The sequence below is a fragment of the Passer montanus genome, unplaced genomic scaffold (assembly GCF_014805655.1).
Source record: "Passer montanus isolate IOZ18808 unplaced genomic scaffold, ASM1480565v1 scaffold25, whole genome shotgun sequence".
NCBI lineage: Eukaryota > Metazoa > Chordata > Aves > Passeriformes > Passeridae > Passer > Passer montanus.
Window position 1 is genome coordinate 7692921 of NW_024367149.1, and position 72089 is coordinate 7765009.

At 41.7% G+C, this 72089-nt stretch overlaps 2 protein-coding genes across 6 annotated transcripts in view; one reads left to right on the forward strand and one right to left on the reverse strand.

The window, feature by feature from the left end:
* Positions 1-27519: 27519 nt before the first annotated feature.
* Positions 27520-33946, forward strand: DMRTB1 (DMRT like family B with proline rich C-terminal 1). Its single transcript, XM_039711821.1, has 4 exons — positions 27520-28198; positions 29631-29863; positions 30423-30567; positions 32834-33946. The coding sequence occupies exons 1-4, from the start codon at positions 27520-27522 to the stop codon at positions 32902-32904; spliced, it is 1128 nt and encodes a 375-aa protein (XP_039567755.1). The 3' UTR covers positions 32905-33946.
* Positions 33947-63228: 29282 nt separating this feature from the next.
* The window catches only part of GLIS1 (GLIS family zinc finger 1), a 178163-nt gene continuing 169302 nt past the window's right edge, over positions 63229-72089 (reverse strand). For all 5 annotated transcript variants that reach the window (XM_039711847.1, XM_039711845.1, XM_039711846.1 and 2 more), the window contains 2 exons: positions 67019-67186; positions 63229-64021 (listed from right to left, as the gene is read on the reverse strand). In XM_039711847.1, the coding sequence (XP_039567781.1) occupies positions 63885-64021; positions 67019-67186 (305 nt within the window). In that variant the 3' untranslated portion in view covers positions 63229-63884. The remainder of the gene's footprint in view (positions 64022-67018; positions 67187-72089) is intronic.

Consider the following 72089-nt stretch of genomic DNA (forward strand, 5'->3'; position numbering starts at 1 on the left):
TATGTATGGTAGTCAGCAAGACCTGCATCTTATCAATAAATCATTAACTGTGACAGTTGCAGGTGGAAATGTCATTCTACTGAAGTGTTAGTTTTTTCCAAGTCTTCTCTTCTTAAAAATGATTACTAATGGTATATATATTATCACCATTAAAGAGCCCATATAAACACACATTGGATCCCCTCCTAGGGCTAGCACAAAGTGCCTGCAATGTCTCCTAATTTTCAGTAGGATTTGTACTTGTAAGTACTTGTCTCTTACAGGGATGATTTTCAGCCACTCCAAATAATTCACCTTTTGAAAGGCTCTTGATTTTACTTCTAATCACATACTCCAACTAGAAAGAGGAAATATATTGCCATGAAATATTGAGAATTAAATATCACAAAGACCAGATAATCAGCAAGAGAACTTAATGCCATTGACTTGTAGATTCTTGTATCGAAGACAGGTTTTTAATTGCTGCTTGTTAAATCCTTGTGTTTAAGACTGATATTGGAAGCTGTTTTTTTGGCCTGACATCATCTTCATTTTATGCCCACCATGGCAAGTGACAAACTGATCCTGACATCCTGCCCTGACTTCCAGTACAAATATGGCACAGTAGTCTCCTCCTTATTTCATCAGTGTAAGTGGAGAAACTCCACTGAAATTGATGAAATTATGTGATTGCAAAAGTTGTGCAATATTAGAGGTAGTCTGAGAGCACTGCAGAGCACAAAAAACAAGTTTTCCATAAGCTGATACACCTGCCTCACCTGGTGTTCTGGTGTATATTTATGTGTAGCTCTGCCTTTCAATCAAGATTGTTATGTACAGTGCCATTTCCAAATAAAAGTTTGGAAATTTCCTTTTCAAATGCTGTGTAAATGAACTTTTAAAGGTATTCATTCTGTTTCATGACAGAGACTTTTGCTATTGGCACGAACCAGACTTCAAATAAGACTTTACCTGAGACTCTGAGGATTTAACAAGCACCAGTATTAGCTCAGTCTCCAAAAAAGCACTGACACGAGGTGGTCTGTGAAATAGAGCCACTGTCTTTGTGGTGGAACTGTAAGTGAGGCTACTTCAAATCTTTATAGTGTTGCTTAACTTTAAGTGTGTTTATCATGAGCACTCTGACCTGCTGCTGTACCTTATGGGTTGTGTTCAAGCTGGGATCCTCTAAAAATGACCTTTGCTTTTCAGGGTTTCCTCATTCCATAATCACAGAAGGTGTTGAGTGAGCATCCACAGAAATTCAGGATGGGAACACAAACACCAACAAACCAACAGCTGTAGTTATCCTGACAGTCCCAGATACAACCCCTGGATCTGCTGAAGACAGTCCTCTCTGCTTTCAGCTGTATGCCATATTCCATCCTGGAACAAGGGGGAGTGAATGCATTGTCATGCTCCACTGGTTCCACTTTCTTCTTACACTGCACGTTATTGTTGTCACCTACTTGTCACCTCTGACTTCCTGCAAACTCTTTGGGGTCTGAGCATATTGTTTGGTGCTCACGTGTAGTGCCATATGTGCTGCCACGTGCCTGTACTGCACACTAAGCAATGTGTGTTTTGTATTCTGATACCTCCAGCAGTGCCCTTGTTTTAGCATTTAACTGTGAAATACAAAAGAAAGCTTCTTATTTTGGTTAGCTCAGAAATCTAGTTTATAGATTGAAATACAGCAAAAGAAAGCTTCTTATTTTGGTTAGCTCAGAAATCTAGTTTATAGATGTAATCATTAAAAACAAGCATTCAATGCCTTGCAACTGTCTCCCCACAATTTGGACATGACAATTTTTTCTGAACTGTGGAGAAGAGTGAAGGCAGTGCTCTCTTATGTATCTTTGACTGTCATCTTTGACTCCCAAATCCCCTTTTGTCGATACACAAAGATAGTGCTGGATTGCACAGATAGATTTTGTACCTTCCTTATTTGAGAGACTGAGATAATACTCTAGGAATAAAGGACTGCCTTCTGAATTTCTACTCCCAGTCACTTCTGAATTTTAGATATGCTTCCCATTATTTCTTTTACTATTCATTACATTCTCCTTTTCCACAGTTATTTGATATGTTAAGAATAGACTAGCTTAAGATGAACAGAAAGCTAATCAAATATTTGCATCATGGTGATTTGAACATATGCAGTACTAACACACTGTGTGTTTCTCACTGGTTGAATGAAAAACTTCTGTTACAGAGGTAGTTAATTAAAGAGTTTTGATAAATGAGGATTGATAAAGAAAAAAAAAAGTTACTGGTGTCTTCCCTATGTGGTGCTGTCTATTGCCTGTATGAAGAGCTGTTCCCAGGATTGCAGCTGACAATGCAAAGGGAAAGTGCATTTCAGCTCCTCTGCAAAGGGAATTGAGAAAAAATTGATGGTGGTTTTTCTATGTCCCTGATGATGGGAATTCTCTCTTCTTTAACACTGGGGGAAGATGAAAATGTCCAATGTTTAATGGTTTTCAGAGAGCTGCCATAGCAAGCAAGCTGTAAAGACAAAGCCCTCACAAGCAGTACCTGGAACAAGATACAGTGAATTCTCTCTGTTTAGGGCTTTTTTTTTTTTTTTTTTTTTTTTTTTTTTTTTTTGTTTAGGATAATCAATTTACTTAAGAATTTATTCCATGAGCAAAAAAGTATTGCACAGATAAGCATTTTTATAACCTATCTGCCATATCTCAACAAGATCTAAAGATTTAAAAGCTTCACATGCATGATAAAAGTCTTGCTTATGCCTAGGCAATTATTTTTCAAATTTAAATGTCTCTGTTAATAATGTGGTTTTTACATTCCTGAAGGGCTTTAGCTCGCTCATCTGAAGAACCAACATCAGATTTCCTTTTTCAAATGGAAGACAACTATAATTTTAAAATGCAGTATTTACTTAGCTCTCATTTAACTTAAATTTGATGCATTTAGAAGTCTCCTAATTTATATTCAGGATCACCATTTCAATACCAATGATCAGAATTTCATACATATTTGTGCTCAGCAGCTACTGCATGCATACTGATGAGTCCTTTCCAAGGCATTCCTGTGGCACTAACATTTGCAAATGCTGTGCTGACATGGTGGTCTTGCAGGTAAAAAACTGCACTAGGCAGGCTGTCCCCAGACCATTCCAGTGATATGGATGCCTCAGGTCTGAGGCATCAATACTGTCAGTCCAAATCCCAGATAAAGTAGTAAAAATGGGATGCAAAATGCAGGAGGGGCACAGAGTCCCTGCAAATGTCTGTGCTTGCAAGCCTGTATCAGTAAAAGCAGGCTCCTCTCTTTTTGCTGGAAACTGAAGTCATGGCAGTTTTTGCAGCATCTTGTTACACACATGATTGAGAAGTTTGTATTTTGTTAAACATGCTTCTCCTGAGAAGGAAAATTTCAAGGCTTCTCCCCAATGGGAAGTTCATGTTCCACTTGCCTCTGATCTTTATCAGCTACATTTAAGATAAGCACTGAGTATCACCCCTGCCTTGGGATGAAACAAGGTCAGCCCGTTCCCCCAGACGCCCTGCTGGGCTGTGGCTCTGGGTCTCACTGTCAGTGACACATGAAGCTCCTGCTGAGATCAGGCCTGCCATGGCAAGTGAAGCATGAGGGCCCCGTGACTGCTCCCACCTCTGAGATTTCAGCCTTTTCAGATGAGGCAGAGGAGTAACTGTGAGCACCTCCAGGAGGAATTACTACAGACAGTTAGAGAAGGGTTTCTCAGAGTCACCTGTCACAACTTTTTGAAGCTCACACCAGAAATCAGCAGAGAGGGGCACTGAATCAAAAGCTGGATGAACTGTGAGCCACTTGTGCCCTTGCCATGACTTATGAACTGTTAAGTCTCCCTTCCCCAGACCCCACACTATTGAAGGATATCTCTCTCTTTCACAGGATACTGCTTGTTGGAATTCACATCAGAATGTTTAATGCTTACCTAAAATAGAGAATAATTGCATATATTTTTTTACTGTTTCAGGCTCTGCTGTGCAGAACAAAGCCAAATCTACTCTTTAATAATGTAATTTCAGCTGCACTGTAGCATACACAGCTTTGCACTCTGTGGTTCTGCTCCTCGTGGACTGGTATATCAGCTTATCATTGTACCACAACTGGGATGCTTCTTTAATTCTACTCTCTCTTTCTCTATATTTTACACAAAGAACATAATAAAGGACATCAAGCTGCTTAGGTGGCAAAAAACATAGTCAAGATCCTTCCATTTTATTTACAGAAAGCATGATTTCTTCAGCCATACTAATTTCTAATACAGAGCTAGGCTGACTGCCTGTCATTTTGAGTTTATTTTAAAGAAAGGCTGGTGAGCAGAGGCTGGTACTAGGAACTGCAATCCAACAAGTTCACTCTTACAGTAAGAGTGCATATTTCCCAAGGGATGGCTGGCTAGGAAAACCACGCTGGGGGTTTCTGCAGCAACTGCCTCCCTGTCACTCAATGTCTCCTCTCATAGCCAGAGCCACGGATGGCCCAGGATGCTCTGCCCCAAGACTGCTGCTGTGCCACAGCAGAGAAACATGAAATGTGTGAGTGGAGCTCTGCTGTTTTGCAATCCCTGGCTGACTGTAACCACAGTGACAGGACCCTTTAGGAACTGCTATACATTGAAACAGTGTATTTCTTTGTTTTGTATTTTTTTTTGGTATTTATTGCTTTGTTTTGCAGAGGACTCCACAGTACAGTCCCCTACTTGTACATTTGCTGCTAAAACCTATTTATTACTTTCACAAGACACCTAAAAATTGACTAATAACATTGCCTGTGAACTGTCTGCCTCTTTAATAAAAGTATTTCTGCAAACATAACATTTGTCTTCAACAGCTCCTTCTACTGAAACTGTTTTGGGCAAGGGTAGGAAAGCATCTCCTGTTTTTGCTGAAGATCTTCAATTGCAAAGCCTCTCCACACAAGTTCATGAATCCTTTCTCAGCAAAGTTTCTGGATCTGTGGATTTTTCCCTGGTGACCTTTCACAGGAAGACAGAATGATCTCTACATGGATAAGGCAGAGGATATGGGGATCTCATAGTGCTCATCAAAAAATCCAATCCTCACTTTAGCCATTTATCAGTATTCTACCAGATTTTTTCAGTCCTGTGTGGCTGCCATATAACAAATTCTAACTGCATAGTTACTTCTTCAAGCAAATTTTGCCTGTCTGCCTCAATAATTTGCTCTGTCCTTCCATTCCCTGACATGCAGCTCTGCTGACACCACACAAAATCTCATTACAAATTGCCTTGAGTAGACTGATGGGCTCTCCACAATGGTGCAGCTCATTCCTCTTCTCTGGGAGGGCATCAACACTATTACATCTTCCATTTCTAGTTCTGTGTATCAGTAGGATTTATACACTGGAAAACTGGTAAAGAAAAAGTTCTATTGATGCTAAACCAAGATATGGGGTTTTAAAAGACCACTAAATAAAAGGGAAAACATCTGTACAAATTAATAAGCTCTGGATTGCAGCCTTAGCAAGAGTCATGCTTGCATTTCTTTGTATACCTCACTATTGTCCCATTCAGCTTTATTTTCACTAACTCTGCCTTTTCCTTTCCTTTCATTTCGTACAGTCCCTTCCCTTTTTTACATTGCACAGCTGTTCTGAATACTGCAGGAGCCTTAAATCGTGTCTCAGAGGAAATAAAAATATTCCTGTTAGATTCAGCAGAGGAACCCTGTAAAGGAGGTAAAGGAGGAAACCAGCTAAAGGAGGGCTTCTAAATACAAGGCAACACAGATTCAGTCTTTTCCCCTCACAGCTGCAATGGTAGAGATGAGCATGCACAGGCCCACCTGCTTCACCCTTTTGACAGGCTGGGGTGGAAACCCCCCAGAATACCTGATCGTTCAGTCCTGAGTTAGAGTGCCATTCTGAATTCAAATCCAATTACTCTGCATCTTTCTGTTAGCCAGGCAAAATATTTTATTGTCTTTGCTTCAGCTTTCTCCTCTCATCTGAAGTTCTGCCCTTGTCTTTCTGGGTTTTCTGCTTCCCTGGGAGATGCCAATTTAATAGAGAGATTTTGAAGGATATGAGTCCAGCTGTCAAACAGAAGGATCAAAGCCTGGACAACTGTTTTCATCTCCTGGTTCTATCAAATGGACACTCAATCTCTTCTCTTCCCATGGCACTTAGCCAATAGGATCATCAATGGGTCACTCAAATGTCAGCATCTGAGTGTGCAGAGCTCTGTATCAGCGCAGCTCAGCAGGTCCCTCCTTGGCAAAATGAGATTTTGGGGAAACACAGCTTTGAGAGGACCTCAGTGCCAAGCTATCAATGTGCAAATGCCTCAATGCAAACACTAATGTAGTTTGGAGAGCTGTAAAATAGCAATTACTGACATGTGCTGTGAATAAGATATTCCAGTTCCACCAGCTCAAATATGCATAGCTTTGGGTGTATGTTTTCCCTCTGATTTTCCTGGCTGCTTTTTCAGTGGTAGTGCCTTGGCTTTTTAGCACTGCATAGGGAAACTACTTAATAACTGCTGGATTGCTCACCTTTGGTTCCACTCATAGGTTAGTTTTGTATGCCACATTTTTGCTGTAAAATATTTGCATTTCCTCTGACTGGCACCTTGAGGAGCTGCAAAATCAAGGTCATCAGCATCCTCTTCCCTGAGCACCAGAGCTCCCGTTCTCCCTCTCGCTTTCTATCTAAGCATTCTACAATGTAACAAGCTGAAGAAGACACCACACAAAACAGGTTTTCCTTTGCAATTCAAAGCAGCCTCAATTTGTTTAAAAAAAAAAAAAAAAAAAACCCTCATCAGAAACAGGAACCTTCTCATGCCAAGGAATTCTTGGATTCTTCAGGAAAGAAGAACGGTTCTTCAGTTCGTTAATAAGGAGTTGCAGTGCTGCAGTGCTTTTCATGGTTGAAAAAGATCAAATTTGCTACACCTTATAGGGCATAATGAGAAGCAAAATCCCAGACATCTTCAGGTGAGGTCTCTCCTTGTGCCTTAAGCTTACATTTAGGAAAGTATGTGGCAGGCTCCACATGGATCTGGTAAGAGGGGAGTGAGACTAGGAGGGAGTGTTCCTGCTTTCTGTTTCCTGATGGCCACTTTCCTAATCAACTTCTATTACCTTAGATTTCCTGAGTCCAGCCTGGGAGCTGCAGTGTTTAGGACAAGGGTTTTGACAGCATGAGCTAAACAAAACAAGGATCAGATTTTTCAAAATCATTTCATAACACAGAAATACACATCCAGTGTCATGCTTCTGCAAACAGGAAAGTCACAGAGTCACAAAATCACAGAAACACAGAATGGGTCAGGTTGGAAGGGACCACAGTGGGGCATCTGTCCAACCTTCCTGCTCAAGGAGGGTCATCCCAGAGCACATGGCACAGGATTGTGTCCAGACCATTCTGGAGTATCTCCAGTGAAGGAAACTCCACAAACTATCTGGGCCATCTGTTCAGGAGTCCTGCCTGGCTTTTCTTGGCCCTAAATATCTCCTTTCCCTAAGCTTGAAAAAAAATTTAAATCTACCTAGTAGCATCTAAGAACCACTGCAAATCTTGTCCATTCTACAGCTCATTCAAAACACTGAAATATGGGCTGAGTATATGGAGACAGAAACGGATGCTTTCCTAGCTCACCCTGCTCAAGACTGGGTAGATGAGGGAAGGGGAATCTGTCAGGGTTTTCAGTCCAGCACCGTGCATTTTCTTTTGTCTTTTCTTTTGTTGGAAAGCACTGACTTACTTACCTTTACCTGGAGGCTTAGCCTGCATTTCTCACACAAGCTTGTCTCTGTTGCCAGCACATTTTCCACTCAAAAAGATAAAGCTTGTGGGGATGAGTGGGCTGTTACAGCAGAGCTGTGCTGCAGGGTCTCCTGTGTTCTTCCAAGTGTTCTGTGGTGGGTGTTTGTTTTTACTTCTTTCAGAATCCATAATGACTCCATCCTTTTTGCTTTTCCCCAGCGTTACCCGCTGCACATGAAAGCAAAGTCAACAAGATCAGTGGAACTAATATCATACTGAGTTCCTGAGGATAAGTAATCAGAATTCAAGCCATCAGGAAACAGCCTAAAAAATAAGATGGTCTAAAATATCTGGCAACAAAAGGCCTTCATGGATACAAACAAATAGCTTTTTTTCCCCTGTGTTTTGAACACATTTCATTTTAATCTTTGGTGGACCAATATGTAAACCCAATTATCTTTGGGGAGAAACATGGATGATAAATGGTCTGATGCCAATTAAATCCTAACATTAAGATGCTGCTAGGATGACTCTTCTCTGACTGGAGTGAATTGGCTTCCCTGATTATACCAGGAGAGTAGCATTGTGAAAGCTTTTTATGATCTTCCTAAAAAAAAGCTATATATTAAAATAGTAGTTCAGTGTCTGAAGTCTGGTGCAGAGGTTGGATTCTGTCCTGATTCTGAACTATATGGATATTTTTGTATTAGGATTTCCTCTGTATTTTCTCCTTGCCAGGATGGAGAGGATTTAAGTTAAACTCAGGCAGTGAAGATTTTAATGCAGAATTCTGACCTGGTAAAAAAGCAGTGGAGCAGACCCATGTGATGAGAGAAGAGGGTTACAAAGTCCTGCCTTCTGTTAATGGATGAATTTATACTTCCCAGATATTTCCAGGTTTTACTGATAGAGCTTCATCCTTTCCAGACCTGAGCTGAATGGGCCAAATCTATCTCTGGTGGAGGCCCACTAAGATTGTGGTATTAGTGTTCTGTGACTGACATGCTGCAGAATCAGATTAGGCACCAATTTCTGCAGTGCCCAATCCCATGAACTGTCATGCTGCCGCCCAGACTTAAAATCCCTACTCTCTTCAATGGAGGACTCCATTTTACAGGGGTCCTGCAAATCAGCAGTTTGGCTTTTTACTGAAATGAGCAGAACATAAGCTATTTTTCTCACCAAAATTGAGTTAATTTGTACAGTACATTCATTATCTATAGCATAGCTGCATACAAAATGTTTAATTGGTCTTTGGGATGTGGAAGCAAAACACTGCCCAGTTGGAATACAGCTTGAAAGACATTTTCCTGATGAGGAATATAACTGAATCATGGTTCATTAGCAGATTTCTATCTGGAGATGGAATCTGGAGAGGTAGTTTCTAAATTATGTAGTTTATATTAATGCTGTCTAGCCAGACAGTCTGGCTGTATCTCTGTAAGTGTTATCACGATCTCTGACAGAACAAAGCTTGAGTAGGTATCTCTTGGTAATTACTCTGCAGAGCGAGAGCTGAGCTCTTTTGCTTTTTTCTCCCTACAATTTTCTATTGAAAATGGTATCATTTTACTTAATCTTTTCTACTGCAAAGTTGGATGGAGTTTTTGATCAGCCTTTTGATGACACTTTTTTTTTCCAAAAATGAACAGCTATATTGCATTTTTTTATTGTTCCAAACTGTTTTGAATCCTTTGACAGACAAATTTACTTCTCTTTCATTATGTCTTTCCTGTAGATTAGTCCTTGTTACAGCTTCTGCCCTCTTCACCACAAGAACTGGACCTGTCCTTACCCCTCTCTAAGAAATGGAGTGCAGGGATACTCTACCCAATTATGTTTTCACAGGATTCAATCAGTTGAGCTATGCTGATTTCCACTAGCTGAGGTCTTGGATGACTATCTCTGAAATAAGCTGTCTCCTTGGTCAGAGAGATTTCAGGCATATTATTTTACATGGGTGGTTTCTCCAGTAAATGAGCCTTGCCTGTCTATCTTTGAAGCTCTAGTCTAAAGTGGATCATTTCCTGAACCATTCACTGTATTATCAATGCTATTTCCATTTTAAAAAACCCCTCCCGTGACTGTAAGTCTTATCAGTCCATTAACATTTGCCTTGAAATTCCAGCTAAAGCTTAGGCCAGCATGCAATTTATGAGAAGAGCTGGAATTCTGTTGCTAGATTTGTTTCCTTATTCCTTTGCTCTTCCTTAATTCCTTTGAAACCTTTCCAGGGAGAGATTTCAGTACTGCAGGATGATAAATGAAGACTCCAGGATTCCCAGGCAGAAAGACAAAGGAGCGGCTCTGTTATGCAGTTTTGTGCTTCTGCTCTTTGCCTCCCTCACCTTCTGGCCAGAGAGCATTCAGTGTCTGTGGGTCTTGCTGGAAGGATGTAGGAGATATTTGGGATATAGTGTCATTTTTTTCCTGCTCTCAGTAGCACAGGGGTCTCCTCCCCTCAGTTTTTCCCTCCTGTTGCTGCTAGATTTTGGCTCAGAATGGATTTTTTACTCACGTTAACAAACATGTGACAGAAAGTTCCCTGAAACTTCAATATCTATAGCCAGACTGTTCCTACTCAAGAAAAGCTAAATAAGTTATGGTTGGTTTTAACACTTTTGCCTGGGACTGCACGTTTTAAATTCTGGACAGGTTTGGCCTTGGGGCAGGTGGTGCAATGAAAAAAATGAACATTCAGCATCTTTCCAGGAGAATTTCTCCTACAGCACTGCTTATAATGAGAGCTTGCTACTCTGCTGGTTTATGCCAAGAGGAAAGGGAAATGTCAGACACTCCCGATTTATTCTATATTGCCTTTCCACCTGTGAAGTTTATGGTATCATTCTTATTCAGCTTACTTCTCCACTTTGTGCAACCAGGCTCAACTTGGAGCAATGAAATGTTCTAAATTGAAATAATTTCACTATCTACTTTTTTCCCTGAAGGAGCTCTTCAGCAGATACACAGAGACTGAACCATCTCTGATCAGGAAGTTTGCAGTTGAACTCACCTGTGCTGGCTAAGAACTCAGGTTCTGTTCCAGTTCCATAGCAATTTCTTAGCAAAATCATTTTACTTCTCTACTTAAACTTCATCATATTCATATCAGTCCTTTCCTTTCTTTAAAAAATTCCCAGAAGGTTTTAGAAGATGGAAATTTCACCATTAATGCATTTCAGATATCAGTTTAACTGACAAGTTATGCTTATTAGCTCTCATCTAACTTACAATATTACATTTGATAATTAAAATCAACAATCAACACTGACAGAATTTCCAAGGGTTGACAACCACCTGTGAGACTGGACCATTGAAGGCAAGCCCAAAGGCTATTGGATTCTGCAAGCTGCTCCCCAGCCAATGCTCTTTGACAAGGTTGCTATTGCTAGTCTAACCTCTTTTTTGAAAGAATAAATTCAATATACATTCTTTATGTTATTCCCAACAGAGCCATCTCTCCTCCAAGGCATAACGGAAGAATGGGTTTTAATAGCAAAGCTGGACTGCAGTAAAAAACATTGCTAAAAAATTCAGCCACAATTCTGATTAAAGTTGCTGCTCTGAGTACCAAGGGTTACAGTTATATGGAATTGAATTTTCAAACAGCAGAATGTGTTTTGCTTTTCCCACCCAATTAATTTTTTGAAGCCTTCCCCTTTGAGGTCTTTCTTTTGATACTCGAGGATTTGGTGAAAGTTAACTGCAAGTGGCATCAATGGAAACCCTGCAAGAAGATCTCTTGGGGATTTACAGATCCTCACAAGCTCAGCCAAACATTCCCATAAATATTGCAAGGAGGTCGCAGCAGGTGAACTCTGTAGAACCTCAGAGAAAATTTCCACTGCAAAACTCTAGCAAACATAGCTTCAACTCTAGCAAACATAGCTCGTGCCCAGCTCCTTTTGTGCAGCATGGCCCAAGGTCAGGAGAAGGGGGAGCTGGTCCCCTAAATCGCTGCCACTTTGCAGCAGACTTGGAGCAGGACAGACGCCTGCATCAGGGCCTGCAGTGTGGGGGGAGCAGGGAGCTCAGTGAGGGGTTCTGTCCTCTCCAGCTCGGCATTGTTCCCACGGGAAGAAACATTATCTCAACTTTCACTGTCAGCTGTGCACTCTAATGAATGACCTCTCTGAGAAATATTCATAATAAATCTGTGTCCCATCTTTTTCACTGTCAGTCTGGTCTTCTCACGCTGGGTTTCATTCCTTCAGGGAACAGGAAGGTAAACTGCAGTGTGAGGTGCAGCCTTGGCAAAATCACCAGAAGGAATTTAACTGAAGATGGAAACAGGTCCCCAGGGTGTGTGATCCATCATCTCAGCACTTCCTGCTACTGGGTTCACAATGTTGGATGCCAGCATCTTCCCATCACCTGCCTAAAGTTTACCATCCCTCTGTGTGAGTGGGAAGAAAGGCAAGAGATCTTCCCTATTGCAGCCAAAGTTCAAAGCCCAGCCTATTAGCTCACATCACCATTAATTTCATTTTACATTAATATATAATATGGCTAATGCTTCTCTGTGGATTTCTCACATGTCAGAAGCAGCAAACACATGTTTAGTTAGTTATCAAGCTAACAGGATGCAAACAGGGTCTCAATAAATTAATGTAGAGTAGCCCTGGCTTCACTGGTACTGCCTGAGGTTATCAGAGAGGCAAACACAAGACAACACTAGCAGCACTTCCATCCCACGTTGTGAACAACAGGACATTAATTCAGACTTAATCCAGGTTTCTCACAAGAGTCAATCCTTAATTTGTCGTTGATCTCCACTGTCTGTGTCATTCTCACAGCCTCCTAACTCTTCTTAATTTCACTTACCTGGAAAGAAGCTGCATGGCAATCTTCTTGCTATGTTCTAATTAGTTTTTATCTGTCTTACAATTATTTTACCAAAGCTCAAATTCTCATAAAACAAATTGTCATTCCTCTCACATGCTCAGTAATTTATTTAATAACTTTAAGACCATTTTTTTTGTGCCCCAACAGTTTATCTTTTACTGCTGTCACAAAAAAAATCTCTTATATGCTCATAATTTAATTAATAACTTTAAGACCATTTTTTTGTGCCCCAACAGTTTATCTTTTACTGCTGTCACAAAAAAAAATATTGTTGGACAGCTGCATCCTGTACAGACACCCCAGTTTAAGGTGGCAGTTCTTACTGTTGATGTTTCTTCTGTTATCAAAAACTCAACAGTCTCCTCTTCCCAAAGTTTTGAGGGATGCATTTAAAAACTGGGATCAATTAGCGTATATGTGAATGGTAGAGGTCAGAGACAATTTAATTACAATTAAAATTACCCTGAAGTAGAGGGTCAGATTTTTGAACAATTATTATAGCACTAAATATAGACTATAATTTGGGATACTAAGGGCCAACACAGTAAAGTGGGAAAACCACATAAGTCAGTACTACTTGTCCATATTATATGGGGAAAATGCAGTGAATTTAAGAGGGTTAAAAATAAAGCACATTACCATAAGCAGGTTTCTATAAACTGGATTTCTGTAGGCAGCTGAAGAAGAAGCACTGTAGCCAAGAGTACGTGTATGACTTTGGCTATCATTCAGTCTTCTGAACGCTTGGAAAGACACCAGAGAGATCTGGCAGAGAGGCACAGAATTAATTTTATTTTTCTCCCTAACAAACCTCCATGTATGTATGATAAGATTTAAGGAATAAAATGTATAAATCCCAAGCGATTATTTAAGGATATAATTTAGCCTTGTAATTACTGTGGTCTCTTAACAGCTGTTATGTTTAATTGATTGCAACGCTTCAGGGCTGGAACGATTTATCTTGGAGCTCCATCTACTGATGCAAAGGCAGCATGACTTTGTTAGGAACCATCCCACAGCTTCCAGACCTGAGCCCTGTTCAAAGCTGGCTAAATCCCACTGTGAGGAGGGACCAAGAAACCCCGCTGAGAGCTGCTGGGACACACAGTAGGGCTATAGGTGTATCCTAAATATCCTATACCCACATCGATCTCTGTCCCCCAACTGCATGTGCCCAATGGCACAGTGACCCCGGTGCAGGCACTTCCCAGGCTTTTCAGGGAGCACGGGCAGCTCATCCAGCCAGTGTCGGTGTGTTTTGGTCCCAGGGCTGGGGTGAAGCATAGCCCACCCGCCTGTTCCCACACTCCTCCTGCCCCCCAAGTCTGAGGAAAGCACTGCCTGAGCACATTAGAAGTGAATTAATGTCTGTCACACACTTTGAAGCTTCTTTAGAAAATGAAGACAAATAGATCTCTGTGGAAATCAAAGTATATTTGAGTCAGAGAGCTCCACCTTCAGTAGGGCTCAATGAGATGTATCTGAGTAAAGTCATTGTTCTTTGGTCCATTATCATTTTCTTAAAAGATATTCAGCACTCTGTTTTAGAAAACAGAAATCACTCAAGATTTCATCTTTGGTATTCAGCATGAAAATCAACCAAAACAGGTTTAATGTGAGCTCTCTTTAAAAAGAACTAAATTGTTTTATCAAGTAAGTTATACCAGAGTGTTACAGAGAGGCCAAGGAAAATTAAACCTGCATGAACCATAACAAGGCATTTGGAAATAGATTATATCTGAAATTCCAAACATTGGAAACAAGGCAGAAAGAACGAACACTTTCTTTGACATTAACTGTATCGAGACAGAGCAGTGGCTGCATACTGAGATTTGGAAATAAATTTATCTTATTGTCTCTTTATTCCAGAGAAATGATGGATGAGATGTGATTTGAACCTCCCTGATGTGGCACCTTGAACTCATTAGAGAAATTCTAATCAATTCATTTGATTGCAGCAAAACGCCCAAATAAAGCAAAGTGCCCAAATGAACTCAGTCTTCTGCCATCCTGAACACAGCTCCCAGTGTTAATGTGGCCCCCAAAAGGAATATTTATCACTGCAGTAACAGTGAAGGGATGGACAGCAGCAACACTTTGCTCCATAGCCTGGGGTGCCCTGAGCAGCTCTGAGTTTTATGAGGAATCCACTGCAGGAAAATCTCTGGAAATGTTCTGGCTGTGCTAGCACTGCACACAGCCTGCTGGCAACAGAGAGAAAAGGGGATGTGTGGGGTCAAAAATACTCCATTTTTTCAACAAAGAGAAAGAATGCTACAGGCAAGTGCAGTTACACCTGACAGCAAAATGACCCAGCCAGGCATCAAGTGCACTAACCTCTGTCCAAGCTGCATTCTACTCAGAGGAATAAGAATATTGAAAGAGAAAAACTAGGACAATAGAAGTCTTCCTTGGAGATCTATTCATATAATAAAGCACAACAGAAATAATTTTGTAGGATTCTATTTCTATCCTGAGGTCTTTACTGGCTATTAATTAAAAATGTATTGTCTGCTTAGATAGACAAAGATGTTCAGGAGCTCAAGTAAAAGATAAAGAAAATAGACTCCATATAATTAAAAATAATTCTGAAATATGTTTAATTATGTATTTTATCCTCTCTGAAAAGCAATTTAAGTACGTTTCCTTTGCTATCAATAATGACATTAATGAGACAGCTGTCTCAAGAACCCAGTAAGCCAAGGGCCCCTGGGGCACAAGTACTGTACTCTGAAATCCAGGGTTGTGTACACAGACCTTGCATGCACAGACAGCAGCTTCTTTTGGACATGGCTGCACTTCCTGAAGCAGTGCTTTCAACTCCATTCTCTCCAAACGTATTGTACGTGTACAATTTTTTTTATTATTATGCCTGATGCACTATCAACACTAAAAGCTCTGTTGATTTTGCAGGTCACTGAGAATACAAGCAACAATAGGACAAAGTTGTCACTGCAGCCTTTTCTTTCTCCTCACAAGTTTTGCTTTGGCTCTGTCCTTGCACAGGGAACACCCACCTAATCCATAATATTCTGCTAATTATTCCTTGCAAAGAACACTTTTATCCCTATGAAAATTCCACCTGCCACTGTGACAGAAACAAAGCATAAAAACCTGGCACAAAGGAATAAAATCTAGCAGGAGCTTATAACATTTTCTTGACAGAACTGTCTAGTTTAGTTTGAATTTCTAGAAACAGCACTCTGCTGAGAAAGCACAGGCACCCACCTCCCCTGCAACCCATTTCATGGATTCTTTATCTAGATCCACCCGCCACACAGAGACATTTTGTCTCAAAAGTTTTCAGGGACTGCAAGCAGCAGCACATCAGCTCCCACCAGGGAGAGCTCTGGCCGGCAAAAAAGACCTGGTAATGCCATGGATAAAACTGTTGGTGCCAGGCTCCTGAGCAGGGCCAGTGATGCCAGGGGCTGGTAGCCCTTGCTGTCCTCCTGCCTCTTCCTTTTCATCCTCAAAAGAGTTTATAAACACAGCACAGAACAACTCTGCCAGGGCTAAGGAGGCTGAAGAAATGTCTTCGCTCAAGGATGGGCTGAGGAGCTGAGGGCTTCGGGAGACTTATTTTTTGAGAGAATGTAACCACCAGGTTTAGTCTGGTTCCCTCTCCCCCTCTCATTTTTGCCCAAGTTGTGATCAAATGAGCCACCACAGCCACGTACTGTTGCCCAGGTACTACAAAAACAGCAGGCGCCATGATGGTGCCTGCAGCCAAGAACCCTCACAATGACGGAAGAGCCAGAAGAAAGAAACACCTCAGCTAAAAAACTAACCTTTTCCTTGGTGACTTCTTCCCCTGAGGGCTGGGATCTCTCAGCCTGGCCTGCTCCTCCTGGGCACTGCTGCCCTGCACCCTCTGCCAGGCTGGTGGCAGCGCTCCTCTTGCCCGTGTCACCATGTTGTGCTTCCCCTGGCACAGCACCTCCTTGAAGGATGGGTTCATGCTTCCTTTTGGAAGGAATGTAACCCGCACTTTAGCTGCTCCATAGTTTGTGTCTCTTTTTCTATTTCTTCCTCTCTTCCTGGGTGTTTTTCACTTCTGGGGGTGCCACACAGAGCTGCAGTAGCTCTGGGCTCCATTTTTCCCCTGAGGTGACCATGTCCTTTTTCCCACCTCAGCTCCTCTTGAGGTGCAGGGAGGGTTCTGCTGAGGCACCTGGGCTGGCAGGTGTGCAGGCACCCCAACGTGCATAGGAGCAAGAAAACTGCCATGAAAATGTCCTTGCCTTGCCCTGGGGTGCACACCAGCCCTAGAGCCAGAGAGGCTCAGCGGAAAGTCGTGAGGGGAGAGCGCTCTGCCCTCACACCCCTGCACATCAAATGGCAGCCGCGCTGCAGGGCGGGAAGGGCCCCGTGAGGGAGGCCAAGGCCGAGCTTGCTGCTGCTGCAGTGCCATGTTCTTTAACTGGAACTCCTGCATTTGTTGGATCCAGGCTCCCACTGTGCAGACACAAAGAACAGTCGGCAGTGAGGGCACCCAGGCCTCAAAGCTGCAACATGAGCTGCAGGAGCTCTGCTTGCCCCCGCTGAGTCTGAGGGGCTGAATTTGGGGGAGTCAACCACCCTTGTGGTTCCCTTCCCAGGATTTTGACTAAAAATTCTACATTCTCTGTGTCCTACTTCCATGTTTGCATAGAACCTTTTTTTCCTCTGGAAAATGCCACAGTTGAGGATGTTCCTTGTCTTTGCAGTCAAGTCACTCTGGTACATGAAAAGATTTTGTAAACCACTAAAGTTTAGAAAAAAAAATTGAGCAAGTACTGAAATTCTCCTTTTAATCTTCTCAGACATGATGCTTTTAGCAGTCGCTATTTATGCCTATCGACTGCCTGAACATGGACATCTGCGAGCCAGACTCTGCCCTGCTGGAAATGCACACTGGTATGATTCTTTCATTAGTTGCTTTGGTTTGGTTTTGGTTTTGGTGTTTTCGGGTTTTTTTTGCTCTTGACAGTACTGGTATGAATTTAGTGCAATTTCATTACATTTCGTAGAGCTATTTTTTAATTCTACTGAGAAGTAAGAGCTGACTCTTCTGTATTAAGTAAGTCTAAAATTATCATACATAAGGTCAGATTTTGTTTTTAATAATTATTGTTTTCAATAGTCTTTACTGAAAAGAGATGGATATTAACCAGTTTCTCCTTTCTTCTGGTTTAACACTGCCTAAACTGCATATCCACAGCACCAGAGCTGTTATACAATATTTCATTGCTGATTGCCAGCTAGACGAGGGAGCTCTTTCTAAGTAACAAGTCTATTGTTTCCTTTTTTCATTTTTAAAAATATATTTAATTAACAATATATTCCTATATTCTGGAAGTCTTCTTATGAGCATAAAGAAGTTAAAAATATAGATTCACTCTATTTGCAGGTTCCCAAATAAATTTTCTTTTCTATTAGTCATCTACTGATCGAAATCAGGCTGAAAACCCTGAACACGATATCTCTAATTTTCACTTAATTCTGTAAATTCTGTACATAGCCTCCTTTCATTTTTCTGCCATCTCTTTCACTTTTTTTCTCAGATGCACTTTTTCTTTCTAAATTATTTAAATTTACTCCATTTTCAGTCTGTCTTCCTTCACCACATACTCAGTTCTTCATTTTGTTCTTGTGCTTTTTCCCCTGTAAACCCCACTGCCATCATGGAAACCAGTGTAAAAGGGAAACACTTTGCTTTGCCATTTTTCATCTGCAATTGCCCAGAGTTCAAACCAAGAAAATTAATAACTTTGAAACCTGTGTGTAGTTTTCTGCCAGGTACACAGTCTTGCAATTTCTTCTTATTTCCCTGTTATTAAATATAAAGTAGGTAAACTTTGTACATCTGTGAAGTTTTGTAATTCCCAAAACCTTACTCTGTCTTGTGGAGCTTGGAGGGATGCAGTGCAGGCTCCTGAATTAAATACTCTGGCAACAGAATGAATTCCCTAATCCTGCTAGTCATTTAATTGCAGTGTTTCCTGTTCAGTTCTGCCATTTGCATTTCACAAATCAAGTTATTTTCAGATGTATTTTTATTCTAAATAGTGCATGGTCTGATAGTAGTGACATTGCCACAGAACTATTAATGCATAACATACATATATGTGTAACTGTTTCTTTCTTTTCACAGTAAAGTTTATATATCAAAGTAGTTATAAAAAACCCCACAAATCCTAAAACTATGGGGTTTTAATTTGTTTTGGCAAAGCCCTAATAATTCAAATAGAACTGTAATTTATCAAAGGACTTTTATTACGAAAATAAATCCTAGTAAGAATTTCTTTGTCAGGGACTTTGCAATTAAAGATAAAACTATCCACAAAAAAAAAAGAGTAACAAGTAAACATAACATGTAAATGTAAATGTGGATATCTAAATGGAAATTATTATATGTGAGGTAAAAAAAAAAAAGAGCTTAAAGCACTGAAATTGGAAGGACAGGATAATCTCTGTCCCTGGGTTCTGAAAGAAGTGGCACATTAAATTGCATGTCCAGCAGCAAGAATTTTTAATAAAGCTGCTGGCTGGTAGCACAGCATTGCTGAAAAGCAAACCTCCCACCAGGATTTCAGAAAGGGAAAAAATGTATAACCAGAAAACATTAGTGTGACCTCAACAATATTCAAGAATTTAGGAGGCTTTTCCTTTAAGAAAAACATCCACGTGAGTGGGAAAAAATGGAAAATGGGACAAAATGCAAGCTAAGTTTACCAAAGGTGAAGCAGGTTGAGTGAGTGTAACTGTGTTGATTAAAACTATTGCTTTAATCAGCAGAAAGTGATGCAGATAAGATCTATCAGGCTTCTGCAAAGAAAGTTGTGAATAAAATGCTAAAGCAGGAAAAGCCCTTGGTTGTGCTCGAAGAGGAATTGTTTTCTCAGGGGAGGATATTATTGTAATTCTTGAAAGATCAATACTGGAACCTGCCTTATTTAATATTTGCAGTAATGACTGCCATAAAAAAGCATGCTAATGAAATTCTGCAGAAAGCAAACACTGACAGATATTACTACCACAGAAGAGGATTAAAGGCTCAAACAGGAAAGAAATAGATATTGTGACAACTGGAATAACAGAAATGAAATTAAATTTAAAAGCATATAATGTATGTATGAAAAACCAACAGCAGGAGCTCAGCACTTGGAAACCAAACACAGAATAGATCCATTAGTTGAACAGAGGCTACCTGCAAGTCACTGCTGTGAAGACATCTGTGGCAAAGCTGAACAGAGCCCTAAAATATTTAAGGTTTTGCATTGGTAATATATATATAAAAATATTAATACTACTGCACAAGGCATTCCTGAAATCTCACGTCAAACATTTATTTTTATTCTCCGTGTCTGAGTGCTACGTGGAAGTGTGCTGTAAAAATGGGAAAGCTTCTGAGATAATGACGATAGGTCATCTTCTTTCCCCAGACTTATTATCAAGGCATTAAAAATCTATAATATTCTCCAGTTCACCATTTTGAATCACAAGACTGCTGGATAGATCAATGTCATGATAATGTGGCCAATAAATCAACACTAAAATATGTGATTTTGAGAGGATGGATACCTAATTATTTTCCCTTAAAGTTCCACATTACACTTTATTTACTACCTCAACACAAATATTCATTATAATCTCTACTTTTTACAGCAAGCAAAACTCATTTAGATAAGATTTCCTACAGATAATGATGTTTTTATTTCCTTTTAACCAATTTGTTTCTAAACTGGTAACACTTAACAAATAACACTTGGAAAAGTGAGGATTAAGATCTGTGTACTGACTGAGGCTTGTCTGAATTAAGAATGGACACAAATAGTTTATTTTAGTTATGGCATTGCCTATTTATTAAAGAAAATTAATTATTTTTCTTAACCTGTACCTTTGTAAAAGATAGATATTGTGTCTAATTGGTGCACATATTACATCTGCTCTTCTATCTCTGGTTGATAATTTAAAACGCAGTACAGATTTGTACAGTACAGGCATGTATAGATTTTCTATTAAAGAGCAGGAAACCTTTGGATGCCTGCCAGTAAATATCCTGTGAACATTTCTGCTAACTGCAAATAAGAGTCACTATCATTAATACTTCAAATTTAACAATACAGTGTGCTCAAGAATGCCAGACTTGTTTGGTTTTCTATGAGTTATGAGGTAAAAAATGCTAAAATAAAATATAAATATTGTTAATATGCAATTTCTATAAACTTTGCAGAGACACACTTTATTCAGGAACACTCATCTTTATGTGAATGTATTCATTCACTTTATTACATGTATTCATGTTAGTGCTTTCATTCCATTAAATATTGAAAGATAAATCTTATATTAAATATGTGAGGAAGTTTACTATAATATTGAAAACCAGCATGCTCCAGATCAACATTTTCAGATCCATTATCCAGGGAAAACAGGCATCATAGTTAAGGGAATCCCAAGAAACCTTAAAACAACAGTCCTGTTGTGTGCAAACTGATTAGAGTGTGAAATTTGTGGGTTCAAACTGCTTCGAAAGGAAACTCAGCTTGGGGAATAAGGACATTTCTGGTGGTGGAGGCTGAGGAATGAGCTGGGACACTGTGCATGAAATCCACTCCCTGTTCCAGGGTTATTGCACTGGAATGACAAAGCAGGCATACCACTCCTCCTGCCACAAGTGCACCTCCTGTCCTCAGCTTGAATGTATGGTTTTGATAAGACTTCGACCCTCCAGTATTTAATTTTAAATAAAAGTGTGGGTGTATGTGTGTGTGTTTGCTGGTACTGCTATTTTAAAGATGACAATACACATGTAGAGACAACTGCTGCTGTTCTGCCAAAGCTAGGGACCACGGAGCAGGATCATTGCTCATCATCAGCCATCGGGTACCATGACTTCCCAGCACTGCCCGTCTTGTATTTCCTGTTATTTCACACACACAGGAGAGGTTTGGGAGGCTCCTCTCAGCTGTGCTTGGGTGAAGGCTGCATGTTCTGCTGCGGGGCCCTTCCCTTCCCTTCCCTTCCCTTCCCTTCCCTTCCCTTCCCTTCCCAGCAGTCTCCCAGGGGAACAGGCTGCTGCTGCTGCCCAGGAAAGAGCTCAACAAGGCTCTGCCTGCAGCAGCCTCTGCTGTGGAGGTCAGTCTGTCCAACAGCACAGCCCTGCAGCTACAGGCAACCTTTTGTGACAGTTGGGTCCCACAGCTCCAGGGAAATGGAAAAGATGATTTGGTGTCTTTTTCTATTTGTTTTCTGGAGTTGATCAAACTAAACTTTCCTGACTTAAAATCAAGTTTGATTTAGTTTCAAAGGAAATACTGCTAACAACCTATTGTCTGATTCTGTTATTTCTATGCTTCATAATAGCTGCTCTTGCAAATATTTTCATTTATTGTGAAGAAAGACAGTCTGATTTCATGATCACAAACTATGAAATGGCAAAGAAATGTGCCTCTTTGGTTTCCCTCTTTTTCTGCAGTGAAAATACTTTAGTGTGGCTTCCCACCTGTACATGCCTATCATTATACCTGTCAAAGCTGCTGGTCAGCTTCTTGCTACTTTCATGTCTCCTTTGTCCACAATCTGCTGACACAGGTGATTTGCAGTCCTCTCTTGAATAAGTGGACTTTTTAAATTTGCTGGATCAAGGAGGTAGAAAAGAGGATGATGTCCTATCAATGCATTGATTTTACTGCCGACACAGGTGATTTGCAGTCCTCTGTTGAATGGACTTTTTAAATTTGCTGGATCAAGGAGGTAGAAAAGAGGATGATGTCCTATCAATGCATTGATTTTATTTCCTATTCCACTGTTTACTTTCTCCATTGTGTCAATGGACTTTGAAGTTCCAGGAGCCAGCAGAGGTAGTTCACCGACACATTTCATGTTGAAAACAGAGAAATGCAAGTTGTCTTAACACAGCAAGGACATAAATCTGTCAGGGCAGGAGAGCTTTACTCCCTCAGTTTGGAGACAGGCAGGCATCCTTTCAAATTAACTTTTTATTAAATTCATATTTGCAAAAGTCCTCTCCTGTGAAAACATATCTCCAATACATGTACATACACTGTATATATAATCTACAAGGTTCTATTAAATTGGAAAGATTATCTTGTCGTTGTCCATAGAAGAAAATTAATGGAAATAACAAAGAGAAGGAATGCTTCTTAAACAGAATTCTTCAGTATACCTGTCTGCAATGGGCTAATGCAAATTCATCACTGTTGGTGCTTGCATTCTCTTCCCCACTACAAACCAGTTTCTCTCTGACACACAGGTTTAAGGAGCCAGCAAGAAGCTTTATCATCTCACTGGGAGCCTATCAATTCCCAGAATCATCCCCAAAGACCAGACAATGTTCTATTGGTGTGAATACCAGAAATCAATTTTAGCATGGATGCCAGAGATTAATCATCACTACTCTTGTCTGTTCTGTCTCCAAGCTAAAGAATTTGATGATAGTGTCTCATTCTATGATGGTAAGTAACTACTATTTGGTGATTTCATTTTTATTGCCTTCACTGAAGTATTCGTAAAGGGTCCAGGCTGAAGACCAAGAGATTATGGCAAACAGAAGGTTTTATTTATTTTGCATTGTTTAAGTTACTTCAGATACTCTGAAATCTAATTCAGATGTGAGGTGGAGAAGTGCATTTTGAAAATATGGGATATGTACCAGTGCTGACAATCACAAATGGAATCCTGCCCACAGCAAGTACACTCGATGTTTGTAGTGGTCTTTCAGCTGTCTCCTGCCTTATCCATCTATTAGCATTGCTTTAGGCTTGCTGACAAGGTAATATGACTATTTCAGCACAAAATAGGTGCTAAGCAAAGAGGACTCTAAACGGGCCACCTACTTACTGTGGAGAGCGTGACTGTTTCTGCATGAAATCCTTTTTTTGCTGTTTGGGAGAATTCAAATGTGATTTTCTGTTCTTTGTGTCTAAGATAATATGACAAGAACTATAGCTGAGGGGAAGGAGAATGAGGACTCTGGATTAGAAATGTGTTTATTTCTCTAGGCAGAAGGTTGATTGACAAGCTGAGTGGTATCCAGTATAAAACTCACTAAATTTGGGAGCTTACTGAAGTAAAATGATGCTGTAACTAAGGCACCCCTGCAGCTGCCATGGCACTATCAGAGTGGACTATCCTTTAGGTTTTCAGTTACTCTTTTTTGTGTTAATGCCTACAAAGGTGACCTTCTATAGAAACAAAAGATTATTTCTAAAGGAATAATTATTTTCTTAGACATGGAAAATCAGCAAACAGTGAGGCTGTGATGATACAGTGGTCTTTATTTATTGCAAACTGACTGAACATCTCCCACAGGAGTTTTTTACCATGGATCTATTTTTTCTTTAAATACTCTATCACTTATTTGGGGAAAGCATCCATGTGAGTGTGTATTTAAGTCTGTCTCACTCTTTTCCCCTTAATGCATTTTATTTCCTGCATATATGAGAGGTGTATTGATGCAGAATAAGAACTGCTACGTGTTTGGTTTCCTTGCTGGTGTTCATTTCTCTCCAAGTCCAACCCACCCTCCTGGAACTCATGAAATAGCCAGATCACAGAGTTTCCAGTTTAATCACTATTTCTTTTCTCTTAAATAAAGATCTTGTTACAATAAACAAAGAGCAGTGTTACTAATAAAGTCTCTGCTGTTAATATCTAAGAACTGTTATATGTTAAAAAGATACTCAATTTTAAGTACTCAAGATTTATTTTAGTTGTGTTTGTTAAAGAAACCAGAAGTGCTTATATAACTTTGATACATTTTTAAGACTTTAAAATATGCATAAACTCCAGCCAATTTTCTCTGATCACAGCATAGAGTTTCACCTTTTTGATATACCAGATGGAAGTCAACATCTAATGGTGCTCTGGTTAAAACTGTTTTAAATACTACAAGAACAGTAAAACCCCACAGACCTCAGTGGAATTCCTGCTTGCACTACAGAAGACAAGATTTTAAAATACAGGAATTGATGCTGAAATAGAATTGAAAAGTTAAATCTGTTTATTTCCATTTAAAGAACTTAACTGCAACCAGATTTAAAAAAGGTTTAACGCAAACACATTTCAGCCATTTCAAATTTTAAGGTAGGTAGAATATAATCATATTTCACTGTTTCGATGCTGCACTTTCCCTCACATTAAAAAAAATATTTACTACAGTACAATTTGACTCTGATTAGAAAAGTGGAAAATACAGTGTACAGAAGTGCCTGGAAGAAGTTTATTCATTGTCATGTAGGCTCATCTTGGGCAAGATCAGACAACCCTGTGAGCTTGTCAGCAGAGAGCTGAGCCCTGCAGGTCTGTGGCAGCACTGATGGATGTGTGCTGCTGTGAGCTCAGCAGCACGAGGGGATTTGGTACTGCAGGTCAGCCAGAGCACGTCTGAAACCCTTTCATCGTCTTCACAAGGAGCTTCTAACTATGAGGATGCTAAATATGCTACTTAAAATGATATTCTGGGACAGGTGCAGGTGAGAGCCCTTCTTGGGCAGTTCTGCCTCTGCAGCTATATCCCCACATGCTGATTATGCCCTGGCTGAGCTGTAAACACAGTTCTACACAGTTCTAATGGAGAAGACCTGATAGTAGCACTACTGTACCAATTTTTATAAAATAACTTATGACAGTCCATCATGGATACTTCTAAACCACAAAGATTAAAAGGTAATTTTTTAATAGAGGATTTTAACTTCATATGTGATGTCTTAAAAATTTGAACAATAGTCTTGATTTTTTATGTATAAGAAAATGTATTTTGAACCAAGCATGGAAATATTTATTAATGGAGATCTCTGACTGAACAAATTTCTTGATTAAGTTCTGTTGCTCTCTGAAATGTCAGAACAATTTTCTTGCAACAGAACAATTTTCTTGCCAAAAAAAACCATTTATTGTATGAATATTAGCTGGAAAGTCTGAGAAGGAGGAAAAAACCCCAGACCCCAATTTTCTGCTATTCACTTTCATGACAGTCTTTTGATTTGTTCCCTTTTAGCTCAGTCATTGCTTTTCCTCACTGTCTCATGTACAAAGCAAACTACATACCAAAGCCACACACTTTATATGATTCAGAAGTTGGAAAGGAGTAGAGATATTATTGCAATTTATTTCAATAACATAATGTCAGCAGGTTGCCTTCCTTTCATTTTGGCAAGATAATAATTCTTATAAATGCTACTTTAATACACAATTCTTTACACACTTTATGTTCTGCTCACACCATATGCTACATTAAATGCTTGAGAAAACTAAGTTTTGAAGAGTCTTTATTGGGCCTCATTTTCTTTCAAATATTAACAAAGAAGAAAATTATACTAGACATGAAGCTGCATCCACATACGAGTTTACACTTCATTCCAAAAATGTATTTAGAAATTGTTCTATCTTTGTTATGGTCTTCTTACAGTGTATGATTAGGCTAGATGAAATATGTATACAAAAACATAACAGGATTGGAGTAACAGAATTCTCTGAATTGCCTGCAGAAATAAGGGTTTACCTCACAAAGTAAAATGTTCACTTTTCTACAAAAAGCAAGTATAGTTATGTCTGAAACAAACTATATGGAGAGTATAACAAATGTTGAATGTTTAGGTGAAAGTTGTTCGAAAGGAAAATCCATATGACATTGAAAGATATGGTTTTATTAGTGAAGCAACTGGTAGAGCCCATGGCTGGTACACCATTTTAGAAAGAGAACAGATACATTTCTGTGTATTTGAGTAAATGTCTTGAAGAATAGTATTATGTGACTCAGAATAGAAAATTACTGGGGAAAATACATGTAGCCTACCTTTCTCTCACTCTGCTCAAGTATCCAAAGGAACACAGATTGGGTATCTATGAAAAGATATAATTACAGTTTTTTAAAATGTGTCATCCATCCTCTTTCATTCTACAGCTAAATTAGCACAACCCAAGCATACAGTAAAAATATGAAGCATAAAATTAGGACTTTTTTATCTATCTATATGTAATACAGAGTCAATGTTTAGAATGAGTATGGGAAGGTCAAGGCCTTGACAAAATCCTACTGGAAACCTGCAGGACTTTGGTGGAAAATCCTACTGGGTCTTTTGCAAAGTGAGAAGCCTGAAATCTCCTCTGAGCTTCGGCGGGCACAGGGGCTGGCTGCTCACAGCAAACAAGAAGACTTGTTGCCAAACCACACTGTTGCCAAATCCTAACGGGCCTGCTCTGCTGGGGCCTCACCCCCCAAGGTGTTGAAGGCTGCACCAAGGTTTTCCAGGATTCTTTGCACCAAGGGAAGGGCTTCTGCCAGGTTTGTGAAACAAACTCCACTGCAGTTAGAATTGTTTCAGAGCAAGCAGATAGATTCCACCTGGTTCTCTTGAAACTTAGAGGAAAGCTTCACTACTACTTGGTGATTAATTTTATAATGTTCTCTTTAACATGGAAGCTATAGCCACCTTAAGATTTTAAAACAGCTGTTGTATAGGCGAGAAAATTCAGCAGCGCTGTGCCTCACGTTGCAAAGTGGGGAGTTTTCTCCTGAAATGGGCTACTGTGTAAACCATGGGTTTGCAGCTACCAGCAGTAACAAATAACAAGTGCTTTCAAAGCAGTACTAGAACTGGAGTGTTCCTGTATTTCTAACTGTAAGCCTGTCTTTGTTTCCAGAGAATAAGGAATTCTGAGAAAAGGAGACAGGTCTTCGGAATGACATATGCTTTCCACCTTCGTCTTAGTAGCTTCTTTTGAAAAAGAGAATGATGAAAGTGTTCTTTTTCTGCTGAGGCAGTCACTCCTCCTCATCAAGAGAAGCATGCTGCAAATTGGAAACAAAATGGGACTGTAGTGTCGTGCATATTAAAACCGAATGCATGAGGGGTATGAAAGTGGGTGCAGATGTTGAAGTGCCAGTTTTAGGGCACTACCGTAAGAGACAGCACATTTGTATCTGGGCACACCGGGTCCATGCAAACCCCCCACCCCCGCGAGCAGCAGCACAGGGCGCTGTACCAGCCCGTGGGGCCGTGCCCCCCGCAGCTCCGGCAGGCTCTGCCCCCCAGGCTGGGCTGCGGCTCCCGCCCGCACCAAAGGGCCGCAGGGGGTGCCCGGGGAGCCGTGCCAGGAGCAGGGCAGGGAGGCCCGGGACCCAGGGCGCTCCCCACCCGCTGCCACGGGCTCTCCTGCCAGGGGCAGCCCCCTGTCCCCTATAAAAGCCCAGAGGACGGGGAGGGGCTGACGGGGAGGCCGGGCGGGCGCTGCGGTGCCATGGAGGCGGCCGAGGCCACGGCCAAGGCACTGAGGGCACCCAAGTGCTCCCGCTGCCGCAACCACGGCTTCGTGGTGCCCGTCAAGGGCCACGCCGGGCACTGCCGCTGGAAGCTGTGCCTGTGCGAGAAGTGCTCGCTCATCACCGAGCGCCAGAAGATCATGGCAGCCCAGAAGGCGCTGAGGCAGCAGGAGACGGAGGCGCCGGCCAGGGCGGGCGCGGAGCCCGTTCCGTCGGGCGAGGGCCGTGGGGCGGCAGCCCGGGAGGACGGGGCCCCCGAGCACTGCAGCCACGAGAGGAAGAAGGGCGCGCAGCCCGACGGCGGCGCCAAGGGCACGGCGTGCTGGGCGCCACCGCCACCTCCCTTCAGGGACGACGGTAAGGACCTGTCCCAGAGCCTCTTCCCAGCATCTCCCTGTGTTGTCTTTCCCCTGTCAAAGGCGCCAGTTGTGTGTTTCGGGGATTCCTCAGGCTCCGACAGAGCCGCTCCTGTGCTCTGTCCCGCTCTCCTCCCCGGAGGGCGCTGGGCTGCCGTGTCGGCTCTGCAGCCTCATCCCGTCCCTGAGCTCCGCGGGGCGGGAACAGCGTGCTCGGCCTCGCCGCCCCTTGCGAGCTCGAGGCTCGAGCGAAGTGGCTTTTCAAAATTAGTCTGGGAGTGCAACAAAACTGGATCTGCTCCGCTTCTTTCTCTGAGTGCTGTCACAGTGTTTATATAAACTCACAGGCACAAAATTCCAGCAACAAAAATGCTAAAAAGCTCAGAGATTGCATGTAAATAGGTACTGCTGCAGCTGTCTGTAGCTAGCATTTTATGCTAGCACTGTAAAAGACCTTTTCACCTTAATTCATACCTGTAGTGAAAACAAAATTTGGCTGGGATGACTTGATGTAAAGGTGCATTTGGTATTTAAGAGCAGGGCATAACCTTCTCAGGTGGAGCAGTTGCATGGTTTGTCATCTCTTAAATGGCTTCCTTTAATAGAGTCTTTAATGTGACTTGTCTAATTTATTATAGTAACTTCATGCTATTACTATATGAATGTTACAGAAATTCTTACTGACTGCAGTAGTCATGAATCTGAGCCTCTGGAGAGTTGGCAGCCTGCAAGACAAAATATTGTCCTGAGAAGACTTATGTTGGACATCTGTAGTTCCCAGAGAATACTGTGAATAACTTACACTTTCTAGCTTTGTTTTGGAATAAAAGTATGGTTATAGATGACAGTAGCTGTACAGATGTTTGTGTTTCCCTTAACATTTCTAACCTGCTGACCAACTTCAAAAAAAAAAGATTAGGCACAAATTATAGTACTCCAGAAGTAAACCTTTCAAAGGAAATTCTTTGCCTTCTTTGCCAGCTGGAGGATGGGGCAGAAAGAAGGACCCTGTTCACATTCAAATAGCCACTCTTTTTCCTAAGACTTCAGAGAGGCCATATAAGATTCAAGATGCAAGAGAAAAAGTGAAGTAACTGATTTCTGCTTCTGATTTGTTTGTGTATGACCCTAAAACTGAGTGTGCTGTAAATTAACCTAAGAAGTGACAGATAGGACTGCATTATTAGAATGCTAGAAAGTTAGAACTCTGCTATTTCTGTGGAATTTTGTTTTAAGTACTATTAGAGTCAAAAGTTAAGGTGGGTTGTTTTGCTCCTGTTGATGTACTGAAAAAATAGGATTCTGCAGCCAGTGCATTTACTAAGGACAACCTTCACAGTGCACAAGACAGAAAAGTTCCTTTTCAATTACTTCTACATAATTCCATAAAATTACATGGATAATTTTATTTGTCCTTTTCTCTTGTTTCCTAGCTCACCCTGCTTTTCCTCCAGAATACACTGTCAACCCAGAATACCTGGAGAGAGAAATCCCAAAAGTGTACCCGGGGTGTTCTGGGGTATATCCTTACCACCCATTTTCCCTGGGATTTGCCATCAATGAGTCAAGCAGTGGGGAAGCACCATCACCTCCAGGGATCTCACTTCAGAGAGGATTCCGACACATTCCTAGCAGCTATGTGCCAGGGAATGCAACCACTGTATCAGTGAGTAGCACACTTTCATTACCTCTGCTAATACTGCTTTATTTTAGCTGCCTTCTCTCTGTTGAAGTAACCATGAAGAGTCATCCTCCTTATCAACTACTTCATAGCAGTTTGATACATTGCACTGAAGAAAACATTAGCAAATGATGATGTTAATAATCTGACCTACTTTCAGTACAGTTCATCAGTTGATGTTAAGGTAGAGTGATCAGCCTCAGGACAATAAACAATAGATCTGTTATACTTGTATAGAAATTTCCTGTCACATTTTAGGGATTACTGAGAAAGAAGATGGCTGCTCCTGGTTTAAACTAACTACTCCAATGAGCTGCTAGAACAGGTGGCAAGGACTTCAAAGGGTCAGTTTTGCTCTGACATGGTCTGAGAAGTTCTTGCTCCTCAGTTGCAACATGTCACTGCACATACCGGCTTTCCACATGCCGGTATGTGCAGTGACATGGCAGCATATGGACAAAAACCCAGAAATGGTGTGATAATGCAGGTGTCGCAGGTGTGTCCTGGAGAGATGGAAGGTGATCTGCTTGATGTGTTTCCCCAGGTTCCAGATGGAGCTGGAGAGTTCCCTCAGGGGTACTACACTCCTCTGCGTCAGTTCATCCCGCCAGGCTTTCTGACAGGGATTCATTACATCCCAGCTCCGGTTTCACTGAACATCCTGGCTGAAACTACCAAGGAAGTGCATGGTAAGAGAGAGTCACTGTTAACTGCTTTCAATATCTAACCACAGAGATGGAAACCCAGGAGACCCCGATCCCAGCTGGTTTTGAGCTCTGTGATTGAAGGCAGGCCTGAAGTCCTGACTCCTGGGCCAGACTGAAGAGCTGTGGGAAGGGCTGACCTAGGGGAGGCAGCCTGGCAGGCCTGGGCTTTCCACCTAACAAGCACCTCAATCTCAGGGAGGTGTCAAAGGCCCCAGGACTCAGATATTCCAGAAAATGATCTGTTGATATTCTCAAAAAGAAAATATTTCTCTACATAGCTAGTGGACAAGCACCTCAATCTCAGGCAGGTGTCAAAGGCCCCAGGACTCAGGGCTATTCCAGAAAACGATCTGTTGATATTCTCAAAAAGAAAATATTTCTCTACATAGCTAGTGTGCAGGGCATATCTTAAAAATTATTTGGCTGTATTTCAATTTAGACAAATTGTTAAAAATAATGCAGACTAACACCATGAATAATGCAAAATTTCTTGTTCATATGAAAATCCTAGATTTTAATTGCTGGAAAAGAAAGATTGAATCTTCAGAATCTCTGATTCCAGCAGGATTTTAAATTTCTGTCATAGATTAAGTCTTTGTGCCCCTCTATTTTAGGTCTCTTTCATGTACTGTGCCTACATGTGGACATATTTGTGATTATATTAGCAAGTTTTTCATTTGGCTGCAGCTAAGCTGTGACCACAAGAGGGTAGAGCTGCTCAGAGAATTAACCGCTAATACTGGATGTGTAAATAGCCAGTTGGTTTTTTTTTTTAGTTTTTTTAAATGCAGATAAATAAATATAACTTTTTTTCTCTTCTTGAACATGAGAACAAAAAACCATTAAGTGAAGTGTTTATGAAATAGATTACAATGATCACCAGCTGAAAAATGAAGAGGGAGGAGATATAAGAGAAGTAGAATGATCTCATCTGAACTGAAAAGATGGTGGTGGTTATGTGGGACAAAATATAAATTGGGGTTTTTTGGCCTGATTTCTCAACAACATAAGGCTCATGGAGAAGAAACATCAGTAGAGCAGCCTCCCCCAGGGAGCAAAATGCCATCTAATGACCTCAGCCCTTAACACACACCAGGGAAATCACAGCCCAGGCACAGTGCCATAGGAAACAATGCATCATGGATTGTGCTGCTCAGAGAACAATCCAGTTTCCTTAGTGCTATGGAGAAAGTAGAAATTAATTCTATTGCATAGCATTTGTGCTCCAGGATATGTAGGAATTTGCAGTTGTAACCCAGTGAGGGGGGATAAATCTGCATGAGGTCATACAAAATAGCCTGGCAGCAGAAGATGCAGATGTAAAGGGAAGAATGAAGCTAATAAATTCTTTCTGGAATTCAAGATGCTTGAAAAAAAGAGAAAAGCTGTTATGTGTAATGCATAAGGATGTGCTGGGAATGCATAATGTCTTTTTTTTTTTTTTCAAAATGGAACTGACTGCAACCTGCAGTTAAACTTGGGAACATCCTTTCTCCAGAAACCTCCAGAACTGAGGTGAAATGGGCTTTCTGGCAAAACTGTTGCAGGAAGATGGATATAGAAAGCCCTAGCAGGGTGACAGCTGGTGAGGAGAAGTATCTGTGATCTCTGCCCAGAAGGAAATCTTGAATAAAAACAAAAAATGAAAAACTCCAAGGCTTACCTGAAAAAGATGCTCCTAGGGTAGAAGATACTTCCAGAAAGATTTGAGTTAATGAGGCCAGTTCAGGTTACAGGGGTGGTGTGTGTGAAGTATAGACATGTTGTTACACAATTCCACGCAGCATTGACTGGTTATGTTACAGAGATTTGACAAAATAAACACAAGATATGTTCAGTAAAACAGCCAGTACAGCATCTGATGGTAGACGCTGATTGCAAATGGTTGGCTTTCTAAAAGAGCAAGCCACAGAAAGCCAAAACCCACATTGCCTGTGAAGAGATGAGGGAGCTTTTAATGCAAATTGCCAAGTAAATACTTTATAAAATAAAAATCCCTAGTTGGATTTGAAAATGGATTGTGAATCAGTCTGTTGAGGCCTTTGAGAATTCACAAGAGTGTTAAAAAGGCCTGGCATAGGTTCACTGTGGGTAAGTGGGCAGAAGTGTCTGCCTCATACTTCTATTCCAGTGCAGCTTCAGATGTGGAAATATGATTGATTCCAGGTGTAACAAGAACTGAAACAGAGGGCTTGGGGTTTCTGCTTCTTTGTGTTTAACTCTGACATTTTTCTATTCTTCATTTTAGCCACTGAAGCTGACAGTGAGGATTCAGGGGTGGTTCATGAATGTGGCCAACCTCCTTCTTCCCCAGAATAAACAAGAAGAGACCGATCTGTCTGTTATACACAACAAATGGGCTGGAGAAGAGCTGAGAGCAGGCAGCACTGTTTGCATTTCTGAGTGTTCGTTAATGAGGGTAGAGTGACACTTAATCACTGAGCAGTCACAACAGCTAGAAGGGGATTAGTCCCCTGCCTCACTTTATGATCAATGTTCGAGCTACCAGGCTCACAGCTCTGCCTCCCAAGCACCACAAAGCCCATGTTCCTAAAAGGTTTTTCAGTGGAAGCAACAAATGATTATGACTCTGAATTTGTTCTTCTGCTGAGGTTACCTGGCTCCCAGACCATGGTCTCTGAGCCACGTGCACTCTGCAGCATTTTCATGTTCGTGACAGTAGTCACAAAGATGTTGTTTGTATCAGTTTGTACGAAGGAAATCTGGTTCTGAATGTTACAGAAGAGTTCAGTGATGTGGAGCCTGAAGCTGTGTGAGAGAGGATGAGAAGACAGCCTCGGTTGCTGATGCACTTGGCTGCCTAGGAACGTGACTGAGCACGGGAGGGAAGGGTGGGTGCTGTCTGGAAGGACCCAGCAGGAATGTTGGAAGGCCTGGTGCCTCCTCATTGTTTCTGGGTCCTCTAAGGCACCCTGTGTGTAGGTTGGGGACAGAGTTATTTAGGATCACCTCTTGTCACACAGGCCTCACATCTGACATTTTGAATGTCCTTGATGATTTATCCATGATTTCAGTGTTGTTTAACTCAGGGCAGCTGAAACTGAGCAGCACTGTTTGTTTCTGAAGGGCTCCTGTAGACAGTTTTACATGTGTGTACTGAAGTGCACCGTGGCATAGCCAAGGTGTGTAGAGATTTGCCCAGGACAAAACACCAGTTACAATAATAATTAGTCAAATCCATCCATACTATGATTGTCAGTGATAATCTTTAATTAAAAATGAATGGCATATTCCTCTACTGTTTTTTCCTGGATTAATTGGTTTTGTATCAAGTGGATCAGTTGTTAATGTTTGAATAATTGGGGTGGGACTTTTGTATAATCAAAAAAGATGCATTAAACTGTTGTTGGTTTGATGTGTGTCTGCATGTAATTTTTCTAGCCAAATGTCATGTGTTGCCCTGAGCAGCTTTGTGTACCAGACTTGTCTGGAGAGAGATTTAGGCCTCAGTATTTTTTTCCTGCATTTTTCTGCTTCTGTAGAGGTGAGCGTGGTAAAATAAACAGACTTCTTTTCTGATATTTGTAAGAAGGAAAGAAGTTCTGCTAAGCTGAACATTTATCTTTTGTTTAATGTAGTAGGTGATCTCCTGGAATGCTTTGCAGCACAGTTTTGGCAAAAAAGTGAAAGTGGCAAATTTAGAACTGCCACAAGAAAAAAACAGAAAAACTCATTTATCTATAGCAAAGAATCTGATATACAACTTGTTATAGTTTAGATTTAAAGTAGGATCTTTGCTTCTCTGAGTGTTCCAGAACTTCTGTCTGCATGGAAAGCTCTGGATACCTCTTTCTTTTCAAAATAAAATAATCTACAAACAGAAATACCAGCAGTGCCCGCAAAGCAGGTTCCTCTCTGGATAGAGGATTTAGTTTTTATAACGTAATTATTTAAGAAAATAGCAATGTTCAGGATGAATACTTGAACCAGCTCCTTCCCAGATATTTTTCTAAAGTTATATTCAGTGTTGTATTACTCCTTAAATCTCAAAGCAAGGTGGATTGCAGCCCATTTCACTGACTGTAATGCACAGTCACCGTAGATACACTGCATGCACAGCACTGTTTGTTCTCTGTTTTACTGGGCCAGTGACTGCTTCCAGACTGCCAAGTCAAACTCCTTATTTTCCTCCATCTTTCTGAACTATCATCAAGTGAACCAAAGGCCTTACTTTGGCTGCTGGAAGGATGGGCTGGCACTCCACGAGGGTCTCCCTTGCTGCATTACTGCAGATAAATGGGCATCTCCAGAGGGGAGTAGTGAGTTTAAGGAAGAGCCAGAGAAAGGCAACAAAACTGAAAAGATGGAGAAGTTGATTATTGGAGGGGGGGGGGGGGGATTTAAAGTCAGTTTTAGAACATATCAGGTGTGGCAGAGCAGCTGTAAAACCATTACCAAACCTTGCTACTTTATACACCTGAAGGAAAAGAAGGTGACTGGGGCAAAGGGTCAAGTGATTTTCACAGAATCACAGAATGACCAGGTTGGAAGAGGCCTTTAGGGTCATTGAGTCCAGCCCATGCCCTAACAGCTCAGCTGAACCCAGTGCCACATCCAATCTTTTAAACACATCCAGGGATGGTGACTCCACCACTTCTCCAGGCAGATGATTCCAGTACTTTATCCCTCTTTCATTAAAGACTTTTTCCTAATAACCAACCTGAATTTCCCTTGGCACAGCTTAAGACTCTGTGTTCCTACAGCAGTAGGAAAACAGTGAGGCCAATCCTGCTTAATATACTTAATCCTGGCATCAGTCAAACTCTGTGTGGTGTCATTTCAGACTTGTACATTTCAGGAAACTTGTCCCCAAGTTCTTGCACCTATCCCTGCCTAGAGATGTAAATGGCTTGCTAAGAGAATTGAAGGTGGGTAACTCTCCAGCTGACAGGATGAACTATCTGACGTGGATAATTCAAGGTTTCATTCTTCCACTTTGTGTTCAGCTTGTCCTTTTTAACCAAGGAAAAAACCATTCCTTGACAACTGGTGTTGTCATACTGTGCACTTAAGGACTTCAAAGTGAGCAGTTTTAATTCCAAACTTAGTGCCAACCAGTGTTTCCAATAATTAAACTCTGTGATCTCTTCTGACTCCATTCATTTAAATAAATGACTTAGGGATAATGAAATCAGTTTGGACTGAAATGGAATTATTTGGATCAGACAAGTCACTCAGAGGTTGTTCCAGCCTAAATCATCCCAGAATTTTATTGGTTTTTATTAAGGCGGAATTGACACAGACTTTGGTTGAATTAATAAAATTTGTGAAGGAAAAGGAAAGGATTCTTGTTGCTTCTGAAATCTTTCTGCACAAAAGCTGCTACTGGTTGCAGTAGGAAAGCTGCATATATGCAGCTGTCATCCTCACTGTTTTCAGATTTCTGAGGATTCACTCCCTTGAGCTGGACTTCTGAAGGTGTGATTCCTAACACCTGACACTTCTGACAATTCTCTGTCCTTGCTGCAAGTCCCTGGGGAGCCACAAGCTCTTGTTTGTTCCTTGAAGGAGAAAACCTGGAATTAGGAGCCAGCTCTTTAACATTTACTCCCACCACTAATTTCATTACTTTCAGTGGAATTCCTTGTGAGGGTAGAGAATGTGGACAGCATTGGTTAGGTATATAAGTTTAGGATCCAGATTTTATGGAGAGGTGTCTCTTACACTGAAACCTCTCAGACTGCAGATCTGAGGGTGTTTTTTTTCGTTTGTTTGTTTTTTTGTTTTTTGGGTTTTTTAAAATTTTTTAGGAGCTTTAGAAAAATGAAAACAAACCAAAGAGATTCTAAAAGGACAGTATAATATGTCCATTCTGCAAACATATGTAGGATTCATCTGTCATTTCCCTGCAGCAGACTGCTCAGTGTTAACACTCTGGGGCTATTGGCTTCTACATCTGGACTGAAGCAGGTTTTCATATGACAGTAATTATAATACTCCTTCTAGGATTTTTTTTTCTTCTTGGAATTAGATGCATCCAGTTGGAAACCTCTGAATCCACAGAAAGACTAAAGCTGGTTTTTCCACATTAATGAGTAATTAATTTTGAACTGCAATCCAAAGAAATATTTAATTGCTTACCAATAAAGTCAGCTTGCAGCAAAGAAAAATCTCCTTCCCCTTAAAAAAATAGTTTTCATGACAGAAAAATTCTTTACGATGTGAAACATAACTATTTTAGAACAGTTATGGTATATGGTATATACCATAACTGGTATATACCATATACCATAACTTGTGAAAACTTTAATTAAATCATTCTTGTAGGCAAGTGGGCCTGCTTTTCCCATTTTTTTGCCCAATATTTTACTACCACAACATTAGCATTAGTCACAGTGATGTGAAACATAACTATTTTAGAACAGTGAAAACTTTAATTAAATCATTCTTGTAGGCAAGTGGGCCTGCTTTTCCCATTTTTTTGCCCAATATTTTACTACCGCAACATTAGCATTAGTCACAGAGTAATGTCTCTGCTTAGCTTGCCAGAATGTAAGGGAGAATTCCAAATGTAAAGAGCGACTTTGTAGAAACTGTTCCTGAAGTCAGAGAGGGAGTGCCTGCCTGTTTTAGTGCAGCCCAGAGAGAGCTCTGGATCCACCGCAGATGCCCAGGCAGTGCCATGTCCACACACCCACCTTGTGCATTTGACTTTTCCACGTATCCTTACAGCTACATCTTACCATACACAAGTAGGGTTAGCTTCAACAATTCTGAAAGAGCCCCCACAAAAACCAGATTTGTTTTGGCATGGCTTTTAATTACAACGGGTAACATTGTTCTCGTTTCTTCTTGCTGGTTCTTTGGATCTTCTCCTCAGCCCGGCAACATCAGTGATGACCTTGCTGCTGATTACATAGGGTGATCCCCTGCAGATCCAGTTGTGATTTCACACAGGTTTGTTTTATATATTTATTTAATTTTTATTTTACACAACTGCCTTCAGTGGAGCCATTTTTAGTTTCATTTAATAATTACTGTCAGGGTTTTATAGCCTTACCAGTACAAGGGACTCAAAAGTGCTCAAGCCACATAAGCTACAGCAAATACAAAACATTTCTTTTTACAAAATTCTTCTTCTTTCCAGAGAATGTGGTTTAAATAATAGCCATATACATAGTTCCCTGGGAGAACCTTCCCATTTATTTATTTTTTTTTTACAAAAGGCTCTGTTTTTCATTAAGAAATGTATTCTTTTGATCAAGGTGCAAATCGACTGTTTCTCATGCTCTTCCAACAGTAAATATACACTTAAATTCCACAAATTCAAAAGCCTGGTGTACCTGCAGATGGCTGATTTTTCACATCGCCTCCCTCACGGAGCGCCTCACGTTGTGAAATGGCTCCTGGGTTCCCGAAGTCCCTCAGCGCTGGGGTTACAGATCCTCCTCCTGTCTCCAAAGGCAGGCCGGGGCTGGAGCCCTCAGTGCCGGAGCTTTGCGGGGTCCCGCAGAGCCCACAGCCGCCTGGGCCACCCTCCCCGCTGTCCCAGCGCAGCTGCCTTTGCTTTCCCTCAGAACACCTCATCGCAACTTTTCATGGCCGCCGCAACGAATGAATCAGAGCCAAACCTCAAAAAAAGGTCGAGAGGGATAACAATTTTCACCTTCCCAAGCAAAGCACCCGGCGTACTCCAATGGAGCGCTGTGGAGGGAGATGGGAAATCAGAATCGCGGTTCGTTTCCTTGGAGTTTTACTCACGGAGAAGAGGGAATGGGGCCGGCCCTCCGCTAGGGGGCGCTGGCGCGGCCGCGGCCATGGCTCCCGCCTCATGAGGGACCGGCTTCTTCCCGGTCCTGCCCGCGCTCCCTGGCGGTGTCGGGCCCCGCCTCGGCTCTGCTGCAATGGACCGTCCTTTCACGCCGCTGGGCAAACAGGTACAGCCTCGGGGGCTGAGTAGTGAGTCCCGTGGAGTTTTGCTGTCGTGGTAGGCAGGCATGGTGCGGACTTCCTCAGCGTGGGCAGAGGTTTGGGTAGAGGCCGGCGATGGCTTCGTGCTGGGGCAGCGCTGCTCGCTCGCAGCCTGCCCTGCTGAGAGCTCCGCTGCTCAGAGCGGGTCTGCCAGCTCCAAGGCTGGGGGTCTGTCCCTGCATGGGCCAGTCCCTTATGGACCGGACTCCATGGTCCTTGTGGGCCTCTTCCAACTCGGAATATGCTTATAGCACTGGGTCCTTTCAGCAGGCAGACTGAAAATTGCTTACCCCACAAGGCAAGTGCCTTCTTGAGCTCCAGTCCTTTCTGTGCCTCCAAGAGCAGTTTGGATTATCCACTGCATGAAACACACATTTCACCTCAATTTCCTCAACATAACCCACCTGCATGTTTTCTAGAGAAACTTACTTTCTTGGTTTAAACTTAGAGTACTGGAAAATTCACACCACCCTGTTGGCAACCTGTTCTGCAGCCTTGGTGGTGCTGAGGGGAAGATTTCCGTGGGGAAGGTTATCCCGAGGTCCCTTGGTGTTTGTTCAGCGGGGCAGAGCAAACAGCCTGTGAGTGCTCCAGGGAAGGTGTGTGCCCAGGCCAAGCAGTGATGGTGGCAGGATGGCCGTGAGTGATAACTACAGTTAAACACAAGTTTTGGATGGCATTTATGGGATTGACTTTCATATATAAAACAAGCCCAGAAGACATTACCCATACTTGATACAGCTTTATATTTGACACCCATTTAAAAAATTCTTGCTTTCAGACTATTCTCTCGATTTGAGAAGTCTAAATATAAAAACCACCAAATCTGTAGCATAAAAACAGGGAAGGGAAACATTTAAGACTTAACCTAGAATGCTTTTATCTTTTAAGTAATTCAACACAGTTATTCATGGGTTTGGATTCCTTGGACCTAAATTTAGCTATAATGGACATTTAGCACTAATGAGACTTGTGCTGATTCATGCTGAACTTACAGTCCAAGATTCAAGGTCAAATGAAATCTGACTCTTTCAGACCAATTTATGTCTTTACAGTGCTTCATACTGGCTAAACAAATCTGGCTGGTTGGTACCAGTTTCCAAGTTCAAAAGTGAAATTTTAGAGGAAAAGAGTTAACCAGGGGACCAGATTGCCAACAGGGTGGTGTGAATTTTCCATTACTGTAAGTTTAAACCAAGCAAGCAAGTTTCTCTAGAAAATATGCAGGTGGGTTATGTTGAAGAAATTGAGGTGAAATGTGTGTTTCATGCAGTGGATAATCCAAACTGCTCTTGGAGGCACAGAAAGGACTGGAGCTCAAGAAGGCACTTGCCTTGTGGGGTAAGCAATTTTCAGTCTGCCTGCTGAAAGGACCCAGTGCTATAAGAAAGGGCACTGCAAGCAGGGGAGTACTGTGCCTTCAGCACTGTCCATTTGTTTCAGTTATTGTGTTACCTTCAGTTCAGGTCTCTGTTTTTGAGGACCTCTCTGCATGAGAGTTACAGATATTTGTACAGCAATATAAAGAAATTAACTTCTTTGTGTAACTGTAGGAAAATAATTGGTCAAAGATATTTTTATACTGAGTTTCAGGCTTTCCCCCTCTAAGCTCAAGCTTGTCAAATTGATTAGTGATTATTACAGTGTTTAAATCATACAGATTCTAAGTAGATGTTAAATAAGCTAGCTCTTAGTGGGTGATTCATGAGGCAGGGTGCTGTAGTAGTTGAAGCTGAGTCAGGGAGGCTTTGTTCAATACCTGACCTCAGTCCTACTGAGTAAAGTCAGGCAGTTAATTCTCTTCTTGTCTCTGTTTTGTCAGACCAATGGTCTTAACCTTTTTTGGACTTGAAATGTTTGCAGAAAAATGATGTCTGATAACTGTTTAAATTACAGAAACCTGTGGAAGCACAGCCTGTGTACAGACTTGGTGTGCATGGTGTTCTTTGTGCTAGTGTTCTAGAGCAGCAGGTTATAATTAAAGAAAGTTTTAATTTCTTTTTCTATGAACCTCCCTTCCAAGAAAAAGGCATTCTGTTTTCAGAGTTGAGTGAGAGAATGAGGACATGAAGAATCTTTGCAGAAACAGAGCTAGAATGTATCACAGTGTAGTGGGATCTCCTGCAGGGAAAACCAGACAAAATAGGACTTAGAGCCTACAAAGACCCAATGGGGACCTTGTAGCAGTCACACAAATGTATTTAATATTGGCCACAGTTCACTTCTCAACTTAATGTATTTCCAGTGTGATTTCCTACACTATGTCTTCTGATACATTCAAGCACAGCAGTTCTACAAGACTGACTTCATCCGTACCAGACACAAGACTTTCTTCTTGCAAATACAAATCTTTTACATCTGACTAAATGAGAGCCACAGCTGAGAGAAATAAATTTGGTGAAGAAACCAGAAACTTGCAAAGCAAATTACTGCAGTTGGAGGGCCAGTGTTTCATCCAGTGAATTTAGTTCCTTTTGGAGAGATGTGCAGTGAGAGGCAAGAAAAACACAGGCTAGCTCTCAAAATACACAAGGAAAACTGTGCATTGAGCTGTGACCAGAATGCAGGCTCAGAACCTTACGAGATGTTTGTTCTCTAGGGGAAGAGCAGTGTGTGATCCTGAAAGCAAAACTGTAAATATCTCTGGCCAAGGACAGAGGAAATGTTCAGCTGGAATATCCCAGCAGTGTTACTCTGTAAGGAAGATTCCAAACCAGAATTTACCATTTTCAATAGAATCCTTGTAAAAGCATAAACCACACATGCATGGTGATGGTGAGGGGCAGTTCCTCAGCAGGAGCAGGAATAAGACACTTAGGAGAACACAACAAACTGATGCAGTGTGAAGTGCCTGACTTCACAGGCTGCATCCTGTCACAGAATCACACAGTGGTTTGGGTTGGAAGGGACCTTCAAAAGATTATCTGGTCCAACCTTCCTGCCATGGGCAGAGACATCTTCCACTAGACCAGGTTGCTGAGCAGCTAAAATAATCAAAGTGTGTTTAGAGTGGATAATTGCAGGTTTTTGAGTGACTGGTGATAAAATTATTCAACCTGAGCTGTAACTGAAATGAAGAGGCCAGACTGGTGTCTTCTCTAAGGATAATTTCTGAATCACCAAAAGGTAATTTTTAATTTTCCACAAAGTGATGTATCCTCAGGGAATATTATCTGTGTGAATAGATACTGTGTATATTTACATAATTAAGCTCATGTTTGAGAGGCTGGTTTTAGTGTTGTGATTGGGAAAATAAGATCTTTTCCAATAGGTGGTTAATTTTTAATGTGTGTGAGCAACATCAAGTAGCAAATTTAATTCACTATTTTAGAATGCTACCCATTAAACAGAGCTACTGTATATTTTACAGCTTACAAAACTGTCTTGTTTTGTAAGCAGAATTTTTAGCCATCTTTCTATTCCCTGCTGAGAAGCATTTTACAAGATATGAATGTGTTAGGAGTAGGGTACTGAATAATAAGTGAAAGTGAATTGAAATGGCTTTGCATTTTTAGAAATAACCATTTAAGTCAAATATTCATGAACAATTCTAATGTTTGCAGAAGTTCTGACTGAACTGGTTGTTGTTGATTACATTAATTTTTCTGGACCTTGGTTTTACATGAAGCCAGAGCTCCGTGGCCTTCAGAACACTTTTCTCTGTAACTGGTGAATTAAGTACTAAAATGTTAAAGGAAGCATTTCTCTGCCTTTTCTGCAGTGAGCAAATCAAAGTCAATATCCCCATAACAAACTGGATATTTGAATGCAAAGTTTGGTCTAAGTTGGAGAAGGATGCTTCTTCCCATCTACAACAAATTTATTTGTGTTGAAAAGTAACAATGTGTAGCTAAGGGAAGGAAATTCAAAGCTTTAACATGTAGTCTGTATGTGTGTGTGTATGTATTTAGTCTGTCCCTCTCCTTACCCCTGTGTAGTAAGTGAGACTCCCAGGGGGAATGCCAGAAAATGCCTTCTGAAGTTTGGAGTTTAACCTGTTTGGGATTGCCAGTCCTTTAATTTTGCCCATTTTTTGTTTGTTTGTTTCACTTGAATATGATGATACCTGGAAACACATATGGAAAATACAGGTCCCTTCTGAAGGGTATGTATAGAAATACTGATGTTGTGTAGCTCAGCACTCCTCCACTGCCCTCCACTCCTCTTACAGATTCATGTTGCTTATTCTCTTAAACAAGTGAGGACTTGGCACTTTAATGAGCCTGACAAAAATTCCACATTTAAATTGAAAATAAAAGCCAATTTCTTCAATAATTAATCACAAGAAACATTGGCATTTCTCTGAAAAGACTTTTCCCAACTAAATAGAAATGTTTGAGACAGATTTCCCAAAGGCAGAGACACAAATGCTTGTCAGGGAACAAGAAAGACCTACTGGTGTAAAGAACAAACTGCAATATGCTTCCATTTTAACTTTTGGACGTTTGTCCATTCCTGCTGATTAAACACTCTGGAATATTTTGTCAGGTTTTCCAGCATTGTTGAACTGAGTTAAAATGCAGTTGACTTAAAACAAATAGAACAAAACCCTCATGTAATAAATGTCAGGTTCACGCTGACTGGAAAGAAAACACCTTGTTCCTGCCCTGTGACCCCGTGCCTGTGTTAAAGCACAAAGTCTCCAATCATACGAGTGGAACATAAAACCTTTCACTGTTCACTTTCTCCATGTAAGCAGGCAGGTATGTGGGAGTGTGGGCAATATGAGAAGCTGGATTTTTTATTTACGTAGAAATTTGATAGTGCACCTCACAGAGGAGCCTGGCGAAGGCTCAGCCAAAGACTCTTAACTGATGAGCAGCATGGTCCAGATCCTGTAGAGTCACTGATGTCCAGGGCTGGTTTGGAACACGGGACAGACATCTCTGCAGGTGCTGGCCAGAGCTGTGGCTCCTGAGCTGTCAGGGTTCTGCCTGCCTCCGTGTGCAGCCATCCCCTGGCTTGTGAGCCCTGCACCTTCCTGCAGGGCACACCTGAGCTGCACAGCACTGGCACTGGTCACATTCTCAGGAGACAGGCAGGAAGGGGATGGCCATGATGACACTGTGACAGCTGATGTCTGGCATTGCTGTGGGAGATCCCCTCCCTGACAGGGAATTCGGCATTTTGCCATACCTGGCACAGCTTTCATGGCAGGGATGGGCAATGCCCGTTCTGCACTCTCCTTTCTCCTTTGGGAACTGTGTGTAAGTGAGCATTCACACCCCATTTAGTTAAAGTGGGTCTTTGGAGACCAGAGGGTTGGTTGGAAGGAAATCCAGAAAGAAGCATGAGCTGAAGCTGCCTTTCAGTAGCATCTTGCTGTGGAGAAGATGAGAGCCCGGGTTTGTAACAGAGGATTCAACAAATGAAACTTTCAGTGGGAGTATCTTCTGTTGTTGGGTTTGACCTCCTCTCCAAACCCTTGGTGTTTGAGTGCAGTGGCAGGCAGGTTAGTTTGCCCTCTTGCTGCCAGCGAGGAATGTGTTGGTTCTGTGGGTACCCCGCTGTGTGCTTTTCCAAGTTTCCTTTCAGTGTAACTCCTTGCTTCAGAGCACAAGCTCCGACCTTCCCTCAGCACTCTGCCTTGTTGTGCGCTTTCCCGTGCTTTGCACTTTCTGTTTAGACAATAAAAGGACCGAAGGGAAAACAGTGTTTCTTTATGTTAGAAGTACAGCAGCTTCACATGTCAATATTTCTTTTCCCCCTGTGCACTCTGACTTCGTTTATTTTTTTAAACACTTTGGCTTCTTTTGAGGAGATTCAAGTTCCAGAGCAAACCAGTTTGCACAATGGGCTCAGCTTCATGTTGCATTGAACTGATCGCATTTGTTATGTCTACCAGCTGATAGAGTTTTCTGAAAATATTTAGCCTGTAATGTAACGCTCCCTGGTCTTCTGTTTTTATTACAAACATGCAATTAATCACCCTAATTGTTCCAATTACCCAGAGGCCCAAGTGATTATGATAAAAAAAAATAAATAAAGATAGTGACGGCATAGTGTGGCTGTAGGAATGAGGTGAGCATTCAGCACAGCTCAGGAACTTGTTCTTTTATGTCAGGGTAGATGTCCTGGAAGTGGTTTGATGCACATGCTGGGTGTCACATAATCCAGCCTAGATAACCCCTGCCTTTCTGGTGGTCATTGTGTCTGTTACCCAAAATGTTACTGCATTTGGCACCAATAAAAAGTGAACCAATAAATAACTGCATGGGAAAGACTTGAGGAAATAAACACACATTGGCTTAGAAAATTATGTTTAGGAAACACTTGCATTGACAAGCCCAACGTCATTTAGAGGTCATATATATATATATATAATATTATAATTCTTGAAAATATCTGCAATCAAAATGAAACCAAAGGGCTGTTTCTGTTCTTTGTAAATTAAAACCAGTGCAGATTTTTTTTCCCTTTCAAATAATTCTCATGCTAGGAGCTTGAGTCTGTAATAAGTTTCACTTGTTTGGCACATCCTCAGGCCCAGTTAAAAAATCCTTGGAAATGGTTCTAAAAGTAATGTCCAAACACAAACCTGTGAGCACTGATCCTGCTTGGTGTGCCAGGGAGAACTCTGTGCTTCCAAGACTTCTGAAAATTTTCACAATGACTCTGAGCAGCTCTGGGGAAAATAAAGCCAACCATAGTCTGAATTTCTTCTGTCAAGAAGGAAATGGTATTTTAATGTTCCAGAAAAGTGCAAACCACATGCTTTGATTTTGCTACTGAGAGGCTATGGGAGGAGTTTGCAATGTTTTCCAAGAAACGTATATATTTTATGTATTTACTTATTTATTTGCATATATATACATATGAGTATATAATTGTTACCTCATATTATCATTACATCACTGTTTTATCCTAAATCTGGGTCAAGACTGAATTACATTGCTGTGAATGCAGATGGAGCTTGGACTACAGCACAGGTCTGAAATGCTGGTTTCTAATAGGATTAGTGAGTCATTTGTGTCCAGATGTGGATTTGTTTGGGGGAGGGGAATGGGGGTGGGGTGCAGAGATGGACTCCTGACTTCAGCTCCCCCCAACATCCTGGGAATTTTCAGCACTTTGTTGCCCATCCTTGCAACCCTTCCCGAAGCACAGGGAGCTGGGGGTGAAGAGGGGCAAGCAGTGTAAGGGAGGTGTTTCCATGCTGGGGGGGATTGAGCTGCTTGGGACTCGAGCCTCAGAGAGGTGGGACTGGATGTAACAGAGGTTTACAGAACCCTAATCACCAAGGAGCCAGCAAATGCAAAACAAACTCAGTTGCAAAAAGTCAGGGGACCCCAGAGTACATGCTGTTGGGTGGCAAAAGATGAAATTATTTCAGTAGGAATTGGATAAAATAACAAGGAGAGGCCCACAAAAGCCATTCCACACCAATATCCAGGGCACTAAATCGGAGTTTAATTGGTGTGACCCTGGGCTTAATGCTGACAGTGCTTATCCATGGAGCAGTGATTCCTAGAAAATCTTCTGCTGGGCACGTATGGGCTGGCTACTAACCACTGTAATTTCAGTGTTTTTAATGAAGTGGGCAGAAGTCAAAGGGTACAAAAATCTTTATTATATAGGTTTGTCTTTGCTTGTACTCTGTAGGCATCACTTGCAGTCTGTGCTGGCTGTACACAGCAAGCCCATCATCTGACAAAAGAGAATAATTATATCATTAATATGGACATATATATTTTATGGGAAAAATTAGTATGCCACCCTGTTAAGTAAATATTTACCGAGATCTGTAGTGTAGAAAATGCTGAGGGACAAAACAAATGCCAGTTAATTGTGTATACTTTGGATCAGATTTCAGCTGCAGTCAGTGCCAATTACAAAACTGAGTGGAGTGACACAGTATGTGAAGGAACATATAATCTGTCATAGTGTCAACATTGCTGGCATTCTATATTTCTTGAGGTGGCACTTTTGAGCCAAGTCTTGTAAAGTGTCCCAAAATCTCATTTAGCATGTCAAAAAGTATATTCATTGTTAATTCTCTGAATGGTGGAGAAACAGCCATTGTGATTGACAGCTTGTGACAATCATAGCTGGACTAAACCTCTTAATGGTGGGATTTTGCCTGTTACAAGTATGCAGTGTTTGAAGCCAGCCCTGCTAGAAAAGGCTGTTCACTGCAGTGACTGAATTAGCATTTTCTTGGAATAGTGTGTGGGTGTCTTCAGACTGACCTGCTGTATGCATCGCTTAATCTTAAGAAAGCCAAAACAGAATAAATCACAACAAAATGGGCAGAAATTCATTTTCTAAGAACACATGCAAACCCAAACCCTGAAATGATTCTTTATTTGGTGGTTACTAGAACTGGAGTCTTACAGTCCTAAACACATCCTGTTTATTTTATGCCACTTCTCTGTCCTGTGTTCCTGATAGTTGAGACATCTGTAGCGTGAAGTGTTTGACACTGAGGTGGCTTCCTTACCTAGAGCTGAGCAGCTCTGCCCTGTAGTGAGAGGAAAGCACTTTTTGTGCTCTTTCTGTGCTCTAACAATGCCTGAAGGCCAAAGGCAGCTCCACATCTCTGAGATGCTCAGCCCTGGCAGGGGAAGGCAGGCAGGGGCTGTGTGCTGAGGACACAGCACGATCCTGCAGGAACTATGGGAGGGAGGGAGGGAATGGAATGATGCTTACTTCTCCAGAAAAGGTGAGATTTTGTTTTTTTTACATAATATTTTATTTTGAGACTTTGTGACGTGTGAGAAAGCATCAGTTGGCACCAGTGAGACCAGAGTGGCTTTGCTCATCCTGTCCTTTCCATAATCTTGCACGCCTGGACTCCTTCAGTTCTCTGGTGTTGCAATGTGATTTCAAGAACTCAGAACGCATTCATCCTGCACAAGCATAGTGAAATTTGATACCTTTTTTTTTTAATTAAAAAGATGAAGTTGTTCTGGCTGCAGTAAAAGCTAAGAACAATGTTTTACAATGAGGGAGAGATGTATGACATGCAGGCCTTTTTGCAGTACACTGTTCTTACACAACTCATTAGAGGACCTAAAAGCCCTTTGTATTCTGGCCTAAGCCTGATTGCTATGTTTCTTTTATATTTTATAAATTCCCATAAAAGAAAGAAACACTAGACTAAATTAATGTTTTGATGTACTATGACTATGACTGCAAATGAGGAATAGGACTTTGATCGCTGCCTAAAAGTTACAGTCTAAAATGTTATTTTACATGCTATCCTAAGTCAAGGCTTATTTTAAAAACAAGCTTTTGACAGCAGAAGTAAATTCACATGCCTATCTGCATAAGGCTGGATACATTTTGTGATGATGGTTTAAATTACCATCATCTTTCAGCACCTCCCGATGCCATGAAAGGAAGCTTTCTTCACTGCTTTTCATGTAGAGTCTGGCATACTGAAATATCAGCCACACTTCCTAGGAAGATTTTCTTGCAAAGCAGCTACCTGTAAGTGGAATCAATATTCCAAAGCTTTGGGCCTGAATTCTGCCACCTACATGTACTGGCTGTGCAAATTCTTCCATTGAGGCCAACATGGCTTTTTTGCATAAAATAACTTTGTAAGCCACAAGACAAAATTCTCTGAGTTACTACTTGGACTGTGTTTTGTGCTTTCTACTCGTGCTTCATATAGAAAACATAGTTAAAAATTCAGGCAAAAGAAAAAAACTTCATAACTTGGATCAACTTTTATTTCATTTTTGAAACTTTTTAACGGCCTGCTAAATGACACTTAGCAGGAGTCTTCCTTGACATACGCTCTTCGAAATCACAACTGAATGTGGGTCCTTGGTTTAAGGAATTTTTACTGACTTTTCATTACTTTTTTAATTACTCTGTTACTTTTCTGCTTGGCTGAAAGGAAAAAGCTGGTTCTAGTCAAAACACTGTCATTAAATGTTCTGTAATGCAAACTCGTGCATAGTGGGAAGACCTGGCAAGGAGTGAGACACTTCACAGCTTAATGTTTACACTTGGCTGTCTGCTTGTGTAACAACTGTACCAGACACTGAACCAGCCCAGGCTCAGATACTGAGTGTACTGAGCTTCCTTGAGCTTCTGACTTTATTGTATCATTGTGCAGCCCAGCCTTTATGCACATCCTCCTTATGTGCCCAGCCCTCCATTAGGTATGGTAAAAACCCCACAAAACAGAAAACAAAACCCCTTTCAGATGATAAAAAGTGGAGTTAAGTTGTGGGCTTTCTAGAGATTGTCCCTCTGGGATAGTCAAGGCGAGACACTTGCATCACTCAGTGTTAGCAGATACTGGGAAGAAATCTGGAAGCCTGAAAATGGAGATTTGCACCTCATCTGGGGCCAGGGAGGGATCATCCACATGGCACTTGCATATCATTATCACAGATGATTATTTGTGTTATAGCAGTGTGCACTGAGAGCAGATCTAAGACTCAGTTAAGCCACAGTCACAACACCACCATCCTTTTGCTCTAAAATATTATACTGGCAAAATGAACAAAGCCAACAGAAGACTGAAGAAAGGAACTGGAACAGGCAGAAATCCCAGCAGGATGCTGAGAGCCAGGGCAGCTCTTTGCCAGCCTGGAGATCACTTTGGGCTTTGTTCTGCATGTAGTTCTGTGGAGTCTGCTTTGGGAAGAAGGAGCTAAGGCTTCTTTAGGGTTGTTCATCAGTTTGTTTTTAATGCAAAAAAGTTCATTTACTCCTTGTGGCAGCATGCACATAGTAACCTGTTGGCAGCCTTGGTCAGAGAACTGATACAGCATTCCCCTGTATTTTGGATTCACCCCTTTGGCTTTTCCCTCAGTGAGGCTTCTCTGTCTCTTTTCCCACCTTTCCCCCCCAGCTTCTCACAGCATTGCAGCCATTTGGGGCAGCTTGGGATTGTGTTCCTGCTTTTCAGTGGCTCCAAACACCAATGCTGCATCCAAAGTACTTATCCCAGGGAGAACCTGGGCCAGCAAAGAGCCTGCATTTTCTCTTTGGCTCCCAGATACCTCTCTTTCTCTTGCATCCCATTGAGTTGTCAGCCTGTTACCCAGCATTGTCATCACTTGGTGACTCTGCTGGAGCTGCTGGTGTCTGTTTATTAAACAGCTTTAAACCAGTTATTAAACTGGTTTATTAAACCAGTTTTGCAGCTGATTCATTTCATTTTAGAGGCCCAGAACTGCTGAGCATGGGGCAAATTGCCGTCAGCCGTGGGGAGGGGAGCATCACTGCCAGCCAGGATCTGGCTGCTCTCCCCTCCTGACACATCCAACAGCCCATGAGGAATCACTTCTGCTGAAATTTCTGGTGAGGAAGAATACAAGCTGGCCAAGACCTTACGATTAAAATTTGTCTTTCTTACTTTCTTTTAAATTACCATGATGTAATTTCTGAAAAATAAATGGTCAAGGTTTTGGTTGTATTTCTTATAAGAAAGATTGTCTTTCCAGCAGCTCAATTTCCCCAGCACCAAACTGGGAATTAGTTCAACACAAACATAGGAGGAGAGTGTCATATTTTGAAAAGCTGCCTGCAGAACCTGCCTTTTCTTTTCTGGAGGGTTATGGAATTGGGTGCATTTTGTGCACATTCTGAATAAATTTAAGAAAACTTGGCTTGAGTCTAAAGAAACTTTAAAAGCCCCAGTCCTAGTCTTAGCTCAAAGCCCTCTGCTGCAGGCTGACTGGGAAGCAGGGATGGGTCATTCTCGATGGTTCCTCAGATGCCCACTTTGCAGGAATGACTTTCTTGTTGCTACACTGGCTCTTGTACTTCCAGTCATGCCCAGTATGGCTCAGTGTTAATTCTGTTACCTCCAGGTTTTGGACATTCACATTCAGACCCTGCCTTTGTCCTTGTTCTGCCTCCCTCCAGTTGCTCCAGTTTACTTTCCCTCCCACCTTGCTGCACCAGCGTGGCTGCTTTGAGCCTGCCCTGCCTGTGAGAGCAGCTCCTCACTGGGACTCTGGCACATCCCACCCCTTCCAGCCCCTCACATCCTGCACTGTCCCTTCCTTCCCCAGTCAGTCAGCTCAGCAGCCTCTGTGGCTTTATCTCAGATCACATTTTTCCGTCTCAATTTGCCCACTGGGTTTTCAGGGAGGAGCTGCACTTTTCAGTTTTGGTGTTTAAAAGCTACGAACCTTCAGGGCCTGCAGAGCGTCAGTTAAAATAATAAAGGCACTAATTAATTGACAAGATGTTTTCACTCCAATTTAATCTGCCAGGATTTAACTCTGCCTAGAGGACATAAACTGTCTTCCTTTTCCTTTTGGTTTCCATACCTTCCAGTTCTAGCTTTACTTAGTCTAGTGATTATTGCTGAGGTGGTTTGAGAAGCAGCATGAAAACAGACCCAAGTATCAAAGGCATCTGTCACCTTTTTCAAGGTGTCTTTGTGTCTTTTGCCTTCTGTTTGAAGGAGCAGGGTCTGACAGCAGCATTTCTAAGCTGTCATATTGTATTTCTGACTCTTTGAAAGACTTTCCAGTAAGGAGAAACTTATAGGACTATCATAGCACTAAAATATCTTCAGCAATATTGTTTATTTTTCCATAACTTCTCTGGGAACCTTCTTGCATCACTGTTTTTGCCTTAAATTAATATTAACTTGCTAGATCTGTAGCAATTGATTTTAGGATAATTTCTGGCATACAGCTATTATTAAGTTGTGTTTAAATGTTGTCTAATAATATATTCATTAAAGAAAGCTGTTAGCTAGACATCATAAACACCCACATACCAGTTCCTGGCTTCCTTCCACATATCCATCATATTTTTTTTTCTTCCATCTCTCTTGCATTGCCTTAAATTGTCTCTTGCATTACCCCCAGTGCTAATTCTGTCTCTTCTCAGATGAGTATTCAAAATGTGCTGGTTTTGATATTTTGAATAGTTATTGACTTTACTTGTTATTTTTTAAAGTGGTTGTTTAAAGACATGATGAGGTAATCTGAAGTAATTAATTATGTTAATAGTTACTGTCTATATTGATAATAACTGTATGTGGAAAAGCAGTCTCTGCAGTGTTACCCATTTCTCACCAAAATCCCCACAAATCTGCTGCTGTAAAGGAGACTTATTCACATCACAAGTTTTTAACGTTCCAAAATGCCACTTCTGCTTCAGGTAGGGGCCTCAGGAAGATTAAATACAATGAACATGAAATAAATGTAGTATATTGTTTGGGATAAGCAAAGGCTGTAGAGCACACCATGAATGTAATGTGGTTTTCATTAGCAAAATATCTAAAAGTGAATTGGAAAATAACTTTTAACAATTATTGCCCTGAAATCAATCACATTTTTAATTAAATAAACATAAACAGGCAGTTGAAAATGAGATCTGAAATCTTCAGTAATGAGCACCATGACCAGTAAAATACCACATCAGTGTTGGTAATTCATTAACAATACTGGGAGAAATCATATAAAAATGACAGTTTCTATTTCAGAAAGAAGTTGATGAAATGTTGGAAAATATGTGCTGCTGAGAGAGGGGGGATGTATCCCCCTGTGGCAGAAGAGTGACTAGGAATGATTTTCAAAGACCCAGATAAAAAATGAATCCTAGCTTGGGGCTGTGCCTCAGGCTCTCTACCCAAATTCCTGTCCCTCATTTCTGTCCCGGTGTGCTGGGCCCTGGTTTGGGGAGAGCCCTCCTCTGGCCCCTGGTCTGCTGTTCCTTGCCCCCAGGCAAGGCAGATGGCTCACCAGATGCATTCATTGCAAGATCCAGCAGGGAAAAAAAGCCTTCCAAAATTAAAATGTGCTTTTCTGGTTGTTAATGAGTGTCCCCAAGTGGGATATCCAGGTATCCTTCACTCTGGCAGAGATGGGCTGTGAGGTTTTTTACTTCTGTTCACTGTGACTGGCACAATGAACCTTCAGAGTGCTAATAACAAAGCTCATGCTCCTACTAAAGGCATTTTTTACAGTCTGAACAATTCAGAGAGCAACGTTTGCTGCTGATATACAGCTTAAACCACCATCACCTTAGGGGCAGAAAATGCCCAAAATGTGAAGCAATATTAGGACCCTGTAGGTGGCTTCACAGTGCAAGGGAAAGGCAAAAAAAAATCCCCCAAACCCCAAAGGAAATGAGAAAATAAAAGATGAAATAACAGTAGGAAGCCATCTGACTGTGTACAGCACACAGAAATGCCAAAAATACCAGGGAAAGGAACCACAGTTCATAAATTTAAGTATCTGTTGCTTTTTAAAGAAGAGAAAAGCCTAGGACCGAAGTAATCTAAAAGTGCATGAAAAAGTGAAAACTCATGTAGCTGACACCGAGCTGAGACCAAGTGCCTTACACCTCCATCAGTCTGGGAGTGGGATTTTGTGCCAGGAGCTCCTTCAGGGCCGTGAACTGTTCAACCCGGGCCATCCTGGCTGTCCTGGCCCAGGGAGGGATGTCACAGAGCCCTGCAAATCCCAGGGCAGAGCCAGGGCAGGATGGGGCAGAGCCAGACTGGCTTCCAAACAATTTACAGACTTTGGGAGCAAGTGCCCAGAGATGAGAATTGGTTTTGTCCAGGCACATTGCACTTGTTGTCCTGGGACAGGATCCCTGAAGTCTCAGCTAGGAGGTTTGGGGGAGCACTGGGCAAGCTGCTAAGCTGCATTAGCTGTAAAAATCCCATATATAGAGGGAAAGAAGTTTAACTTTGTGTATGTTTCCTTTAGTTTAGCCAGTGCAGAGCAGCAGGCTGTCCTGATTACCCAGCATTTCCCCTGACACAAACCAAATGGCTTCCAGCTTGAGGAACTGTCTGTTGAGTCCCATGTTTATTATAAATCCAGGAGATGAAAAAAATTATTTCAGTTTGTATGTTTTTTACAGCATTTCCCACCAGAGAACACTAACACTTGTGAAACAATAAATGCTGTAGTATAACATAGCAAGACTGTAAAATGCTGAACAGTAGATAAAATTATTTACAAAAGACCATTATGGTTTCTTTTGGAAAAATAATGCAGCATTTAATTTTAGGATACATGTGGTGGGTGTAATTTTTAGATGCTACAAAAAGGAACATAAATACAGAAATGCACGTGTACGGTAAGGTACATTCACAATTTTAATTACTTCTGTCACTAATTTGCCTCTGTGATTGAACTCATCTCTGCTCCACCAGTTTCTGAAAAGCAAGCACTCTGCTAAGCAATTCAAGGGAAAAACATCAGCATCAGAACTTCAGTGGCCCACTTGGACTGATTTTCAAACAAGATTTCATGGGAGGACCAGGTTTGCGGAGGATCAGAGGGAAAGTTGTGTTGTTTTGGTGCAGTGAATGGGTCAGGGACATTTCTCCAGTTAGGCTAATTTGTTCCCTGATGAGTTTTTTTCCATCCTTGCTGTAATACTGAATTCCAGTGCAAATGTTGAGTGCTGCTGTCACAGGATGGTGGTTGGAAGGGAAATGCTTGGCGCTGCCTCCTGTTCCTCATTGTGCAGTGAAGTCCAAGCCAGCTTGCAAGATGGGAAAATGCACATTAGCATGAAGAAATCTAGTCCTGAAAGCAAAGCATTGGAATCCATCTCCTACCTGTGCATTTCTGTCTCTTTTCTCCTTCTTGCTATAAAAACAAAGGCCAGTGGCTCCAATGGCAGAGAGCTGGTAGCTGTGTTTCAAAGGGAGCTTGAACTCTGCCAGCTTTTTCTGTTGATATTCCCTGCAGATGATGTTCTACCTCTGGAAAAGCAAAAAATGGAGGCCCAGCACAACAGGCTCTGCCACTTACAGAGTCCACAGAGGTGGCCAGGCAGGCTTGCTGATTGCTCCTGGGGAGCAGTTGTTTTCACCAATGTAATCCCTAAATAAAAAATGGAGGTACTTTCAGGCATACTAGAAAATAATTAATTTCCCAGCATAACACATCTGGATTTGCCAGTTTTCCTTTGATTTTCATTGCCTCATTAAGTAAACAATGGTGCAATTTGCTTGGCCATGTTGCAGCTCTACCTGGGCCTGCAGCTGCTGGGCAGTTTCCATGGATCAGAGTGTGCTGGGAGCTCAGGCAGTGCTGGAACAGCCAGCTCCCATCAGGGATGGCAGCTCAGGTACCCCTGCAAGCTGCTGGGGCAGGGACACAAAGCTCTCTTGGCAAGGGAAGTTTTCTGGCTAAAATACACTGGAACTTCAGCTGGGAGCTGACTGGAATTCAGGTAGCTGCTTCATCACATGCAGTCAGCCAGCTTGAGCCTTCCCCTAAAATTTCAAATTGGAAGGGGAATAAAGTGACTCAATGCAAGCTGCAGAACTTCCTTTTTTTTTCTTTTCCCCAAAGCGAGCTCTACCCTTTTCTATAAACTTTGATTTTCTATAACTGCTCAAACCACTTTGGCAAAAAGTTCAACATTTGACAGTTTTTATTTAGATGTCGACATGTGGTTTTTATATTCTTAAGTTTAGAGAGATGGTGAATTCTGTCGTTTTCAAATGTTTAACTTGTAACTGTTGGAATCTGCTGGGTATTTAAAATGGATTTGAGAAAGGAAGTAGGGTATTAGTTTTATTGGGAAAAAGAGAAAAAATATTTTAAAAGTTCCTTTAAACGAGTGTTTTTCTTACATGATATAGGAAAATGTATTTATATTGATTATAGTGTTTGATACTGCATAGTATAAATGCCAGCTGGGAAATATTGCTGCAGTGAAATATTCTGTATTTATTGTATAATGAATGTTCCACAGAAATAGCATATAATGTTTAGAAAAAATAAAATAGGATTAGAGGGAATGTATTGCATGGCTGAAGCTTTTATATAGTGCTAATAGCACTTCAAAAACCATTTTGTATTAAATAGACTGTTGCATTTGTATTTACCATAGACTGTGAACAAAGTGGGTATTTTTAAAGGCAGACTTTATCATTGTCTGAAGAAGCCTTTAGCCAGCACCACATTCGTATTCTCTCTCTCAGTTAATCATAGTCTTAATTAAACAGAGCCGAGCTGAATAGGAAGGCAGTGAGATAATTTTAGACCCTTAATCCATGAATATGAAATCCTTAATCCACACGGATATAAAATAATTTTCTAAAACCGGGAGTGAGCATGTTGCCACGTGTGGCATGCAGGGAAACTGAGGCAGGCGCAGGCTCAGATCCTGGGCTGTGCTGGGGACAAGGCAGAGATGCTCCGGCCCCGGCAGGAGCCGCTGAGCCCAGCCTGCGAACCTGCCCCAGCCTGTGCTCGCAGGCGAGCAGCAGCCTTTGAACAACTTGTTTTAATTATGCGAGGAGCACGCTAGCTTTCCACAGTCGCCTTTTAATCTTTTTTATATTTCTGTTCACACTCTGTCACAGATCCGTGCTGCATTTCATTAGCGCGGCTCGGCTCGTGTGCGGTGCTGAGCGCAGCACGGGGACGCGGCTCTTCAGTGGCCGAGCCGACCCCCTTACCTTTACCTCGGGCTCAGGCAAACACGGGATTCTTTGGGTTGCTGGTCGCACAAAATCCTAGCAGACCTGTATTTTCAAGACAGATCTGTTGTTCAGAAACCGAAGGATTTGCAGCCCGTCCATGCTTTGCGTGACAGTTCCTGTGGGATGCCCCATTGTCAGTGCCTGATGCAGCTCCGTGCCCCGGGCTGCGCGACCTTCCCCTGTCACTGCAGGTCGTGCGGGGCATTGGCCCCTGCCTGCGTCACGCATGGAGCCCATTATAATCCGTTACCCTAAAAAGCAGGAGCCTCCAGCACATCTCCCTACTCCCTGGCCCACAGGAGCCCTCTGCACTTGGTTCCATCCTGGGGATACCTCTCCGTGTTCCTGGAGAACATCGTTGCGGTGGCAGTGCACTTCATGGGTTTGGATCTGTAGATAATTCTGGGATCAGCAGAGGGAGCCCAAGGACACGCAGTTTGAGCTGCGGATTTCGGACCAACGCAGTTTTCTGGGTGCTGAAGTGTTCCTGACATAAACTCTCTGCCTGTGAGTGTGGCAATAACTTATTTTTAAGCCCCCAAACTGTGCAGCGGCTGCGTGGGGCCACCTGGGTTGTGCTGGAAGGAGGAGGGCTTAGAGGGAGAGGTGTTGCTAATGGGAATCTCTTTGGGAAGGAACTTCTTAAAATTATTAATAATGAGATTAGCACAGAAATCCAGAGTGTGCCAGCGTGGTGCGCCAGTTTGGCTGACCTGTACAGACCTGTCCGTAAGTCTGAGTAAGAAGCAGGATTGGACTTGGATAGAGGGAGGGCTTAAGGTAAACTGGGCAAAATGTTACTTTACCTGGGATTTGCTGTGGGGTCTTTGCATTAGAAATATACTAAAATAGACATTATAAGGATTATTTGTATTATTGTTCAAGAACTCCATTTTATTACTTCTGACTGATCAGATTTCATTGCTCAGCCATAACACCCATCTGATTTTTGAGGAAAAAAACTTTTTAGACAATCACTTCACTTTCTGGCACTGCTCAAAACCATCAAATTTACTTTGAAAATTTCTAAAAATGACAGCTTTCTTCATCATTGAAATTCATGTTGATTTTCAAGTGCTTATTGATGGGTTTTTAACTGCAAAAGGAGCCCTGCAAGCCTGACCTTGAACAAGAGATGGGAGTTTTCAGAGGCAGCAGGGCCTGGGTAGGATGTTTTCATATGGTTATGCCAGAGCCAGAGCTCCCTCTTGTGAGAAAGAAGTATCAGAAAAGTTCAGGACTGTCCACTGGAAATGTGCAGTGAAGGTGCTGTTCAGCAGGGAAGCAATTCCCCATAGCCTTTCCTGTAAGTCCTGTAAGCAAGTACCTCCATCCCCTGGGACAAGAAAACAGGATTTGAAGCTACCAACTTGCAAAATTAGGAAGTGGCACCATAATTTGTACTTAGCTGTGATGTGTCATGCAGTTCTGATGCTTGATAAAATATAGGAGTATTTTTCAGTGGAAATATTTCCTCTGTTCCATAACCCCCAGTGACTTTTGTCTCTGGCAAAAAAAAAAGCCTAACTTTATGTCAGCTAATAAAAAGCAGAAAATAAATGAATCTGTCAGAAGTGATAAATTCTGTTTGCATTTTTGTGTTCTCTGTGCTCAGCATCAGCTGTGATGAATCGGTGACTTTGCTGCCATCCTCAGCACAGAGCACCAGAGCTGGGCTCCCTCGTGTCTGTGCCAAGACTTTGGGAAAGGAGGAGTTTGCAGACGTGCAGTGGCTGCTCAGGGTGTAATGGGGTACATTATCCAGCAGAATGATATTGGAGATCCTATAGGTGTCTTCAGGTGTATTTTAGCTTGGGAACATTTATGGAAAATACTTGGTATTTCGTGAGATCTGGTACACTTCAAAGGGGAAAAATTGTTTCAGAAGTATTTTATGAGCTTTATGATGGAGTTCTTTCTGGCAGGTGTGATTTAGTGGCACCCAAAGGGGTGACAGTCACCAGCAGCAATGTGACTTCACTGGGGAGAGCTGTGGCAGGGCCTGGGCAGCCCATCCATCATGGGAGCCTGGGAATTGGGGGTCCTCCCCCCTTCCTCTGGGGTCACACCTTGCCCCGTGCCCCCTGCTAAGGAGGAGCTGCTCCTTCCAGACACAAAACAAGTGTTTAAAGAGTCTTCTACAACGTTTGTTGGTTTATTTTGCTGTTGATAAATAAACAGAGCTGCTGGGTTAGCCATTGGTGCAGCTGCTATGACTTCAATGCCACAGCTGAAGTATTTGGTTTGCTTCCCCCCGCCCATCCCCAGCAAGACCTGTCACCTCTGTCCCTTTTTCATCAGGGAAAGGACAACTCTTGCATCTTACAGACTGTCCCCCAAAACCAGGGTGCACCCAGGTGGTGGCACCTCCAGGGACTGACACTGCTTTTCCAGGATGCAGTTTATTAAATCAGCCTCTTTTCCCTCTGCTTGGCAAGAGTTAATTGTACTAGTATAAGAATATTATTCCACGGGATTATTTAGAAAAAAAAATGTATCATTTTTCTTACAGCAGGGAACATGTCCAATAATTGATGTGGGAATATTAATTCAATATGTATGTTATCAATTTAGAAAAGCAGAAGACATATTTCCTTAAGCTTCTAATCATTTATACATGTGACCTTCATTTATACAGCAGAAGGGCTCTTCCAGAGAGCTACAATTTGCTTCAGATGTTTAGCCTGGGTATTTTACTTTACCTTCTAACTGCCAAGTTTGGGATTATTTAGCAGTAAAATTAGAAATGTGGATTTGAGTATGTACCAAAATCCTGACAGGTGTTAATGGAACTCAAGTTGAATATTTTATTCTTTAAATAGTAAAATGTAAACCTGCATTTGTTTAGCTTTGCCTTCCTGCCAACTGTATCAGGTATCTTGTGTGACTAGAATCACTGTTTTCTGTACATGGTCTTCATGGCAGTTTCCAGTGCCTGTTCCCAGCTCAGCCTGTATTTATAATCCTAACAGATTTCAGCTCCACAGAGAATTCCTTAGGCAAATGTGTGATTCTCAAAGAGAATCAAAGAGATAGCAAAGAAAATTCTTCATGCAGTATAGGCCAAATTTGAAGAATATGCCTAAAGATGCAAATAGGTACCTAAGAGGATTTCTCAGAAGGAAGAAAATCTGGGAGATGAAATTAAAGCAATTTAAGGCAGTTGTGTTAAACAAGCAAACAAATAAACCCAAACCACTTGGTCCTTTTTTTTTGTTTTGTTTTTAGTCTTTCAGACACCTTTAAAAATCTGTTCCTCAGCCCATTGCAATGCAGCAATGTCACTTACTCAAGCAAACCCCAGGGATTTCATTTGGTCCCAGTGGTGTCCAGGTTTGCTGTGTGGGGCATGCTGTGCTTCAGGGAGGAGCACTGGGTGACTCTGACTGGCACAGGCACAGCCTTCCTTGCCACAGGAGCTGTGCTGGGAGGTGTTCATTATGTCTGCATTTTGATGTCCATCCGTGGAGACAGTGGCTCCTCAACACCTTCCTGGGACAGACTGACACCCCCTTTGGAGGCATCTTTTCCTTCTCAGGGCCTGAGGAAGCCAGGGTGCTGGTCTGACCACTCATGGACGCCTGGAGTAGGGGAAAGGAAGCCTTTCCTAAGTGATTGAAAACCCAGGATCTGCTGTGTGACCCACACTGATCCTGGGTGCTGGGGGGGAGGAGCTGCTCTGGGGCTCTCTACCATTGCCCTGAGGATGGGCATGTCCTGCTGCCCTTCTGAAACGAAGGGAACCTTAAAGTGTGGGAAGATGGGTCTGATCCTCCAACAAAGCAGCACAGTGTGCTCCCTTCCTAGCCCAGTCCCAGGCCATGTCTCTGTATCATCCTTGTGCCCAGCAGCTCATTCTGGTCCCGTGTCTCCCACAGAGCCACACTCGGAGGGTTGCAGACTCTCAGAAAGGAGGGAGAAACTCTGAAATCAAGAAGGCCTAAACTTGTAAGAGTTTTGAAAATTAGCATCATGCTTTTCTTGGTGTCCTTGATGAATTGAAGAGAACATCAGTATAACACAGGGCCAGAAATGCACTTTTAAAGTTGAGTCACTTGGTTTTGAATGAATGGCACTGGCCAGAAAATCTGTATTTGCCCAGAAGAATTATTTCATTTTCTTCCGGCTTCACTACCACAACAGAAATCATTTTGCCAAAGGAATGGGCAAATTTCATCTCAGTAGGAATCCAGTAGAAAGCTCAGTCTTATAAGGCCTTTAGCTAGATTGGGCCTTAGTACAGTTTCGATGGTTTAAAGAAACATTCTGTCATGGTTGAGTGGTTTTCAGCCCATGGAGCCGAGATAGGCAGCCTTGCAAGGCTGTGACAGTCTGTGGCTGGAGCCCTCCTTCTCCTGACTCTGGGCTACGGACTCCCAAATCACCTCAGGGAGTTTGCAGTTTGCTTTGAAATAGAAGCAGAGAGGAGCTTTTTGTGTAACTCTGCAGATCTCAAAAGGGCTTATCTCAGGAGGGAATATTCCGATGGCTTTGTGCTGTCAGTGAATTAAATTATATAGGCTGGCTATTTTTTCATCTTCTGTTGCACTGACCTAATTTAATACAAATACATTACTGGAGAGCTGAACTAAAATCGTGTAGGTCTTAATAAGATCATAACAAAACCCATTGAAATCTTTTTCTCTTATGCAATTTAAATTCAATTTACAGTCACTGTTTATTTTCACATACTTGGTTGTTGTTTTAAGCACTGGGGTTTTTTTGCACTGCTTGCGTAACTCAGAGCTATTGCAGTATCAAACCGGTGCTCTTAATGTGCTCTGGAATTTGGCTTTTTGGACTTCTACCATTTAGAAAATGTATCCAGTTGAAAGGACAGTCTCAGGAACAGGGGAGCCTTTCCACAAGCAGCAGCTGTTCCTGCTGTTGGGCATGAAGAGAAAATGATCTGAGGATGTCCTCAGCGCCTGTGTCCTTTCCCTGGGAGCACATCCGAGCCCTGAGCAGGCTGTGGCCATTCCTGCTGCTCACCTGAGCCTTGGGGCTGGACCATGCCTTTGCCACATCAGAATGAGGGCATTACAAGACTGTTATTTTGTCATTAAATGCCACATGTTGGACTTGCTGATCACGGAGGTGTTTCCTGGGATTCTTGTGCACATCTCATCCGCTCACCTGCAAAGGCCCCTCTGGATGGCAGGACCATCACTCTCTAACTTGTGAGGTGCTGCAGCAGGATGGGAAGAGAGCAAGCATTTTGGTTTTCTATGCAATGAACAGCCTGAGCTTGATTATATTAAAAGCTTTGAAGTCCTGCTGAATGTTTGGCTTCCAGCCCAGCTGGTGAAGAGTGCAGAGAAGTGCCTTTGCTGTTTCAGTGTCAACTTGAAATTAATTTTCTCTCTCCCAGCTTGATCAGCCACTGAAGGTCATCTTATTTCAGTTGTTTCTAAAGTGTCCTGCATATACAGAGTACACGCACAGAGGTAAATGGGGTTTGCATTCACTGGGGAAATGATTTGTAGCTATTTTCAAGTGGTGGTGTAATTTATTAGTTGAATTCTGTTGCTTAGATTGAAAAAGTATCTGACAGTCAACTGGAACCAGCAGTTCCATTTTAATTCCACAGAGTAATAATTTTCTACTATTATATATAAAGCCTTACCCCAGTTATTATACGTATTAGTTGTTGGGGTTTTTACAGCACCACAATGAGAAACTTGCCAAGCAATAAATTCCATTGAAAGGTTTCTTTGTGTCTTTAGGAAAAGTTTACATGAGATACTTCCCTACTTACATGTAATAAAAGGAAATAATAAGGTACACAGCACACGAGTAACCATTAACTTGTGCTATTGTGTATTTTACTGGCTTTATTATGGATAATTTTCCAAACCATACAGACTCAAACAAGTGCCTTTGCATTTCTCTGAATCTGTCCATTTAATTTACAGAAAACCTGATTCACACAGATTGTGGAATTAAATCATCACCCCAGCTGCTATGCTTTAAGTTTCCCAAACCTTTGTGAATCATTGTGTGGTTTTGAACAGCCTGGTTGTTGTGACATAAGAATTTTTGTAATTGATCAAATGTGTTTAGGATTGGTTGGTTTATATTTTTAGCAAATAAAAGAGTTGTTTTTAGAAGAATTTATTTAATTTTTAGGAAATTGAATTAATCTTGTTTTTAAGTCACGATTTCCTTTTTATGTTTCCAACTAATTCCAGCACAGGAATTATTTTGATTTTTGTCTCAGACATTACAGCTTTGTTGGGCTTTGGATATTTTTCTAAGTCTTCCTTCAGAAGCCCTGGTTCTTCCTGCTTGGCAGTTGTTAAGCTACCTGTCTCCTTGTTTAATGTTCTGGGAGAGAGTTCTGCCCACTTATGTCTGAGACCAAAAATACCCCAACTCTGAGGCATCAGAATAAACAAACAGGACAGAAAGCCAAATGTGGTCGTGATCAGAAGCAAAGCCACGTGTGTAGGCTTAGAGCACAATTTGGGGCCTTTCTGCATTTGGGCTCAAGGAGAGGAATGATGAGTCAGTGCTGCCAGGGCTGGTGACCACAATTAATGGGTTTGCAGCTGGCAATGGTGTCCTTGAGAGGAGAGAGCTCCAGGAACCCTTGCTAAAATGGGGGGGTCGGGTCATGTAACCCCAGGAACCTTGTTCTGTAGTGACTAAAACTTCCTGAATGTCTAAGTTTCATTCAAATTTCTTGAGGACAGAAAGCTAAATTGGATACAGAGGCCCCTTCAACGGCACTAACAAGGTGCAACCAGGCCCTGGAGAAGCAAGTGCACCCTGCAGGCTCTGTGGTTACCCTGGATCAGCCCCGGCATGGGGGGAATTTCTGTGTTTGCAGGGGCTGAGGAGAGGCACAGGGGATCCTGATGCTCCCACAGCAGCACAGCTGTGGGGCCCTGGGACTGGGACTTGAGCTGTGGGACCCGAGCTGTGTCCCACGTTTCTGGGGAGGGAAGAGATGAAAAAAGGAAAGTACCATCCTCAGACTGGGTACAACCCAGCTTGGGCTTTTCAGTGGTGCCCTGTGGCAGTCTCTGTAAGTGAACAGACATGGGTTGATGCAGGGTCTGGACAGCCCTTATTAAGCCCAGTTTGCAGTGGTTTGTACATGAGAACTCTTTTTTCCAGTTATTTTCCCTTGTTCTCCTGGAGCGCCGTGGGACACTTCCAGGAGCTCTGCCCTGCTGGGCACACACAGGAGGCACCTGGCCCTGTGCAGGATGTGCCTCTCCCAGGAATCCTCACTGTGCTGGGAAGTGCAGCCCAGTGGGGCCAGGACCACAGTGACAGGGAACCAAACAACTGCAGGGGACCCTGTTGCACTGGAAGCCCCTTGGTTTTCTTCACATACATGTGGGCTGTTTTAATCTCACAGTGACTGAGATGTCACTGCTTTGTTAAAATCCCTCTCAGGCATGTTAAAAATGCAGTATCAGGGAGCCCAATAGTGTTAAGAAATGACAGTACACTTGTTTCCAGTTTTTAATGCTTTCTTGTAAAACTGAAAATACAAAACCAGCTGAGCAAATGTAGATCTTTATATACATGAGGTCTCTGATTAAAAAAATCCTTTTAGTTAAAAAAAAAAGAAAAAAGGGAAGACCGAACCAACAAGTTAAATGAAAACTGATTAAAGGGAACAACATTCTCAAATTGAAGCATACTTTCCAGGAAGGAAAACATCTTCTTTACAAGTTTATTATATAACTTACATTTACACTTTACTGAGAGAACTTACAAAACAAGCTGCTTGAAATGCTCCTCATTCCCTTAAAGCATGAATTTCAAAGTGCCACAGCAAAGGAACAGGTTCCAATATTATCTTATACAGACTATTCATGTATAAAATGGTTTGGTAAATGTGAGGTGTTCATTTAAATGAGCACATATAGGGATACAGACTAAATAAAAGTACTTGAACAACACCTTTGTTATTACATACGCAGTTATAGGTATAAGAAAGGAAACGAGGCCAGCACTGCTCTTAGGTATCTGTGTAGATGGAAGGAATGTGATTCAAGCAGTGGTCAAAGGCACTGTTCTGGAAGAATCCATTTTCATCCGTTCCATTGGAGACCATGTCTTCAGATACACACTGGGCTTCAGAGATCCCCTCATAGCCTGGAAGGGTGACAAGGACATGGACATGAGTTAGTGCCACGGTGCACGAGAGGAGGGAAGCACAGCTTGGGGCCTGGGATCCCACAGGACAGCACAGCATTCATGGAAGGACAAGAGTGTTCAGCATCAAAGCCTTGCCAGCACGTGCACAGTTTTCAGTGGGTGTTTGTGTCATCATGGCTGGCACTCCATTCACTTCTGGGCAAAGCTGTGCACTTGCAAGTGAAGTGCAAGAATCAGAGCACAGCTCTCTTGGGACTCAGTCCTTATCTGAATAGGACATCAAAACAATGAGTGGGCAGTGGTCATACTGAGTGTGCACTAGAAGGGATGCAGTCCTCTTGGTTTGGGTTTTTCCTTTTCATAGCACTTGGAAAAAAGTATTCCATGTGTCTTCCAGCTGCTCTTAAGACGCAGAAGAAATCTGGATCCTACATTTATGGCTCTCCACAGAGTGCAGGTCTGAGGAAGCATGGCTGGGGCAGGTCAGGCTCACAGGACACAAGGAAAGAGCTGTGAACCTCAGCCCAGCAAAGCCCACCAGGCCAAGCTGGTTGCTGCTTGCCAGGCTACCAGAAAGCCACAGCAGTAGGGAAGAATTTCCCTGTCCTTCTTTCATAATGCCAAACTTCCACAGCTATTGCAAACCTCCAGAGCTGCACATCCCTGTGGAAAGGAGCAGGTTTGCCATTCTACCAGATGCTACGGCATTTATTGCCTACCCCAATGGACACGAAAATTTCCTATTATGACCCATTACAGCCTGCTTTTGCAACTGGCCACTCAAGGCCCACATGCACATGTTCATTTTACTGTTTACTGCAGTCCAGCTCCTCCTTACATTATTCTGTATTCTGGTTTCCTTCATACCAGCTGATTTGGGTTGGGTCTTTAGAAAAGCATCCGTGTGAACTTGAGCACAATGTTCTGAGCCTTGGTCTGAGCCCCCAGGACCCCAGAGCCCACCCACCACAACTGGAATCAGCAGCAGCAGCAGCAGCAGCAGCTGAGGGAGCACATGGAACAAGATGCAGTTTAGCAAATGCCTGTGCCTGACACAGAAAATGGAGCCCTTAAACAGAGTGGGGTCTCCACTGCAGGGCTGATCCTCGTGCTTGAAGCACCAGACCTGGCTCTGTTCTCTGCCCCATAGAGGGGTCTGTGGGGCCATTGGGAAATGACTTTTTCTGAGCCTTGGTGGAAAATGAGGTGATTCCTTCTCTTTAGCCTTCCCCTTGTCTTTTCCACTGCCCACACCTCTGCAGGCAGGTGTGCCTGGGTGGGGCTGAGCCAAACTCTGCCCAGGCTCCACAGGGACCTTGCCTAAGTGGCACCACACACAGCCAGGGACAGATCCTGCATCCTACAGCCATCCTGGCTGCAGGAACACCTGTCCACTTCATTGTAGCTATTTTCACGTTAGATATGTTTTTATTATTTGGGATCAAATTCTCTACTTACTTACATTTCTGCATTTTCCTATGACTTACTCTTTTTCTGTTGGTTTACAGGTCAGATTCTGCTGTCTGCAGAAATCTAGCACATAGTGAATGTCCAGAGGTTCTGGAGGATGAACTCGGCTTGTTTATCTGTGTCGGGCCAAGTGGAGTGACCAGTATTTTGATAAGTTTTGTGAGTGTTTATGTTATGCTAATTTCTATTTGACGAGCCTGTATACAGGGTGGATACAGAACCACAGATGGATAAAACCCAAGATAAGCATACACCCCAGAAATCACTATTAGATTCCAGATAGAGTAAACTATCCAAAGTCCTGAACAGAAAATAAAAATTTATTGACTGTTAATGTGATTCATGGAACAGCTGTTTGCCAGTCACACTGGGCATTCCTGCGAGATGAGATCTCATTTAATATTAATGGTGCTATAAAAGCCTGAAAAAAATTAATGCATAGCCTTGATGAATCTTGCAAACCTGAATGGTTCTATTTTACACACTAAAAGATGAGATATATATTTCATGCATGTTTATGTTTCAGCCTTTTAAGTATTTGCATGCCTCAATAACCACTCTAAAAACAAAAATACTAAACAGAAACATTTCATGATAGTTTAGGCCCAGACAGAAAAATCAACTGTTGTTGAAGTTGGTGTCTTGCCACAGTATTATTCTTTACTGCTACAATTTCTTTTGGAAAGTTTATTTAGTCTGTTCTTTAAATATTGCAGGCTGTCAATCTAAGCTTGAAATTTGATGTTAACATGAAAAACCCCTATGTTTTAGTAATATCAAACTTGTGAGTAACACTAAAGAATTCAAAGCTGAAGTTGAAACTTCATCTTAAATGTTTCCCTTGTGTTGGTTACTGATGCATGCACTTCCCAGAATGGAACAGCAGACAAATGCGTGCACACTTGCTCTGAACAGAGTCTCCTTTAATACAAAACAAACAGGAAAGTCAACTCTAATTTTGTGGTCTGACTCAGGCACCAATTCAAAAAGCACTTAAACATATGTTTTCAGTATCACTCTTAACCGAGGTGCCCTCCTGAGTGCAGACATGAAGAGAACTTTCTTGGAGATACGTAAGTAAAGATTGCAGCAAATGGTTGTGTTTGATTTCAGCAATTCTGTCAATTATTAATTTTAAGATAGAAAAAAAAAGAACTAAAATACTGAAGTACTATAGTAATGCAGTCATTATAACTTCGACCTGATTATAAAAGCCTGCCTGAGCACACCTGCAATGTGCAATGAACAGACCACACAAAAAATGTAGGCAGTGCCTTGTCAGCTCTCCTGAAGGTGGGTGTTGCCTATGGCATCCAGCAGAATGCAAGAGACTTTGTCTATCAGTCAAATACAGCAGGATTTAAAAAAAAAAAATCCTTCTGGGGTTTTTATAGATGAAAATTAATTTCAGGGCTGTTTTTTATACGAACATGTTTTTGTCATAACATTGAAAATAAAATGTGTTCTTTGCCCCTCCTGCTACAAATATCATACGGATAACTCCTTATAGGTGGAATAAATTACCTGTTGAAGCTAAAGGTGCATTGAGTATGTGATAGCCATTCTGCCTCAGAGGATTGAAGCAATGGGATTCCCCTGTGAGCACATCACTGCTGACAGACTGGTCCATTGTTCTGTAGCAATCTCCGTAGTGGAAACAGTTTTGTATGGAGTGAAAGCTGCCTTGGTAACCTGAAAGCAGATATTGCACACAATTCAATCCTGCAATGGTACCGCCTCCACTTCTGTCACAGCATTTCATTACTGCTGGGGGGTTTAATTCCTCAGTTTTAACTTTGGAAAAAATGATTGTCCAGACTTGGTCCCACAAGGTGCTGTGGACTGTGATCCCCATCAAGCAAAAATCTCAAGGATGGGCTTCATTTCAAGCAATAGATCAGCTGAACACAGTCAGCAGCACCCTTGGATCCAAGGTAAGTAGTGAGCCCTCCACTGGATCAGGTCCAGGATGCTCAGCTCCTAAGGGAATGTCTCTATAATGAATCACTGTTAATTTAAATACAATAATGCAATATTTAAATAAATACCACTGCTTTCTTTTCAGTTAAGTAAAGTCTTTTGCCATTCAGTGTGTGCTGTGCACTGCTGGAGACAGCACTGTTTATCAGAAACACCTTCACAGGTTCCTCAAACTTCCTTCCCAGACTTCTCTTGATTCAAATGAACCCCCTTTCACTGGACACAGGGGACCACAGTGTGCAGGTAATGACCTAGAAGTGCAGGACTGACTCCAGACAGTTGTCAGGTGAAGCCTGAGTTCAACCAGAGGCTCTTCTGCTCCTGGAAAGTGCTGAGATAGATCTGTATGGTCTCTGCTTGCCTCAGTTATTCTGCTTTTGGGGCATGTTTGACTTTGGTCTTCCATGTACCCAACATTTCTTAGATCCTGGTTTGTTTTTTTTTTCCCAAGTATGGTATTATCAGTACCCAGCAGTTTGGGTTTTGCCATTAGAAGTTGTGAATGAGTTGTAGACAATAAAAGAAGACATTTAACAGTAAAGGACAAATGAATTTCTGAGGAAGGAATTTTGCAATTTAGAAGTTTTTCCAACATCCTCAAACATTGTCATTTGTTCCCCTAAGGATGATCTCAAAGTATGTTACAATATTTAAACCAACTATGGCCTGATTTAATTCTCTTCCCTCCTCCTGCCTCAATAAGCTCTTCCTTATTCTGGATGCAATGCACACTAACTGCACATTCCTATCACCTACCCCTTTTCCTACCTTCTCTGAAATGATTCTCCTTCCCTTAAAAGCAACTGAAGTCAACCAAATTAGGCTTAGAGTCTAGCAGAATGTGCTTCAGGATTTTCCTCTAATTGCCAGAAAAAATACGGAGTTGTTGTCTTTCTTCCCTCAATCTTAGAGGGACTGAAACATTTCGGGGCAGTTCAGTGAATCCCAGTCACAGCCACATTTCCAGCTGACAGCTCGGCCCCACTCACAGCAGAGACCCGCCCTGCTGGGCTGCCTGTGCAGCTCTTCAGTCTGTTTGTTCAGGAATTAAATCCCTGTGCCTGTCCCCAGAGCACCTGGGGCTATATGGGGTGAATTGTAAGGTTGAACACCCGTACAATTCCTGCAGTGTGCAAGCTCTTTCCTGTTCAGTAAGATCCCCCACACTTCCCTATGTTTTCCCTCTGCTACCAAAGTCTGACCAAGCAGACAATACCAGGCAAAGCTTGGGGTCTGGTCACTTCATATTTTCTAAGTTAGCAATAAATAAGGCCAAGTGAGGTAATTCTTGAGTAGAAATGCAATCAACTCATTGAGTGGTGAAAGATTTGCTCTGAAGCTTCCCAGTTTAGTATGTGCTTTGGCAGAATCTGCAAGGATTAGGTGCTTAATTTCTTGAGAACTTATGATCCACTACAAAATACCTAAATTGTTGATGTCCACGATTAGTGAAGTCCTAATGGATGACTCTTAGATAAAGACACTACACACTCTGTACCAAGGCTGCTCCTTTTTGCTGCTACAGCAAAGGCAGCCCAAAAATGTGGAAAGCTGAGCATTAAATGATGCATGTCCTTCCTTGGAATAAACAGCCAGCCACCTCTATTTACTGCCTGGATAGTCTGGCTCAAAGAACCAAGGAGCTCTTATGAGAGGTAGCACAGCCCTCTTTTGATGTGGTTTTAGGTACAGTGTGTTATTGATTGGCTTTGATACTTATCCTTTCTGTTTACAAACACAAACTCTGTGCTCTAGGCCTTCTAAAAATACATCCTTTTGAGATGAGCAGTGAAAAAAAGAGACACTTGGCTTCAAAGGAGGCTCAGCTGGTTGCAGAGAACACTTAGATGCATTGCTAGAGGAAAAAAAAATGAACCTTTTCTAGAATGTCTGCTACAGACATCATGTCTAGGGAAGGCATGACATGTATTTTCTCTGTCCCTCCCTTGTGCTCCCAGGCTTGCCTTTGTTACATCAATTAAAAATCTTCATGATCTACAGAGCTGGCACAGTGGCTTAGAAAAGCAGAGAGCAGCCAAGCATGACAGAACTGGATTGAAACTAGTTGGATCCAGGGTTTTCCCAAGACCTGTGGGGAAAAGTTTTTGAAGTGTTTTAAGTTACACTGTCTGGAAATACCTGAAGCAGAGAACTGCCTCAGAATCAGTCTGGAAAAGAACTGCCACGAGCAATGAAATCCTCTTTTGGATTGCAGTGTTCATCCCTCAGCAGCACTGTGAGATAATCGGAGAAGGCAGAGGAAAAGTGTTCCTGGAACCACCCAGTGGAGAGGGGGCTGTAGGAAAATCCCGGTGCTACTGCACTGCTGAGTGCACCAGGACCTGACTTCTGCCAGTGCTTCACAGAGAAAATACAGAGAGATGCACCTTCCCTGTTCTAAGCTGCCTGCAAGGTGGGATAAATGCAGGTATGAAACTAAAGAAAATACACGGAATGAGGAAGGGAAAGGGTGCAGCAGGAACACAAGTCAGGTAGAACAAAGCATCACACTAAAAATGGGATTTCTGACCCTTTGGGTTCACTGCATTTAGATGTGGTTCCTTTACATTTCTTTAAATGCTTCACTGAGAAAATATGGGGAATTAAAATATGATTAAAATCCCATAACCAAGCATTGGGTTAACAACCACATATGGTTGATTAAACTAAACAGGGAGCATTTTTACAAGTTCTTAAAAAAGACTCCCTTCAGGGGTTAAAATATAAAGTAAGCAAGAAGGCTGGTCCAGTGCAGACATCCCTGCTCCTTCTGGAGTGCAAATCTGGAGTACCAACTTGGCAATAAGTGTTTCACCAATATTTTTTTTGCCACATGGATTTCAGGTTTTCCTTCAGTTTTGATTTAAATCAAGAATTTTCTGAGGTTATTTTCAAGCGAAGAATTTACTAAATGCCCTGTCAGTTTAAATGATCACTGTTAAATGTTTTATGTACAGTAGATGTAGAAATATAACAGTTCATAAAGGAATAAACTGAGTTCCAAACATAACATTTAGTTAAAATTTTGCTTTGAAATAATTTGTGGCAGAAAAGCTGCACTTAGCCACTTCACACAGTGCACTGGCTGCCTCTGCTTCTCAAAGGCACAGCCTAGAAAACTTCAAGCAGCTTTAAAATGAATGATGTAATGAGCAAATAATTGGAATATGGCTATTAAATGCCATCTTGTTATGTCATGTCATTTACATGTATTTGCGAATAAATCTCAGCTTTTCAAATTCCATAAAATTTCTGACAAGAAATCATGTCAGGTATAAATAACTATAGGATTCCACTGCCTGCCAAATTCTTTCAGCATGTAATGATTTCCATGTGATCTTACTACAGCTAGGTTAAAACATATAAATAATGTCAGCTTGTTCTTTCATTATCAATATTTCTGCTACCAGCCTGACGAAGCTGCCATCTCCTAAAAATTCCACATCCACACTGTTTATGTGCTTCTGTACTGATGCCTGCTTCTACATTAGGTTTATGTACCTTTTTTTGGCAAAAATTCAAACCCCCCAAATTATTAGATTCTATTAGAAAATGTGCTATTAATGAACTGAGAGGCAAAAAAAAGAAGAAAAAGTAGAGCAAGTACAGCTAAGTACAGGTTACAGATAATTGGTTTCAAAGGCTGCTAATCAAAACTGATTTTGGAATGACCATTTCCATAATTAATTTATAATAATACTTCAACATTTGGCCAAAGTGGAAAATTATTGCTTTTTCAAAACCACATGACATAACACTTAGAAAGCAACAATTCATTCAAAAGGAAATGTGGTTTTCTTAAGGAATAAAGTCAATTTATTTAAGTGGTTCAAAACTTGTTCTGTCTATGCATTTGTTTCTGCCGTAGTAATGAGCTGCTAAACTTTCCTCTTGTGGCTTGTAGTTATTTAGCTCATTATAGCAACATAATCATATATCATTATATGCTATCATAAATCTGCCACTTCTCCCTTACAGAGTTAATCTTTTTAAATTGAATAATCTGTTGAGCATCAGGTTGAGTTAGTTTTTCCTTCAGCACAAATCATTAAATATAATACGCTTTAACTTTTCAGACTAAGCCTTTCCAAGCAAAGAGCAACAACACTGCTCAGAGAACGAGGGGCAGAGGGAACTCTGGGATACCCAACCCCATCCCAGCTGGGAGCTGCTCACGGGTTTGTGCTCAGGCTCTTGCAAGCAGACAGATGTCCTGCACACTTCTTTATTGGGAATATTTACCACATTTTAGCAGCTCACCATCTGGACTGCATAACAGATTTCTGAAATATGCAAGCTCCTGTTACTGGAAGAATCTGTGATAATAATATCTCTTGCTAATTTGTGCCTCAAAAATTTCAGGAACATTAATTAGTTCCCACAGCAGAACTCCAGAATAGGTATGTAAGCTTGCAATTAAAAAAGCTGAGTAATTCAGAACAAAAAATGTTTTAAATTAAGCTGTGGGACAGCAGCTTACTGCTCCCTTTCCTGTCCTCAAATCCCACAGGCACTCTACAGTTGTACAGAGTGCATTTACATGTTAATATATAACGTAAAACAAGCCAAACTTCCAAATAATAAATGAGACAATATTTGCTTTCTTTGTCTAATT

Bases quoted from the DNA above. Each gene is read 5' to 3' on its own strand.
- DMRTB1 (XM_039711821.1), top strand. From the start codon at position 27,520: ATGCAAACCCCCCACCCCCGCGAGCAGCAGCACAGGGCGCTGTACCAG. The intron at 29,864-30,422 runs GTGAGTAGCACA...GTGTTTCCCCAG, and splicing joins GGAATGCAACCACTGTATCA to GTTCCAGATGGAGCTGGAGA. The intron at 30,568-32,833 runs GTAAGAGAGAGT...TCTTCATTTTAG, and splicing joins AACTACCAAGGAAGTGCATG to CCACTGAAGCTGACAGTGAG.